General features: G+C 39.2%; 1 long non-coding RNA gene across 2 annotated transcripts; it reads left to right on the top strand.

The window, feature by feature from the left end:
- Positions 1–29,981: 29,981 nt before the first annotated feature.
- Positions 29,982–63,827, top strand: LOC142039416 (uncharacterized). Of its 2 annotated transcripts, none has more exons than XR_012652878.1 (4): positions 29,982–30,137; positions 42,765–42,832; positions 59,595–59,659; positions 63,724–63,827. It is a non-coding gene; the product is annotated as an uncharacterized LOC142039416 (long non-coding RNA). The 2 variants fall into 2 exon arrangements; XR_012652877.1 differs by having other exon boundaries at positions 30,000–30,123.
- Positions 63,828–72,089: the final 8,262 nt, after the last annotated feature.

Genomic DNA, 72,089 nt, shown 5'->3' with positions numbered 1-72,089 from the left:
ATATTACAAGCAGTCCCACCTCCTCTATGCCAACTGCGCATAAATCAGGTATTGGTGTCCAGCAGAGCCAACATCAGATACAGAAAGTTATTAACCATCATGACGAGGGAACAGCAAATGCTGATGCTAACAAAAAGGTGTTTAATCAAAACTTAGCGTACATTAGTAATGCAGTAGCACTGCATGCAATGGCATTTCTTCTTAAATTATATGGAGCAGTTGCTTTAAATTGTCTGGCAGTATTAAGTAATGATAAAGTCGTTCATATCTATAGAAATAAATTTTACATTCACCAAAGAACAAGACTGGAATAAATAATACTTTTTAAGTAGGAATGAATTCCTAGGTCTAATATTAACTTTTGTTTCCACAGTCTGAAATAATGAAAAAAAAATATTCTTATGGTCTACAGACTTTTGTCATAATGATAAATTAAATCTTACTGACCACAAGTTACAGTGGTCAAAAGTTATCCCTTTGATTATGATATGAATCTTTAGAAGTTACATTTTGTGGCAGAACCATCCACTAGGCAGTTGGGTCCCGGTTGTCCCAGCATTTAAGTCACTCATGAAGTTTTAAGTTGAGATCAATGCTATGCAGCGTTTTCTAAAGTAAATCAAAATGAGATCTGCAATGTATATATTTCTATTTTAAAGAGATCAGTTTCATATGTGCATTTAATAATCAGGGTTATGATCTATTAAAATTACTTCATGTCTTTAAAGAGAAAATTGTGCTAGGTATTTCCAGGTATGAATAGGTACTTAAACTGAAAATCTCTTTCTGTTAACATCTGCTTGCTCTTTCTCCCTAAAACTGAAGAAAATGCCCTCTTTGGCTCTTGCTAGCTTTGCAAGCATTTCACAGAAATACCTCCCCATTTAGCTTTAATTTCAGCAGCTTAATACAATTAAAAAGTTGTAAGATTTCCTCAAGTAAATATCTGTTTAGAATGCTTAAATGCAGAAGAATTTACATGGATTATTCTTAGATCCTTTCAGTACATAAGAGTAATACATTCATAAAGTGTTCAGATTATTCACCTATTATTCAAAATTTGGGATGATACTCATATTATGGCTACTGTCATAATCATTTCATAGCCATAAAGTTATCTATTTTCTGATTACCTAAAAATTGAACCGATTGTGACTATTTTGATAAATGAGGGAAGAAAAGAAAATCTAGCTTTGATGTAATAAATCTATCCTTGTCATCTCTCAATAGAAAAAAACCCCACTTTTTTCTTTTTTTTTTTTTTTTTAAGTTGATTTTTACTTGAAAGTTCTGAAACAGTGGTCTTAGAATTTCACAGAACTGGACCAGGTCTTTTCTACAAAAAGAGCACTACTGGTTGGTTACTTGCTAATGAATGTATCTGTGGTAATTATGTAACAAATTACTAATACTGTTGAGTTGTAAACTATTTGTTATTTCATTACCAGTTACAAAAATCTTTGGATCGAAACACCATATTGTAAAAATAAAAAAAAATGATAACAGATTCATTTTATTTATGGGATAATTGTGCTAGACTATCCCCAAGTACAATATAATATTCTCAGTGGGGAAGTTTTTCCAATCTGTAATAAACATTGTTTTGAATGAAACCCCACTAAGATAAAGCCTGTCAATTACACTATATTTTAGTGAATTCTAAAACATCTAAACACAAAATTGAGCAGTCATAATGGTTAATAATAGATTTGCACAAACTCATTCTCAGCCTTCCTTTTTCAATTAAATTTAAATATTTAACTGTTTAAAGGTTATGATGGAGGCATGAATCTTCATTGTCAGCAAAACATTAAACAGCTGTCACTATTTAGAGCAAGGAACTTTTATCTCTTCAGCAGTTAATCTTGGAGGATTTGAAGGTATTTTTGGTTCTACTGCATGTATGTTTGCATGGACAGTGATCATGAAGAAATGAAATGTTACTCTAAATCCGGAGAATCTACTTAGTTCCATGGGAGTTTTCACTTTATGCTTGTGGCTGCATATTGTTTAAGGCACTTAGATGCTGACTATGATATAAATTGACAAGATTTAAAGACCTAAAATGTAAATAAGTTTCTCACCTATCAGATGGAAAAATTCTTTGCTGTGAAGCCATTTTCCTTCTGTTTCTAGTAATGGAATGCATCCCTTGACCATTTTAAAATAATTTAGTAGAAAAGAAACCCAGAAAAAGTAGAAATGTTTGACTTTCATATTTTTTCCAATATTAGACACTGACTTGCATAATGCATTGTCTGAAGCACTACTAATAAGGGTTACCATTACCCTCTAAGAAAATACAGTTCTTATCCATCTTTTGTAGGCAAAATTGACTACATGCTTTGTCTGTTCAGTCTACTTATATTTACAAATTATATAGGTATTAGATAAATCTTTATAGATTTCCATACTAAAAAGGCCAAGAAATCATCTGTGTAACAGGGAAAATATCTTTGTAAGTCCCCAGGGCAGTGGATAGTTTATTATGCCAACTGTGAGTCTGGATTGAGTTAATTAATTACACTTAAATGTTCATCATCACCCGATGTACAACATTTTTTCTCTGCTCTGAAAAAAAAATACTGAATTTCTGGTTGCATAGTTGCTTAAGAATTTCATGTTTCCTAACTGGAAATTCAGTGTGAAAGGTGGCTGAAAGAGAAACCACGTTCTCTCGCCCCCTTTCATAAGTTCAGTATAGGTCTTGAGGGTGTTCGCTTTCTGTTACTGAGTTCTGCAAAGAGTACACTGCGTCTTGGTCACTCATAAAGAAAGAACCATTATTCTTTGAATTCAGAAGTATTCCCCCTTCTTTGAAGAAGGCATTCGTGGCAGCAATAAACACTCATTTTATTACACGGTGAGAATGAAATCTTCACTCCTGGGCAGGTTATGAAAGAGATGTGCACTCCTACTTTCCTATTCACCATTGTGCAGCTATTTGCAGGCTCAATCAAAGCTCACAAACTTATGTTTATGCAAAGAAGATATCAGAAACAACAAATTAGATAGCTTGTGGCCAACCACACAAGTAAATATCTTTATATAAACTATTCATCAAAATTTATGAGACCTGAGCGTATCTGTTAAAATCTAATCATGTGCAAAGAGCAGAGAGTCAGTAAAGTATATTTTCTGCTGTGAATCATTTGTCTAACTTCAGAGAAGAGGAAGAAACAGATCAAAGGGTAACTGGAATAGCTTTTTACAGGTACGAGATAAGAATACCCTTGGAAAAGGAAATGCATTTCTTGTTTTGGTCTCACCATGTTAGCATACGCATGGAATTACTAAATATAATTTGGTAAGGGCATCATAGGCACGATCAGTTCCTGCTATATGGAAGTCAGACAGTATGTTTATGTTTACTCCACTCTCACGAGAGCCCACCTGGAGTACTGCATCCAGTTCTGGGGTGCCTAGTAGAAGAAAGAGATGGACCTGTTAGGGTGGGTCCGGAGGAGGGCCACAAAAATGATCAGAGGGCTGGAACACCTCTCCTGTGAAGACAGGCTGAGAGAGTTGCGGCTTTTCAGCCTGGAGAAGAGAAGGCTCCAGGGAGACCTTACTGCAGCCTTTCAAAATACAAAGAGGTCTTACCAGAAAGATGGAGAGACACTTTTTTACCAAGGTCTGTAGTGACAGGACAAGGGACAATGGCTTTAAACTGAATTAGGGTAGATTTAGATTGGACATAAGGAAGAAATTTTTGATAAGAGTGATGAGACACTGGAACAGATTGCCCAGAGAAAGCGTGGATGCCCAGTCATCGGAAGTGTTCAAGGCCAGGTTGGATGGGGCTTTGAGCACAGTGATCCAGTGAAAGATGTCCCCATCCATGGCAGGAGGGTTGGACTAGGTGGTCTTTGAAGGTCCCTTCCAACCCAAACCATTCTGTGATACTCTATGCTGAGTAGCTATAGCTGGATGTTATGCTGTAGCCTATACTACAAGGAGTACTAGTAGCTTCACTGGGAGAAATGCCGGGAAAAACACTACTCTGTGTGTGTGTCACTGAGCAGGGCTCTCTGAAGGTAAACATCTCTGCTTGTTAGTATAAAAATGCTAAGCAGCTAAAATGCATCAGCAAAAGAAAGAAGAAAGCAAAGCTGTTTACAAACTAAAAGTGCGGTAGCACTAGTGTAAATCTTATTAAAAGTCTAATTTTAGTCTGTCCTTCTTTACCCATCCATTTTTGTTAGAATTTTTTCAAGAGCAGAAGAGGTAATATAATGAGGAGGTTGCCCAGACTGAAGGAAAAAATCTAGTTAGAATTAGTTATAATCAACTAATTATGCTATACCATGGACAAAATCTAGTCACGGGCTGCGACTATTTTTGTTAATTCCCATACTAAGAACAACAGTGAAATGGACCTTGAGGATGTTACTTCCTCCAACTGGCTGCCATGAGCAAGACAGAGCTGGAACCGAAGGGAAACTTCTTTTGAAGCAATTTGTGTTCCTGGCATCCTCTGTAGGAACAGATCTTTTTCTTACAGATAAGTCTAATATGATTTCTGGTATTTTCATGGGGAAACAATGGATAATTGAATCTAATTTTTGTGGCTGGTCTGATGCATCTTGGGGGAAGGAGCAGTGCCAGAGGTAAGGTGCCATCAGTGTTTCAGAAAGATGAATATTGCATTTTCCAGTGTAATTCCTGAGTGCTTGGTGAAGTGTAGCAGAATCACAGTACTAAGTACAGATCAGGTCACTGAGTGGAGGTGGAGGGCAAAAAACTGCCTGTGATAGGTAGCTGTTCAGACAATTTATTCCTTTAGAAAGACTACAGAGCATCTTCTGTAAGGCTGGTTTTTCTGTATTTCTTTATATGCAAACTAAAGCAGGGAAGGGCAGACGTATTTCTGAAACTCTTAAGAAATAAAGTCAAAGCCTGCATCATGTGATGGCTCTGACTACAGAACAGCCTGTTACAATAGCAGGGAAGTCGCAAGGATTTGCCAAACAAGGTGTCCCTGGGGAAAGAAAAATAACAAGGTGACTGCAGGGGGAAAGAGGGTAGTTCTCAGCTTCAGTTAAACCGATGGATGAAAAAACCAAACCTGAGGATCATCTCATCAACAAATCTGGAAATAATACATGGTATCAAGGAGCTGAAAGGAAGATGCTTTGTCCTCTGCTTGGAGGCACAGTGTTGTGAGCACCTCATTTACTGGTAGGGTAACACTGAATGTTTCAGACACCGAGCAGTACTGAGCTAACTCAGTGTCATTCCTGTTTTGTAACTTACTATACTTTTTAGCCTCTGCTGCACATTCTTGTAGCAACCATCCCTACGGGCAGAGAGAAGGCTGCACCTGTAGGCAGGCTGTGACCACCAGGCTCTGTCTCCATTTTGTGGCCAGCAGCGTGAAGGATGTGGACGATGGCTACGTTGTGTTGTGATTGCTGTGCGCTCATCTCTTCGTTATTATGTGGTTTGCTCTGCAGGTACAAGGGAGTAATTCTGAGAAGTACAAACAACATGCAGCCTGGAAAGTAGACAGTACGTTCAGGTTGCTCTGCATGCAGCCACTCTAGACCCAATCATTTGAAAATTTTGCCTTGGTGAAGTGAGGTGTCCGTTCTCACTGGCAGACTCTGGGGAGATGTTGTGGATATAAATTATTTAGCAGATTGAAAAGGCAGAGAACAAGCTCATGAACTTAGAGGCGGGTAAAAAACAATTCTTGGGAACGAGGAGACAGGGTGAAAGAGGGTGGTGTTGCCCACACTGACTGTGGCCATCAGATTGTATGGGAAGACGCTGTTCTCCATCTCAGGAGAGACAGATGCACGTGCAGATTGCTTGTTGCGTTAACAACCTTGCCTGGGTTACGTTTTGTTTTAAATGTTGAGGTTAAAGATTGCTTTGTTTCAACTAAGGTACAGTCAAACATGTTTGGGTCATTGAATGCCCATGCTCGGCTGAACTCCAGAAGGGAAGAGGTGCAGGGGCTGAGCACACCTGGGCCTACTGCAGTCATGGCAAATACTGGGGATGTTGCACTGTCTGACTGGTCTAAGGCTGTAGACATGCACTGTAGGGGGAAGAGATTTAATGCCACAGAGATCATAACATGCATCATAGATGCTGTGCCTTGAAGACAGGAAATAAAGCAATAATGAAATATGGAATGGCAGAATAGTATGATATAGCCTTTATCAAAGAGTATAAGACTGTGCTGTCTCCTGACTGGCTGATAGAGGCAATGAAAACTGATTGCAGGACCACTGCAGGGGCAAATCACCAGTAAATAATGTTAACCATTCAGGCTTCTGAGTGTGCAGACAGCAGGAGTATCACCGAAGCCTTTCACCAGCCTGCCATTTGACACAATGAATTTAAAATGTCATTATCTTGTTTTAGTTTATATGAGAATGGATTCATTAGTCTGACAAGATTTCAACATTCAAATGGACATTTCAGAAATAGCTTTCCATATTCAGCCTTAATGCTTTTTGAGGGAGCCCTTCCTTACTTGGGACAGGGCAGAGGACCAAGTTGTGACTGTTGATCCTTCCTGCCCTGTCTCTGGTGAGCCTGTTGGTGTTTCTTCTGTGTCAATAGTGGAGTCATAGTTAGAATGAAACAACAGATAAGCACCATTTTTTGTTTCTTTCAACTCTTCTCTAAAAATTTCTTTCAGAGTTTGAATCCTTGATGAGTGATTCATGATGGATCTCTGTGTCTAAGTGATTGACATAGTGATGGGTGCTAGGTAATAGGCGCACTGCTTACAACTGAAAACCTAATATTTCCAACAGTTGTTAAACAGTATTATCTATATCACCAAAGAAGAGCTGAAAACCCTGTACCTGGAACAGCTGTGGGTAGTAGTAACACATGGTTATTACCATTATAAAAAGTTATCTATGGATGGCGTTGCTCTTTGCAAGAAGTGGTTGTTCAGGTGTTAAAAGAAGTTTTTGCAACATTAGATGGATTAACGACTCAATCGTTGATACTGTAATCTCCTGCTGTGGATGTCTATCATTTTTAAGGGATGAAAGAATGTTAAGTCTGCTGCAGAGATGCTTTTTCTTTTTGACATGAGCGTGAAAGATACATGACATTTATTATCAGTAGGCTAAGGAGAAAGGTCTTTGAAAGTGCAGATGAAGTTGGATGATAATTCTAAATATCTCTTTGAATGACTTTCAGACCATGTTACAAGAAAGTTATTTTTGTCTCCATTATGATATAAATATAAGGCAAGATTACTTCTGAGATGGTTGCAATGATTTCTAGCCATATAGATGAAGATAGCTCTGAATTCCTTACATTTTTCAGATGTATAATTGTCATAAGATGCCCCTTACATTCTACTTAAAGCTTTGACAACTTTCTCTTTTTTTTAAAGTTAGGAGAGAAGAATGACTTTGTTTATGTTAAGCTTTCCTTATCAAAATGGTCTGGCCTTCAGCAGCTGGATGAATAGAAGAAACGTTTCAAAGCCCCTTTAAAATTTGCACAGCACTGCTGTCATCTCAGGTGGGGCTAGGTGTTCCATCAGAACAAGAAAAAAGTGTTGCCATAACATGCTGGATTATTTTGTTTTCTTTCTATCAGCTTGCTTTTTTTTTTTCTTTTACTTCCCTCTGTGAGCAAGTTCTGTACTTCCCCCAAACTTGTTCTGAGAAATCTTTTTCAGGACTAAGTCCTTCTGTAAGTCAGTCAGTCTACATTCAGACTGAAGAATTTGCCTGCTCACACAAAGGCTAACTCAGATTCTGTGTTTTCCATGTACTTGCCCAAATCTTCCACACAGAGATATGTATACAAGCCATGTCCTGAAAAAGAGACCTCTCAGATGACTTTTTTTGTAATACTCTGGTTTAAACTATCTGTTGCTTATCTTGTGTCTCTTAGGCAGTTCTCATACAAAGTAATATGCAGACACTCTCAAGCTGTCTTTGGATGAAGGAGCGGCAGAGGCGAGATAGTACTGTAATAAGAAAATGGCTAATTGGCTATGGGCAGAGCATATTGATAAGAAGCACACCACTGCTTCTGTAAGCTTAGCTATTATTCCTACATGTCACCAAGTAGTGTCATACAGACACGTGACGTGTGTCATATCTACACGATGTACCAAACCACTCAGATCAAACTTGAGCATCATGAACATGGTTCTGCATTGAATCACAGAGAACCCTCCTCCTACCCAGTTGGCAGCATCTTCACCCCTTCGCGTGGAAGCCGTGCCAAATGCGTTGCTAAATTGAACAGTATAAAATGCATTTGCTGAATTTCACTTGTTGACCTTGATATTTATGCCCCTAAAAATGCCATGAACTTCATCTATGCTCCCTGTCCATGAATTCATGTCTGCTATCTACAGTCAGTGTGCTTATTCAGGTGTTCTCTCATCAGCTGTCTCAGAATAGATTTCCATCTTTGTTTGCAGATCTGTGACTTGTCTTTTTTTTGAAAACAAACAAGCAAACAAACCAACCGACCAACCCTATTAAATTTCCCACTCAACAGTCATCAAGAATGTCTTGAAAACTTTGTAATCTTTAAGTTAACCTTCTTTTTTCTTCTTTTTATACTTTCTTTTTTCTTTTTTCTTTTTTTTTCTTTTTTTTTCTTTCTTCTTTCTTCTTTTTTTGTTAAGAAGAAAGCTCCACTGATTTTCTATTCACTTTTACTAAAATTCCTGGATGTAGAAAAAACACTAAATCTTGGCTATTTATTCCAATGCAACTGACTTTTTCATATTTCAGTTCTTGTTGAAATAGTCACTTCTGAAAGAGGGATCATTTCTGGATTGAGTTACAGCTGGGGCTTTTTGTTTTTAAACAAAGATTAAAATGTGCGCTAAAGCAAGCCATTTCCCAGGCAGTACTGAATACTGATTGGAGTAGGGATAGATGTGTGAATATATTTATGTGTAGGTACTCCAAGTTTTTGTCTGCACGAGCTGCCAAGACTTATAATAAATCCTGGGAAAAACCTATTAAAATGATGAGGTCATTTTTTTTCCTAGTTCTATTCTTCAATTCATATATGCATTTCTCACACATGTTTGTGAAAATTTCTCAAGTCAGTGTGCTGAATTTTTTTTTAAGTTATTAATCACTGTGCTTTGGGTCAGTATGTTCCAAATGCAGCTCTGATATGGTCCAAAAGCAGAACTGAAATATTTTACTTTTCAAAGTTTTGATTCACTTACAGTACATTTTTATTATACCCTTTGTGCTAGTCTAGTTTATAATTTCCTTTCATTCAAGGTTAAAAACACAACCCCAAATGTGGTGAAAAGGAAAAACAATGCTTCATTGACATTTGAGAACATTCTTTTCAACTGTTTTCATGTGAGTGGATGATAAAAATATGTGAATTATAGGAGGACCGGTAGGGACTCGATGAAGGGACTCTGAGACTGAAAGTTTGCCTGCTTTTTCAACCATATCCAGTTTAATGAAAGATATTACCTCTTACTACCAACCGTATGTCCCTAGAGTTAAAACTATATAGAAGTTTCTATTTTAACATTCTCTTGGCACTCGTTTATTGGGTGTTCCTGTGGGCTTGCTTTCACAGAAAATCATGTCACTTACTGCACTCAGGGTACCCCAGGCAGCCTTGCTTGGCTGGAATTAAAATGCTCGCTTTGCAGTGGGGAGCATTAACCATATTCAGGTATGGATGCGAGTACATGCTTGCTCTTCTGGTGCTCCTGCAGCCCTGGAAACTCATTACACCTGTGAGTTTCTCAGCCTCCCACAGGCGTATTTTTTGGTTTCTTAAAAAAAAAAAACCCAAACCAAAGGTTCCTTCCTTTGCCTCTCTGCCCCTTCTAAACTGCTGTGCCTTTCTGTCCCTTTTGGGTACACGAGTAGTTGGCTTAGCAGCTTCTTGTAAAACACTTGTTTCTACTTTGTCTGAAGCCTAATCTCAGTAGCAAGTCCAAGATCTACCTGTGAATACTAATGTCTGAAAATGTTGACATTGATGTATCTGTCATTTTGGACACAGGTGGGTAGGAGATGTTTTGTAAGGACTTTTTTCTTACTTGATTGTTGCTGTGTAAAGGCTGCTGCAAGACAGCACCTAAAAGGGATGAATATTGGAATTCATGGACTCATGTCCATGAAATAGAAGCTAACTTTGCATGTGCTGGAAGATGAAAGAAGAATGGCATATGAGAGGACAGAGAAAAGAAAAATCAAGATGAAAAATGTCATTACTGAATCTAACATCATTTGCAGATGGAATCCTGAAGACATGCGGTTTTATTAACTCCTATGAAACCTGGCAGACCAATACGAATATCAGAGTATGTAGACATTGCTCTTAACATTGCTGAAGAACTTTCTGTCTTGCCTGGCTAACCTAGGTTCTTTTTGAATACATCACAGGAAAAATAGGTAGCCTTTACATCCCTGGGTTATCCATAACAACAGAGGTCTTTCTGACCTCTAGCCTGTATGGTAAAATTTTCTTTTTCTAGGCTCAATGACCCTTGTAAAGATCTCAAAATTTGGTATCAGTTGATCTTTGTTTTCTGGAGAAATTTCTTTATTTGCTTAACTTCCATTAACAATTCCAGTTAAGAAATGTATCTAACTGTTGCATTAGAGCTCATGAACTTAGTGCATACATAGATTAACAGCACACACAGCGCTTATGGAGAATGTGGCTTCAGTGCGGTCTCATCCAGAGCATTCACACTTCTCAGGGGCTGGGACCCCCACCAGCACCCAGGGGTTGCACCCTCATCTCCACAGAAGTGAGTTTTGTCATCTTAAAAATCCTAACTCCTATTTACACTTTAATGCGTCTGACGCTTAACCCACAGAGGTGGGAGCTGGAAATCGTGGGGACGTAAATGTTTTGAAGCTCCAACTGTTAAGCAAGGATGCTGGATATTGAGAGGTTGGCTTCCCTTCTGGCAAAGTACCCCAGGCTGAGTTCCTCGCAGTCTCACCTTAGCAGCAAACGCAGCAGTGAAAGAGTGAAGAATGTAAATATTGGCTACTTCTATAGCTCAGTGAAGGATATTTCAGGGTGTTTCCATAAATGAATTTCAAATTTGCATCATTAATAAAATAAACTTTTTTTTTTTTCCTATTTTGAGGTATTTGGGGTGAACTAGAAATCCTGAATTTGCGTCGCTTTTGCCCAGACTTTTTCCTTTTTGGTGTGAAGTCTTTCTCATTTAATCTTTTGCCGAAGTGAACTACTAACAGGGGAAAACCACCACCAACAAAGTTAACTCTTCCTGACATTCACTCATTGTGAAGAACAGTCTTCGCATTGCCGCTTGTGTTAAAACTACTGCAACAGTTTTAAATACATGGATACATACTGTGATTTTAAACTGTTATAGTTGGTTGAAGTTGATTTGAAATAGAAGCTGTTTGTGTTGCAAAGATTTCACACAAACCAGCAAAAGAAAGGCACGACTTTGAAGAAAAGTATCCACGCTTTTGAATCAGGACTTTTCTTTTGGAAGGAAACATTTTGTATGAAAGATTTCGCCAGCTCTAGAACATTTTCTGCCCATCAACTAATGGCGTGCTTTTGCTCTTCACTATTATTTGTACTGATGTGTTAAGCTGTTTAAGCTACATTTTGCAATGCATTGCTTAAGTTTAATGCAGAAATAAGCTCTGTTGTGATTGCTGCAGTACTCTGGCCACATGATGTGAAGTTGATTTGTACAAAATGTTCTTTAAACCATTCTCATGAAAAAGCGTATATAGCACAAAACAAAAAATGTGATAGCAAGTATTTGTTGGAGTATTTGGCACATGTAAAATTACAAACATATTTTATTTACTGTTTCATCTCTGAATGGAAAAATGTGCTGTTGACTGGCAAAAAAAAAAGGTAAAAAAAAAAAAAAGCAAGCTATGTTGGAATTAAAAAACCCCAAAACAACTAATTTATCTTTTCTTCAATTATACAAAAAAAATTTCCAACCCTCTTCTCCCTTCCTTCCAGTTCCCAACATTTAATGGCAACTTCATTTCCCTTTCCTGCCTTGATCCTGGAGACTATTGTTCCTAAAGCAGAGCAGCTTTGTAGATATTTCCATTCCTGACTTCCAAAGGGGTTGGTTACACTGACCAGCACCAGTTCAACAATGATTACAGAGATATTCCAGTAATCAGTAACAGCCCTTTTCCTGCATCTTCCCAGTTCAGTGTGAATACTACTATAATTAATTCTCAAGGCCAGATATAAACCTTTCTTAACTTTAGGCATCTAACATGCAGGATTAAGAATTAAGAACTGACAAGCACAATTACCCAAATTTTCCTTGAAGTTAATGGCAATAGAGTGGCACCTTCTCTGAATGATGGATATTTTGCTGCAATGACTATGGCAAGACTCTGGAGTGATTATTTTACTTATTTAAGTACTTTATCTAGGTATGTAAAGTAGAGTGGAAGAATCTGGGAGCAAGTGAATAAAGACACAGTTGTTGCAAATCATGTACTGGAAAATTAATTTTAAACTGAAATATCTCCTTTCCAGAAGAAAACAAAGAATGAAGCCTTTCCTAACAAAGCCATGCACTTATGTATAAAAGTAAAGTTCCAGAAACAAAGTGTATGAAAATACCTTTGTATATGAGAAAATGTTGACTGGATGGTGTTATTGAATAATGCGCAATATCTTATAGCAGGAGGGGGAGAGATAAAGCTATATTGTCTTCTGAATACTAAAATAAATACTGTTTAACTAGATGCTCATTTTTACACAGAATCCTGTTTAAGCACAATTAAAACCTGTTTAAATATACTTATGAAGCATTTCAAGGTAAGTCTGGGATTGTTTAAGTATTGTATGGTGTCACTAGAAGGAGGGTGGGATCCACATCTCTCCTTCCACGAGGGTACCACTCAATGAATACACAGAAAAGCTCCCTCAAACTTTCTAGAGCATTGAATATTTATTTGTCCTAGGCAAGCAGCAGAGCTGTAGCAGGAAGGACTGAGGAAGCCATGACCAAAATACTGTGTATTAAACACATGTGTTTGTGCCTCTGGGCACCCAATGAACCAGATAACTGAAACATTCCCCCATCAGAATTTCTCTTATAGCTATTTTTTTTTTCTCAAAGCTGGAGGTCTTGGGAACAGCCATATCTTACAAATTAACAACCTCTCTCTTCTTTGTGGCACTTTAAGCACACACCATTACCTTGCCCTTAATTCTTTGTAGTGCAATTTAGAACTCCTATAAAATATTGGAAGAAAGAAAATGAAAAAAATCATTAAATAAATGTGATACATATATCTTAGAGGGCATGACCTGCATGAATTTCTAGAAAATACACCTTGCTTATGAAAATTACTTACCTTTTCGGACCTTTTACAGTCATTATAACTACTTAAGAGGAAATTTGAGGTTTATGGTATGAATTTAGAGGGATTTTGATGGTGGTTTTGTGTTATTTGAGGTTCTATCTTGTGATTTAAGCTGTGTACATCTGTGTATTTGCTGTGGCTTATTTCATAGAGCAGTAGTGACAGTATTTTGGTTTAGATTGTTCTTGTGATAAATATCCTAGGAGCCAAATATTAAGAAAACATGTATTAGGCAATGCAAATCCTCAGTGCAGTAGAGTCAACAATTTGTCCTGGAGTGTGGGACTGAAGACTGTGCTGCCGAGAGCTTGGTAATAGGATCAGGAGCTCTTCACCTCAAGGTCACCCTTTCCAATCTAACCCCAGGCCAAAAGTAACAGAAAATTGTTTCCATCTGATATGGTTGTTCATTCCTTGATGGTCTCATTACAAAGCAGGACTGACTGCACTATTCGTTTACCACAATAAATGATGTTAATGGACATCCTTGCTGTCAGCATCAGCCAAAATCTGACTGGCAAATTGAGGAGGTGGTCTGCAGAGTAGAGTAGCCTTTTATCCCAAGGCATAGTCTTTGAATAAAACTGAAGCACACTAGGATACGAGGACCATTGTGGGATTACACTGAGTAGCCTAAGTCATACAGATTCAATTAGTAGGTAAAGGCATTCAGGCTCCATGTCTTTAACTGCAGTATTTTTTCACGCAGTACAATCCAATGAAAAAAACCAACCACATTACTCCATGATTAAAAGCCATGCAATTTTATTAGCAGATTATTTCTGACTGTTCTTACTACATGATCAACACAGTAATGCAAAAGCTGTACTGCAGCTGTATGGTTCAGTGTCCACAGTATTTTCATACTGTAAAACATGGTACAAAATAAATCTAAATAAAATCTACTGCGCTATATTGAAAACCATAATTTCAAAAGAATGCATTTTTTCCCTAAATAATTTAAAGTAATATGGGAAAATCAATATTTAATCTTTCCAGTACTATTATACACTAGGGGAAGAACAGGATATATAGTTCAGGCTGATAAAATGTTAGAATGAATATACACACAGTACAGTTTGCTACAGGGTCTTGACTATTTGCATGTGAATTACAACGAAATGAGGAAGTTGTCCTCATGTTGGAAAGTCAGAGAGGTTAGGATAAGTTTTTTAGGAGGGTAGGGTATTCTGGTAGCAACACAGAGAAGATGCCATTTATCTAGGAACAGAAAAACCATATTGTGCAGAGTATATAAGCTACATCAGTGACTTTCTTAAGAAATTCAGAGTGCAATTAAGAGCCAAACTCTCAGCTGGTTTAAATCAAATTAAAATCAAATCTGTTCGCTTCCCCTGAGTTATACTGGTTTACCTGAGCTGAATATTTGTCCAGGTGTAAAGCTGGATCTGTATGAAGGACACAGCAAGGGAGATAATGGTGGAGACCATGAACTACTGTAACGTTTGTAAACATTCAAGGAGGGTTGGCTGTGGGTGTGGGATGGTTAAAAAACACAGTAAACAATAAATCCATAGCTCTTAGATTGCTTTTCTGAATCTGTCAGGTCATATGAAGGCTGCACATGTAATTAGTTTTTATAAAGAACTCTACCAATGTTTCCAGCCATATGTTAATTTGTAAAGTGAAAGCGTGAAGTTTCATCAAGGAGATTCCCAGGGCCTGTGGTTAACAAGTCTTCGCAACAGCAACCCACAAAGCAGTTGGTAATTGCTGCATTATTTGGAGTTCCGAGGATAGAGCTGCCAAGACTGCACTGGAAGCAGCCAGGTGCTACAACTGACCCTGTCCGACGGCTTGCTCTAATGGAACATCTCTAGTAAATCCTGTTGTCTGAACGTTCACAAGTGCTTCTTAAAAGAGCATGTGAGAATTAGGAAGATCATGAAGGAAACCCTTTTATTTTACCATTTAAAGAAACACAGTACAGGACAGTAGTTTTATATAAATGAAGTGGAATTGTGAGTGCCCTGCTGTCATTTCCATCAGTCCATTGACAGAAATATCTTGCAGAGTTGATGCTGGTAAATTAAGATTCTCAGTGCGAAATAATTTTTATCCATCACAGCATTTTTTTAGCATGCCAGATAGAATGGAATTTAAAGGTATTTTTTATTATTTGGTAGACAAAATAGTAAAAAGAGATATAAAAATGGGTACTGTGTGTACCATAGGGTGGTAGAGAGATGCATTTTCTTTCCAGTAATGTCGGATTGCGTGAAAACACACCAGTACCAATGACAGAATATCTTGTGTGAATATTAACTCTTCACCTGAAAATTTAGAGCCGCTCAGGCTTGTGTATGCATGCTAATGGGGTCTTTTCCTTCTTCTCCACAAGCATGCCTATTCCTCTGTCACAGTAAGCAGATATAACCCCAGCTAAATCCTTTCATCTTACAAAGGAATCGCTGCAGATGGGCTGGGACAGGACAGCACATGAGTGTCCTTGTAGCCTTTGTTCCCTTTTGGCCTAATATTTGACAGTGCATATGCTTCTGAGCTGCGATAGTGGAACGGCCGTACAGCAGCAGAGCATTTTAATCAGTTAGCATGGTAAAACCTTTCCTGGGACTGGAGTACTTGTGCACCCATGTAAAATGCAAGTGCAGCCAGTTAAGATGGAATGACTATCTGTTATGTGCTGCTTTGTAGAGGTCTGGGTTTAAGTAGAAATGTTTTTAAGTAGAAACTAGTAAACTTCAGAAGAGTAGTTTCAGACAGGATATTTTAGGAACTATTATATACACACCGAAAAAAAGAAAAATGAGTTCTGAACACTAGTGGAAAAAACCCCCACCTTCACTTTGCTAATTATTTTACGTAGCTTCATCACTCTGAGTGCAGCACTGCCTATAAAAATGATAATTAGTATTGTATAAAGGTCTGCAAAATTTTTTCGAAAAAGATTTTTTTTGTAGCTTTCCTTCCCAGTTGGCCCCAGCCGACAATTATACACTGGCAGAGGGTAGAACTACTGAACATTGCATAGATTCTGCGTGTAACTGGTGTGACCATAGGTCTAGTAAAGACTCCCATAGACAGCATGCAAATTTGAGACATACTCATTGCTTCTAGTGTCTCTCATATTTTCTGTTACATTCAGAGCAAACCACTGCTGGCGAAATGTCTTTCTTTAACTGAAGGTGCTTTGTAATTGTCTGGTTTTCAGCTGGGATAGAGTTAATTTTCTTCCTAGTAGCTGGTACAGTGCTGTGTTTTGGATTTAGTGTGACAACAATGTTGATAACACACTGATGTTTTTAGTTGTTGCTAAGTAGTGCTTATCCTAAGTTAAGGATTTTTCAGTTTCCCATGCTCTGCCAGCGAGGAGGTGCACGAGAAGCAGAGAGGGGACACAGCTGGGACAGCTGACCCAAACTGGCCAAAGGGACATCGCACACCATACAGCATCATGCTCAGCATATAAAGCTGGGGGAAGGAGAAGGAAAGGGGGAACATTCGGAGCGATGGTGTTTGTCTCCCCAAGTCACCGTTAGGAGTGATGGAGCCCTGCTGTCCTGGAGATGGCTGAAGACCTGCCTGCCAATGGGAAATGGGGAATGGATTCCTGGTTTTGCTTTGCTGGTGTGCGTGTCTTTTGCTTTAAACTGCATTTTGCATTAAACTGTCTTTATCTCAAGCCACGAGTTTTCTCACTTTTACTCTTCTGATTCTCTCCCCCATCCCACTGCCAGGGGGAGTGAGCAAGTGGCTGTGTGGGGCTTAGTTGCCAGCTGGGGTTAAACCATGACAGTGATGTTCAAGTGAAAAAAAAGCACTACACTGTGGAGGAGATCATGGTTTTGTAGGTAATTTTATGACTTTGGGTAGCTAGAATCTTGAATTCTACCTCCAAGACAACACATTGTTATTTTGCTCTAAACAAGCTTTTATCCCATTCTTAATTTCTAGGGTTGTTGTGTGATGTTATGATCCTTTGAAGAAGGGCATTTTAGAAAACCAGTACTTTTGTAACAAAGAAGGCAGAGCTGAGTCACCACTGACTTTGTCTTCATGCTGCTGTTCCGGCTATTCAGTCACAGTACATCTGCGCATAGCTAATTCATGTAACCAGGCAAGACATTTATAATTTACTGTAATTTGTTATGATACAGACATCAAGTAAGAGCCTGTGAGTGGAAAACAAGTAAGCTTTCTTACCATGCTGAACTTCCCTGCAGAAACACATTCCAGGGCATTAGCTCTGCCTGCATCTGCACTTAATTGTTGGAGTGTACCTATGTCCACTCTGTATCTCTTTTTTTTTTGTGGAAATAGTGTGTGGCAGTGGTAGCTAAAGGGTTCTCAGTCTTTTGTGGGCCTGAGATGTGGTTGGGGCTTACACCAACAATAAGGAGTCAGAAAGTGCTTCCACGGGTTAGCTTTAGCTCATTTGTCCAAACGAGGGAAAAGAGAAAATACTCAGTCTCAGGAGAGGTTGAGGGAATGATTACATCTTTCAGAGCTCTACAGAGACAAGTGTTTAAAGCTAAAGGGGATTTATGGCTACTGAGTGGTTTAAAACAGATCTCTTCCTCAAACTGCTACTCCATGGAGAGGGTGTTATCCTCACCTTCTTTGCCTATTCTCTCAGGACCGTATGGAAAGAACAGTCCTTGGCTTTTCCTGAGAGCTGGATATGCTTTGTTAGCCCTCACCGAGTTTAAAAAGCAAACACTTTCTCTCCTCTGCACCGTCCTCATAAATAAAACCCCTGCAGTACTTAGATCTAGGCAAATGTATGTTCTATGTATATCCATGCAGTAACTGAAGGACAAATGTTCTTCCATTTTTATTTCTGCAGCTTTAATGAAAGGAGCAGGGTTGTATTCTACAGCTGCAAGTGAGGAGGGAATGCTGGCACCACTGAGCCACAGAATTGCAGCTAGGAAGCATTTATCTTATAACGCAGCGCTTGACTACAGGGTAGTTTGAATCATCTTGCGTACATGGAGTAGTGACAAAGATATCTTTCTTGATCTTTTCTTTCCAAAGCCAGGTCTGCTCATTAGTTAAAAATAATATAACTCTGCTCTCTTCTGTCCTCAGTCATAACTTTTTATCCAGGAATGACCTTTAATATGCTGTCTTGAAAGACATTGCAAATAATAGGTGTAACGTAAAACAATAAAAAGTTCTGTAGGTTATGAGCAAGGGAGAGTGTAGAATCAAATTTCCTAATGCCTATTTCTACTAATTCCAACCTAACCAACCTTATCTCTCAGCTAATTAGACTCATTGTATTTTGAAGACAATTCTAGAGTTTCAGGATTAGATTATTGCAAAACTTTACAATATTAAATTATTAATAATGTATGCTAAAATGGTCTGAAGTCTATTTGGAAAAAAAATCACAGGGAATCATAATTTACTTTTTACATAAACAAACAGGTTTGTTTAAGAAAATGTAATCACCTATCAGAATACACATCGGTGCAGGAGGCAAACAGTGGTCAGCAGTGTGCCATCCTGCCTTCCGCAGGAACGGAGCCACGTCTGTATTTCATATTTCCAAAATCTGTGCTGTTACTGGCTGAAGCAGCCTGCAGGCGTGCTGGCGTTTGCCCTCTGAATGCTCCGGCATGCTGTAAGAAGCTCACGGGGGGTGCGGGGAGAATTAGGCTTGCTCGTGTTTTTGTTCACAAAGCTGAGGAGATGCAGCTGAGCCGCAGCTGAAATGAGAGAAGATCTGTGGTTGACCTCTGGGCAGACGTAACGTGTACCTCTGAAGATACGCCAGGCCCAGTTTGGCACTGGCGCTCGCTCTGTGCAACATTCAATTTTCAGTGGGGTCATGCAGGGCAAGCAGTAACAGTTAGTTTGACCCTTCCAGTTTTCATTTGAAGGATTCTTAACCCAAGAGTACATGGGATTTCTTTTTTGTGTGTGTGTGTATGCTTGTTTTTATACTTTTATACTTGCACCATAGCGTTGAATGCCATGAGTTTGTATGAACCTGTTAAAATATTGTCAGTGCTACGTGATGTTTTACCAAGAGTTCATTGTCAATATAAGTAGGTCCAAGCACAGGGTGAAAGGCAAACACCTGTCTTATTCCAACACTTAACCGGATGGTAAAAAGGGCAAGAAGGTGTCTCATTCATCTTCTGCTCTGTAGAAAGCAGCACAGGCCTGGAAGGCTAAACCCAGCAGTAAATAAACTATGTGATTAGTATGACAATGTGTATTCTGGGATAAGAAACCTTCCCCAACCTTAGGATAGGTATGTAATACTGATAAACATCCTGCCAGTACGTTCAAAGGGACTTGAATTAGACCCTACAGAATAAAGAATGTGTCCCAGCTGGGAACTGTAGTCAGAGCAATATATACATACCCCCCCTCATTTTTAATAAAATGTTTAGTACTCTTGCATCTGCATATGATATAACTCGGTATAATCCCATGAGTATCAGTTTGGATTTATACCATAATACATTTAGGTACATATTCTGTCACCTTGAGTCACAAAAACTATGCTTAAACCATAGATTAAATTATGCCAGGAAATGTTTCCATGCACTGGAAACCTTTCACACACGCTGTTGTATTGTTAGTTTCTCAGTTTTATTGTTAATTAACATTGTTAATTCTCAGTTTTATTGAGAAGACATTTCACGCTCAGACTAAAGCTCATCCGGAGCCGAATTTGGCAAAGGATGTGAAGGACAAAAAGAAGGGCTTTTACAGGTACATCAGTGGCAAAAAAAAAGGAAAATTAGGGTAAATGCAGGCCTGCTGCTGAATGGGGAAAGCACCTGGTGACAAACAACATGGAAAGGCCAAAGTACTCAATCCCTTCATTGTTTCAGTCTTTGCAGTGTAAGATTTGCCTTCAGCAATCCCAAGTCCCTGAGACCAGTGGCAAAGTCTGGGGCTGTGAAGGTTTATCCTCGGTGCAGTTTAGGGATCATTTGGACAAACTGGACATGCTCAAGTCCGTTGGACAATGGGATGCACCCGCAAGTGCTGAGTGAGCTGGCCAGTGTCATTCAGAGACCACTCTTGGTTATCTTTGAAAGCTCATGATGACCAGAGGAGGTCCCTGAGGGCTGGAAGAAAGCAAATGCCGCTCTATTTTCAGGAAGGAGGACCCAGGGAACTACAGGCTGGTCAGTCCCACCTTGCGAAACTGATGGAACAACTAATCTGGAAACAATTTCTGAATATATGGACAGCAAGAAGGTGATTGGGAGTAGTCAGCATGGATTTATGAAAGGGAAATCATGCCTGTCCAACCTGATAGCCTTCCATGATGAGATGACTGGCTCAGTAGATGAGGGGAGAGCAGTGAATCTTGTTTGTCTTGACTTTAGCAAGGTTTTTGACACTGTCTGCCATAACCTCCTCACAGACAAGTTGATGAAGTATGGGCTAGAAAAATGGACAGTATAGTGATGAAAAAATGGACTGAATTGTTGGGCTCAAAGGGTTCTGATCAGTGGTATGGAGTCCAGCTGGATGCCAGGCACTAGTGGTGTACCCCAGAGGTGGATACTGGTGCCAGTACTCTTTAATATCTTCTTTATTGACCTGGACAATAGGGCAGAGAGCACCTTCAGCAAGTGTGCAGATGAAACAAAAGTGGGAGAAATGGCTCGTGTACCAGGTGATTGTGCTGCCATGTAAAGGGACCTCAACAGGCTGGAGAAATGGGCTGACAGGAACTTCATGAAGTTCAACAAAGGCAAATGTCAAGTGCTGCCCCTGTGGAGAAATAACCCCACGCACAAGTACACACTGGGGGCCGACTGGCTGAAAGACAATTTAGCAAAGAAGGACCTGAGGGTCCTGGTCATCAAAAATTTGAACATGAGCCAGGAATGTGCCACCATGGCAAAGAAAGGCAACAGCGTCCTGGGCTGTTTTAGGCAGACTGTTGCCAACAGGTAAAGGGAGGTGATCCTTCCCCTCTATTCAGCCTTGGTGAGACACACTTGGAGATTTAGGTCTAGTTCTGGGCTTCCCAGTGCAAGAGAGACAAGGACATACCAGCTCCAGTCCAGCAAAGGGCCATGAAGCTGATGAAGGGACTTGAGCATCTACCGTATGAGGAAACGCTGAGAGAGCTGGGAATGTTCAATGTAGAGAAGAGGAGGTTCAAGGGCATCTTATCAGTGTGTGTAAATATCAGATGGGGGGAGTAAAGAAGATGGAACCAGACTGGCTCAGATGTACCCAGTGACAAGACAAGAGAAAATGGGCACAAACTGAAATATATAGGAAATTCCATTTAAACATAAGAAAACAAAAATACTGCAAGGTTGGTAAAATACTGGAACATATTGCCCAGAGAGGTTGTGGAGTTTCAATCCTTGGAAATATTCAGATCCTGATGGGGTATGGCCCTGGGCAACCTGCTCTGAATAAGGGGGTTGGTCTTTATGATCTTCAGAGGTGTCTTCCAATCTCAACCATTTGGAATGATTCCATATGGTAAGAAGAGAAGCACCATCTAGGTTCTTTTCCTTACTTACTTCTGCCTTCAAGATGATTTCAGGCACAGGTGCTGGCATGTAAACATGCAGGACTGCAGTCTATGCAGCTCTTGGCTGGTTTATCTACTGTTGTTATGAGGTTGCTCAATAATTAAGTGAAGGTGAGAGAGAAGAGAAAGCGAGGGGAATGGGGATTCAGTTTCTGAGCAAAGGTATGTGTGGAAGCCATTTTTCGATGGGTTGGGCAAATGTGGTCAAGACACAAACAGTGGAAGTGAATATAGTCTTGCAAGAAGAAGTCTGTGTTGCAATGCTCCATTGTTTTAGTACAGCTGCCAAAACAACCCCCTGAGCATGACAGAGAGGTATTCTTGCTCAGGAAATAGTTCTGAAGGTGTTCCTTTATGTAAAATTCTCATGGCCATTAAGAAAGTTAAGGGATACAATAGTACTCCATCCATTAATTTGAGGTGCATCAGAAACATAAAGGCAAGTTTAGTAGCCACATACCTGAATTCTCTGTTTCTTAAGAGTAGAAAGACATGAAAGGTCTCCTCCACCTCAGCAGAGCTCTTTGACTTCAATGTATTCCATGCATCATGCTAATCACATACTTGGTGCAGGAATCAACTCTAGAGGAAAAAACTCCCCAGAAAGATCAACTTTTAAATGTTGTAGAGATTCTTTTGTATCTAGTAATACAAAGGGAAACCCTAGTTCTGGTGAAGCAAGACAAAAGAATCTAAGAAATGAGTACCTGAGGAATAACATCAGAAGGTAATAACCTGAAGCGGTTTTATGCCAGTAATGTGTCACCCTAGAGATGACCAAGGTGGATATTCATAGCCAGTGATGGTTGAGGCTTCAATCAGGACCTCTCACAGTGAAAACATTTTCCTAGAATACCACAGCAGGCATATGTGTAGTCCCAGTTATTGAAACTGCAGAGATTTACATGCAAAATCATAATTCATCTGCCAGCTACCTGAGAAATCCCTGTCAATTTGTCTTCTTACAGTAAGAACAGTTTCTCTGGGAATGCTTTAGATGTAGGAAGTGATCCTTGATATAGCATCTAATTCTATATTTCAGTTTTCTATTAAGCCTATGACAACTTTCTTCTAGAGTTAAAATAGACATAAAACATACTCTTCACTAAGTTTGCTAACATTCTGTAGCCTCCCAGTAATATTTCTGTGTAAGGTTCAAGGTGTAAAGTTCAATGTGATTTATAAGGTACCTCCGAACTTTTCTAGATAAATAATACAACTGCATCTGTTTACTGTTTGTATTTTCCAGGTTTGTTACTGTGGATATTTCGGACAGCGCTGATTTGTCTGTGGAGTTTCTGAACATCCTAATGTTGAGTGATGCATAATTTGATGGCCTGCATAAGTGGGTTTTAGCACACAGCAGCCCCAAGATGCAAACCCTTCATGGTGAAGAAATGCATGCTTTGTGTTTCACAAGCGTTAGTACAGAAGATATTGAGAAATTAAATGTGTGGAAAGGGATCAGTTCATAGGCAGTTTTTTGGGCATGGCATATTGAGAAAAGTTTTATTTCCATTTACAGAGTTCTGCCTCCTGTACTGGAGAGAACAAATGGAAGATATGAGGATGTCCTGAACAGGACCAACATTTTTAGTGGCGAGGCCTTTGGGGAAGGACAGATCTCATCCTTTAATGATACTGAATTGTGAACATGTTAAGCAGAGTGGAAAGATGGAGAGCCAGAATATTCCAGGACTCTGACATGAGCATTAAAAATGTGCAGAAGAAGGTCTGATAAATTATTAAAAAGAAGGAGAGAGGATGAAAAGAAACAGGGAAGAAGCATTTGGTACAACTAATGATGTGGAAATCTCAAACACCAAGCTGGCAAAGGGGTTACAGCAGAATCTGTAAACAAGGGAGAGCTTTCAGTTGTGTAGTAGAAGAAATATAAAAATTAAAAAAGCAGAGGTTTGTAAAAATTTAGGGATATAGTAGTTAAACACGATCTGCAGCCATTTGAACTGCATAAAGTTTTTGCAGTTCTTGCAACAGTAGGTTATCTCACTGTCTTGAACAAAGGGGACCAGAAGGAGGGACCTGTGTATGAATGACATATATTTGTGTTAGGGAATACAGAACAGAGTGCTACTACAGATAAGCACTTTGAGATAAAACTTCCTGAACTGGAGTCTGTCTCAGGGTTTCAGTTGTCCAAACACACAAAGTTTCTGATGGATAGATAATTATATATTTTTTATTTTGATATTTAGATAAGTTTGCATGGCATAATGAAATTGCCCAGGAAGAAGGAGAACCTTGGGTTCTGGTTGGAAAAATTGATATTATTTTAAATTTATGTCCTATAGCAGGGTTCTCATGTTGTGGGTATGTCTCTTAGAAAACAGTTTTGAGATAAACCTCCTGGTTTCTGAATGGGAACACCCTTACTCCTGGGGTCTTTGTATTTAAGGCAGACATACTTGGAAACCTCTGTGAGTTTCTTTGTCCCTTCAGATCCTGTCTTCAGTTCCACAAAAGCCTCTTGAACCTAAGATTGTTATTTATGAGATAGTTTATGCTCATCGACCACATTCTCCAGAAAATTATCACCTGGTAGAATTCTTTGATCAGCTCTGTTTGGGAGGAAAAATAATGAAGTAATCCAAAAGAGAAAAGGTTCCCAAGCAAATAAAAGTCATTCAGGGAGGTTGTGCACAGTCGTATATTAGCATATAGTCAGTTATTCTGGGGCTTTAATTCTGAGTAAAAACTCGGACCAAAGCACTTGATTATATTTTATAACCAGAAATCTTCTGTGAATACGAACTGGAAGATCAAGGGCTCTTTTTTCATGAACAAATTACAGGTATTTTTGATAGAGATTGCAATTTTTAAGCTATATTGAGCAGTAGAGAAACATCTTACCTTTATGGATGTTGAGTTTACCAACAGGCAAAATGTGGTAAAGTGTTTTTTGGGCAACCTAGTTAAACCTTGGAATTTGTATTGGATTTGCATGGCAATGTTTTAGTAGCGAGGGGGTTACAGGAGTGGCTTGTGTAAGAAGCTGCTAGAAGCTTCCCCCATGTCCAATAGAGTCAATGCCAGCCAGCTCCAAGATGGACCTGCTGCTGCCCAAGGTTGAGGCCACCAGCAATGGTGGTAGCACCTCTGGGAGAACAGATTTAAGAAGGGGAAAAAAAATGCTGTGCAACAGCGGCTGGGGGAGAGGAGTGAGACATCTGGGTCAGTGCAGAAGGAGGGGGAGATGCTCCAGGTGCCGGAGCAGAGATTCCCCTGCAGCCCGTGGTGATGAAGACCCTGGTGAGGCAGGCTGTCCCCCTGCAGCCCAGGGAGGTCCATGGGGGAGCAGATCTCCACCTGCAGCCTGGGGAGGACCCCACGCCGGAGCAGGGGGATGCCCGAAGGAGGCTGTGACCCCGTGGGAAGCCCGCGCTGGAGCAGGCTCCTGGCAGGACCTGTGGCCCCATGGAGAGAGGAGCCCACGCTGGAGCAGGTTTTCTGGCAGGACTTGTGACCCCACGGGGGACCCACGCTGGAGCAGTCTGTGCCTGAAGGACTGCAGCCTGTGGGAAGGACCCATGCTGGAGAAGTTCGTGGAGGACTGTGTCCCAGGGGAGGGACCCCACGCTGGAGCACGGGAAGAGTGTGAGGAGGAAGGAGTGGCAGAAACATGGGATGAACTGACTGTAACCCTCATACCCCATCCCTCTGTGCCGCTCGGGGAGAGGAGGTAGAGAAATCAGGAGTGAAGTTAAGCCTGGGAAGAAGGGAGGGGTGGGGGGAAGGTGTCTTTTTAAGATTTGGTTTTATTTCTCATTACCCTACTCTGATTTGCTTGGTAATAAATTAAATTAATTTCCCAAGTCAAGTCCATTTTGCCTGTGATGGTAACTGGTGAGTGATCTCTTCCTGATTTTATTTCTTGTCTTTCATTCTATATTCTCTCCCCTGTCCGGTTCAGGAGGAGGAGTGGCTTGGTGGGCACCTGGTGTCTAGCCAGGGTCAACCCACCACAGAATTTTATAGAAGAAAATTGGGTAAATGTTTGGAAAATTTCTCCAAAGAGTGCATGTCCTCTGTGAGCCCTCTTCAGTCTAACAGAAACCTATAGGCTATTGCTTCCTGACTGGGTTACTGGTAGTTCCTTAGCTGCTTACTCAGTTCCAGTTAGAAAGAGAAAAGATTGTTTCATGGAAGAAGAAAAAGATTAGGAATTTTATGCTTCCCAGCTGGAAAGTAGAGATGGGCTAAGGAGAGCCTGGTGGCCTTTCCACATTTCTTTTGGGGAACATGTGTAGTATTTAGTTGTTTGAGTAATCTCCATAGCTGGCTGAGAGATACGGAACGTGTGGAATTCAGGGGAAATTTAAAAGCAAATGAAGGCTAAACTAGATTTACAGAGCCCTTGATGATGAACGGCTGGGTAGGCTTCTCTTTTTTATTTAAGGGATATAAAGCAAGGAGAATGTAGAGGGAGATAGTAGGGCTATGCCACCATAGTTGGGGGCAGGCCTGCAGGGACCAGCTAACACATGGAGGGGAGCTCAGAAAAGCTACAAGCAAGCTCTTTTGGGAATAAATCATTCTTCCTGTTCAGCAGTAGTTTTTTTTAAAAGAACTGCAGGTTTTCAAGCTTTGGCAAATGAGAAACAGGACTTGCTTGAGAGACCAGAAGAAAAGATGGATGTTCGTATAGCTTTTCTACCACTGAGTAAGCGAGCCTCCCCTGGGGCTGGGAGGATGGCTGAAGAATTTTATCAGAGGTTCATTGATCCCCTTTATGTGGTGTTTTCAAGGGCTTTCAAAGATGTCTTGAGGGAAAGAGCAATAGGATCTTTACCATATAAAGGCCTTTGCATTGCTTTCTTCCTTTGGCAAAAATAAAGATTTAGAGAATACTAGAGATGGGAGACTTATTGCCTATTTGAAATAGATTACAAAATTTTGATTTTATTTTAGCTAAGAGACTGGGAAAGAAAATAGCAAGGCAATTATTACTTCTCAGTCACTCTAATATCTTTAAAATTCACATACTGGCAGGCACTTTATGTAGTTTGTGGGAATTATTTGAAATTGCAGGAGACAAAAATGTACCAGGCTTGAATCTGACCAAAGGTTTTAGATAGAGTGAAAATCATCTCACATATCTCAAGACTGGATTGTCCTATAGTTTGTTGCATTGCAAGCACCTTACGGCTTAATGAAATATGTTCCATTACATTTTTTTAATGTTTTTCTTTGATTCTTTTGTTGCATGGGAGGAATGGATTTAAGAGGATTTCAGGGTTTAGTCTCTCATCTGGTGGGAGAGAGCTTTTGTAATGTTCCTGAAAGTTGTCACATTTACAAGTGATGTTATAATAATGTTAGGCTATGCAAGGTGGTCATATCTATGTATATGTGTGCCTACATATATAGACATATACATTCATATATGGACATAGCAGGTTTTGACATTAACATTTATAGATTATGCAGAGAAAAGGCAGTGATTAATGTAAGAGCCTGACACCAGGATGTTTATTGTGGGATACTCCTTCACAACTCCAGAGGTCTTAAAGGTCAGATGAGCCTTTTTGTAGGGAAGGAACAGGGAGACCTGTTTGCTTCGGTTTTTGTTTGTTTTCTTGAAACTAACTGATTGTCAGCAACGATTCAGTGTCTGAACTGAAATGGGATAAACTTTGTCTCCTATCAGGTAAAAGCGATGAGGTAGAATAGATGAGCCTTGACTTTGGCAGGAAAAGGGATGTTAGCTAAGCACTTTACTCTCACTTTTTGCATTTGTGTGACATATATGTATCCTCCCTTTGCAGATTCTTTTATTAAAGGGTTTGAGTCACTCCGGATGCTTTGGGGCAAGAAACGCAACTCAGTGGAGAAGTAGTGATCTTAAGTCTGGTAGATAAGGTCTCCCTCTGTTTTCACTGCTGACCATATGAAGAAATGACCCACTCTAATGGCATAATGACATAATTGTAAAGCGAGGTGGCTATGTTAGGCACCCTGTTCCTCATTCATCACCTGTCTGTCAGTTATGGAAGGATTAGTGACAGGGTGTGCAAGTGTCTTCTTGATGATCCTATTTGCTTTTGTAATCTTCAGTATTCTTGCAGAACTGAAAATCTTGGCTTTTGTAGGGTTTTTTACATTCTTACTGTCGTAAGTTTTATTACTAATACCATAGGTGTTGCTCAAACAGAGGTAAAAGACAAAAGAAAACATACTTTAAACTGAAGTTCAGATTGTTTAGAAAATGATTCAGTTCTTAGCAGTGACTGAGAAAACTCAGAAAAACTTTGGGACATGAACGTTGGATTCCATGTCTGTGGAATTTCATGGAAATAAGATTTTTCAGTTTTAGAAATTAGCAGTTTGAAAGTTCTATGTGTTTTCCTGTAATTCAGCTATTTAATGATCAATTTTCTCTCTTTTGAAGTCTCAGTAATAAAGCTGGGGAGGGGGATGAAGACAAAGGAAGAGGGGCATGTCTCCATTCAAGTAGAGTCAAAGGTCTGATAGTGACAACTGCCACTCAGCTGGGACATGAAATATCATTCCCTGTGTCTTTGGTGCCTTCTTTTGAAAAATTGTAATGTATTCTGGTTTTGTCTTAAAGCAGTGTTTATATTTTGAAGTTCTATTGATCAGCTGGAGAGCGTGCTCTGGAGTTAACAGGGTTGTTTAATTCCATCTCTTTGGAGGTTTACATTATGCTATTTCTGGGCACCTTGAGAAGAAAACTCTTAAATTAAACTTGAGGTTTTATTCATGTCATTTATAGTAGGTGCCAAAGTAACTCTCAGAAATATTTGGAGGTCTAAGACCAAAAGATGAGAATTTCACACCATCTGCTATTTAGGATTGCCAGACTCACTTCAAGTACAAACAGTAGAGTGCAGTGTCTCTGCCTAAATTAGGCAACTATAGTAGATAATCTGAATACACATATTATTTTTTTTTATGGTATCTTTATCGTCTTTTGACATATGACACAAAAGAGAGAATAATGAAATGTACCTTCTGCCTATCAAACTGCCACTACAAGACTCTCGACTTTCACAATATTTAGTACAGATGTAGGTTGACATTCAACAATTGTTGCTGCCTAGAAGGACACAGGGAGTTTTCACCAGAAATTAACTTCAATAACAATATCTGAAACAGTTGCATTCATTGTCGATATCCTGATGGGATAAGGTCACCTGTGCAGGAAGAAAAACTATAGAAGGAAACTGTAGTATTGTGCTGCAGTTCTGCAGTTTAAAATTAAGCTGTGTCATGTCCTTGGCCACCGAACCATAAACCTGTAGGTCTTTAGTGGATGGAGAGTGCAGGTGCACTGTCAATCACAACCTACAAGGCCTGTTTCACTATTGTCTGGCTTTACATGCAAACGCTATCTTTTAATGAGATCTTAGGTATTAGAAATCCTTCCCGGTTGTGCTGGGATTCCAGTTCTTCAGGCATTCAACTTTTTTGATTACTTTAGCCTCTATCAGCATATTGGACTTTTGGTGTTACGTGGGAGAGCTCCTTGGTAAGGGAAAGGTGTGACCAGAGCACTGCAGGCAGCCCCATGTCCCAGCCACCTCTGCTCCAATCTGTGATGGGACAACTCTACACTTTCTGCTGCTTTCAGGCAGTCCGGACATTACGACGTTAACTTTATCGCATCCCAAAATATTACTTGACCTTTGCTATAGTGTAAGACTGTATTAAAATAGCATCTAGAGGTCCCTGCTGATGCCCTGGTGTATGGGTGCCATACCTGTGGGTAATAAGAGACAACCTCTTTGCTCAGGCAACTTGCTATTAAATAGACAAGACAGTTTCCTCGTGCCTCAGTTAAGTGTTTTTCTCACACTTCTATTGGTTTGCTCAGGGTCGGTCAGGGCTTCTGTGAGAAGAGCTAAATATTGAACCCAGAGTCCCTCATTTAGTATCTTAAGCACAGTGCTATTTTTTTTTCCTTTCACAGCCCGTGTATTTGCTTTCAATTTTTCAGAGGCTGCTTTAAAGACAGGCTAAATTATTAACCAGAGGCACTAACATTTGGAAAACAAAAAGCTCAAGGACACACACACAGTGGCTGTCAGCCTGCAGTGGTGTGGGGGATGTTTTTCGACTGATACTGTAAGTGCAGAATTAGCATAATCAGCAATCATTACACCAGAGTCTCTGGACTCTTTGATGCTCTTGCTGTGAGTGGAATGTGCTCCAGCGTGCTGTGCTCCACTCACTGAGAAAATGAAAGATTCGGAGAGACCACAGATTAATGATCTCCAGTTGGCCAGTTTCACTTGTGTAAGTAACAGCAGGTAGGTTGAAGCTGAGGAAAAGTTCCAGTTCACGTATTTGAATTTTAAAGGGAATGTCTGTCCTTCGAGTGTATGCTAACACAATCCCCTCTGCAGTGTAGCAGAGTACTATTAATGAAATCACTGCTGGCTTTTTATATTTTACTGCTGTTGACATTTTTGCAGGTGTTAGAGAAATGACTCAAGGCCTATAAGTTCTGGGTCATTTTTCATTTATGGGATATTTTCTCCTCTACATACTCAATTCTGACTTTTATTTTTATTAATTTCTTATTGTACCTGAGGATCAGAGTGATATTTAATAGGATTTTTATAACCTTGCAGAGAGATAGGGTTATTATCTGAAAATGTCTTTACTAACCTGATGTCTACTTAGACAGGGCCAAATTCTGACATCCTGCAGTGAGTAGACCCTCTTTTATTCAAATTGCTTGAGGCACTTTGCATGATACCTCTAAATTTTAAAATTTTTGGTTGCTTGAATTTGTATGGCAGGTCTAGAGCTTACAGTGTTTACTAGCAGTCTGAGTAACAGTGGTAGAAATGGGACACACAGTCAACTGCAAATAATCACATTTTGGACTTAGCCTTTTTGGGTTTTGACCTTCACAATATAAACTGATCATTAAATACACAGCTTGTACTTCAAAAGCTTCATGAGCTGTAGTAGAAACCTCTGTTCTTGAATAGTGTCGATGAGATTAAGGTGACAAATATACACAGAAGAAAATGTTTAATAACCTTTAAATAACCTCAATATCTCTGTGTTTGAAAGAACGGAATAACATGACTTACTGCTAATCAATCTAAAATTCATTTTTGTTGATTCAGCTTCCTCAGCGACTTGGCAAGATTCTTAAAATTGGCAGTGCTAAGAGATTACAGTCCGTTTTGAATTAACAGAAGTAGTTTGATATTGCCTGACCATTTTTGCCCTATCCAAACGATGTGTTCTACCTTTCAATAGTAATTATTATATAATTCCATACATGTCAGGTTAGAATAGTTAATAGAACGAAATGGCTCATTTCCCTCTTTCCTTCATTTAATCTCCAAGGTTTATTACCCCCAGTAGAGAGAGAGAGGGACGTCCATCGCAAAAAATTGTCGACAGTGTTTTCAAATGAGATTGCATGGAGGTGTATAGATTTTTGTGTAATTACTCATTTACAGTTTTTCTGCTAACCTTTATTACTCGGGCTGCTTTTGATCTCACTAACAGCGTTGTTTTAAAGGACAAGAGCCACTTTAAAATGTTTGCTTTCTGAATCAATGCACATAGACCCGATTGAATGAAAAATGAATATTTTCACCATCCGTGCATTCTCTAAATCCATGCCAGCTGGATTCTGGCTATGCCAATGCTACTAAAGCTCCTGCTCAGTGATTGATTTCCTTGGCTCCCAGGCCGGCTGGTAGAGGATGACTCACGTGTGACCTCCTCCAGTGGGCTGGTCACATCAATGTTACGTATCAACTGGCCCCTATGACCCAAGAGGCCTTGAATGACATTTCGTTTTGAAATACGTGAAGACAGAGATGTCACAGTCTGCTTATAAGGTTTTTAAGGAGAAAGAGTACGTGCCTTTGGTCTCAAAATGTGATATGATGCCATGTGGGAGTGTTTGAGGGTAGAAAGGTGCCTAGGATGGTCCTGGAGGACTGCGGAGGCTGTGGACAAGGCAAACCTTTAATTACCTTCCCACAACAAGCTGTGGTCCTGCCGACTAGAGCAAACTATCCCTCAGCCGTACCTGGTTTTGTCTCAAAGGAACTACTGAGTGCAAAGAGGACAGTTAGTGGCAGTCAGGTTAAGCCATCCATCTGAGAGCGCACTCAATTATTATACATACTACACCACAGTGTCTTAAAAAAACAATAGTCCCATAATGGCTATTCAGGTCATAAGATGCTTCCTATCTTGAGTGTGGATAGCAGAAATGACACCTATTATTATGGGTAAAGTTTGGTGTATAATAGTTTTCATTATAAGCCCGTTATAACTTCCCCAAACACTGATAATTTTGGCGTAAGTTTTTCCACGTCTTGAGTGGATATTTTATTTTAATGCTTCAGTAAAAATGTCTCAGTCATTTAAAAAGAAAATTAATTTAGGAGAAGAAAAACATTTTCTTTTAAAAATAGTATTACAATTTGCTGCTTTGAAGTGCTTTAGTGCCTTTGGGCTTAGGAGCAGGAGTACTACATTTGTCAGGGTGCTTTTCTTCTATGCTCATGGAAATATAGTTAGATTGGAACAAATTATTAGACTCTGAAAAGCCACAGGTTCATGTACAGAGAAGTGTGCCGTCAAGAAGCCTGCTGTTGAATTTTCTGCATGCTCAGGTGCAGAGCAAGTTCCCAAGCTTCACAGAACTTCATCTACAGATGAAGTACAGCAGCTGAAACCATGTCTTTGGTCCTGGGGCAGCAGGGCTGGGCCAGAAGATAGGTGTTTCAGGTCTTTATTGTGGTTTTGCTAATAATTCTGGAATCATCACGGCAAGACCTCATGTATCTGCTTCAGATGGGATGGTTGAGCAGCTTCATAGATATTTGGTCTGTTCTCTCCTCCCCTCCCATTCCGTGGTAACTGATCCACACAAAGAATAACTCACCTTCATCAGCTATGCTTTTCATCAGAAGTTCTTGGTCTAGGCTGCTGGGTTAAAAGACCTGAATTAAAATCTATTGACTTCCAATGTCATGCTGAAATAGGGAATTATTGGCTTATTTGCAGAGAGTTTTTCTTTTTTCAAGCTTCCTTCTCCTTACTCTTCTTTTATTTTAAGACATATTTTACCCCCAGAGCTGAGATTAAATATACCATCGTATTTCGGCCTTTGTATATGTACATGCTGTTAATCTATTAATTGTTCTCATTGTATTTTTATATCTCCTTTATTCAGTGCACAGCCTGGATGCTGAATGAAAAACAGAGCAGTAATAAAAGCAAATATGATTTGTAGTTGAGATGAAAACTAACTAGCCTTTCTGGATTTGTCACTATTTTCTACATAATTTTATTTAAGAACTTATTATAAGTGCAAGGATGCTGAACTGAAGCTGCAAAGGGAGCTTGATTCTGTCATTTCCTATTTTCTATGTGCTTGCTTTTGTGGTTGTGGTGAGCCATGAAGTATTTCATTTAATAATTATGTTTAAAAGAAAGTTAATTATACAAAGCTACACAGTGCCGCACACACATAAATGTATTTAATTGTCAAAATTGCTGAACAAAATATCTCCCAGGAAGAACTTTACTATTATAATTTTCACACTTCAACAGCAATTATATAAATAGCAGACTCTGAACCCAAATGTTACTTCTTTTCCAGTGATTAGATGAGTTTTATAGCTAATAATTTTATTGATCATTGGCAATTTTATTTTTCAATGAGACCTCTGATGCCCTACTGCCAATGTGAAAAATCAAACTTCTGAATAAGATACTTGGCGAATGCAGGGATCTCTCAGTGGGAATCCAGTTGTTGATGTGTCCTTCTCATATGTTCTCAGTCACATCATATTTTAAAAATATGTTTGACCACATCATATTTTTAATATCTGTTGATCTTTCTGTGTTTGGAAGTGAAGGCAGTATTTCACACAATTAGTAATATCTGCTATAAGCTGCTAAATAGCATATCCTCATAATGTGACAAGTAAGTATATTGTTAGCTAACATGGGTAGCGCAATCTCATTGTGGGAGTTAAATGATGAGACGAAATGGTCCATGAATTGAAAATGTGGGTTACAGTTCCTTAGGTATTATAGACTATATCACTAATGAAGCAATTTGTTCTGTGTCCACTCACATTTCATTTGCTGCCATCAACAATTAAGAGATGTCGTAGTAAGGTCATTCCAGATTAACACCTTGTCTTTGCAAAGATCTCATTAAAATAGAGAGAAATTCTAATTTCTAGCCAAGATAATGTTAATTCAATGGGAGAATAAATATTGTGGAAGCAATTTGTGCAAGAGAAATGAATGTTAGAGGCATTGCTCTCTTTTTATTAGAAGAAGTAATTCTTACATGGAAAGACATCCTATTGAAAATAGTAGCAAGGCATGTTACTGTAGGAATTGGCTGGGTACCTTGGCGTGGTTAAGGAAGCGTGTCTTGTTGTCTGAGCTTTGCACAGATGTGCAGACCCATAAATAAATTGAACAGAAAATAAGATTTCTCCCTTTGCTGGTTGCCAGTATTACAGCTAAACTACAAAGAAAGTAATTTCTCCAACCATCATGCATTTATTTCCCAGTCATCCTCGGAAACTTGTAACAGTGAAGAGCGTTGTAATTGACATTTCATTCTAATATGTTGGCTGTCTTGCCTGAATTCTGACTGGCTGATAAAGCTCAAGGAAATCCAGAGTCTCATCATGTCCTGAACAATTTCAGTCCAGCCCTGTGGCAATCTAAGTGCTTAAGCAGCAAAATAGGAAAGACAATATTTGGGGATTCTACTTTTCAAAATGCACAAGAACCCAGTAACTGAAATAATCAAGTTGTCCCTGCATAATGCAATTCTTTTTCAACTTGCAAAGCAGAATGAAGAAAAGATTTAAAAGAATATACATGTCAATTTAAATAAGTAAATGCACAGACATGAATTCATCCCAACTATAACTTAATTGAAGTTACGTTTCAGATAAATTTTGTCATAATATCACATTTTTTAAAGGAGGAAAAAAACCAGTGATCTTGTCTACAGATTTTGCATTACATCTTAGTTACTTGAAAGAAAATGTGATGTACATCAACTCATTCTTCAGGTCATACTTTCTGAATAGATGTGGATAATATTATACAGACTAAGGTATTGATCTCCCAGGTCCTCCAGAAATGAAGTGTCATGTCTTCCAACTTGTTCTTTTTTACTATTCCATCATGTTTTCATTCACATGGGTTTCTTTTCTTGAGAATGCATGACTTATATAATGAGCCTTACTTCATCCTGAGTCTCTGAAAACTGTTCATTTTTTCAGCTTGCTTTTTCTGTGTATGTGTATGTGCTTTGTATCAGAAGTTCAAACAGAACTTTATCTGACAGAAGTAAGCAGATGTAAAGATTCTTGATGTCTTTGTATTTGATTTGTGTAAGTAAGTGTGGTGGGTTTTGAATTTGTTTCTTTTTCTTTTTCTTTTTTCTTTTTTTTTCTTTCTTTTTTTTTTTTTTTTTTTTTTTTTTTTTTTAGTGTTGCAGAGTATCAAAATCCATGCTAACCTTGTCAATAATGGCATGACCACTGGACAGCTGTTTCCCAGTCTGCAAAATGCCTTATTAATATTTGGCCCCTAATCACAGAATTTTCACATACTTGGTTTTTTTATTGTGGGGCAAATAAAGAGGGATCATAAAGTCATCTCATTCCTAATAGAATGAGTAGAACAGATGAATAGAATAGAGGCAAACCCATCTCTCTGTTCACCCCACTCCCCTGAGCCATGCCCATAAGGTTATTCTTCTATAAGGTCTCTGAGAATAAACACCTCCTAGTAGACTAAAGGTGTTCCATGCTGTTCTTCGGCACCAGGGTCAAAATAGGCATAAACCTCTGCAAGCAGGTCTGGTAAAGGTCTCTGACCCATCCTAACCTCTGAAGTGTGCCCAGGAACTGTTTGGGACCATGCCAATTCATCCAGGCCACAGCAAGGCCAGGGATGGTTCGAGGGAGCTGATAGCATCGACAGCCAAGATCCGCTGCCTGGGGAAAGTGTCCCTCAGCTTTGCGTAACCTGGGAGCATATGCTTAGCCCTGAAGCTTTAGCACTTTGATTCCCATATGAAGTGACGCTTAGAAATTTGTGAAGCAAAATTATTTCAGTTATTCTGAAATGGTATTTCTATTATTTTACCCCTGTGCATCATTTAAAAAATAAAAGTATATTTTATTCTAAAAAAAAGGAAGATCTGCCATAGCCACTCTTAATTACTTGTGAGAACATCACTCTGTCTCTCAGTCCTGCAACTTACATGTGACCTTGAGCTCTCATTTCCTTAAGGGACATATTACGTCTGCGTTTTGTTAAAAGCTTAATGCAAGACAAACAATTTCGGGGGAATACACTGCTGCTCTGCTACATTTGAGCTGCTCAGAGGTAATGGTCCATGTGCATGCCTTGCCTTGTAGAACCCTGTTGGGAATCAGAAGTTATTCTGGTGAGCACACTCTTGCGTAAAATACAGATAAATATCTCATATTTATCTTGGAGTTTGGAGGGGAAGAAAATGCATACAGACAGTACGATGGATGCTTGGTAACAACTTTCCCTGCAGTAATTTTTTTCATGTGTTTGATCCCTGTGAAGTAACTCTCCATCTCTGTTCTCTTGTTCAGAGTCTGTTCTCTCTCATATTCTCTTCTTTGGTCTCCTTCTCTTCTGCAGAATTAATTTCTTCCTCTTTCAAGACTCTCCATAGCCTTTCTCAGCACTACCTGCAAACTAACCAGTATTGTTAAGCTGTCAACTCGTGTCTGATTGGCTTGCTGTTGTGAAATTCATCACTTTTCTTAAGTACTTTTGAAGGAGCTTCCTATAAATATTAGCAGTTCTATATTTTTTAAATATTTTTGTATGTGTGTGTTTAAGTTTATTTTTTTGCAATAAGAAAACACAAAACCTTTAAAAGTCTCCATGGTGCCCATGAAACACTTGACACCAGTCAAGGATCTTTTTGCACTAGGTTCATTTATCTGTCATGATGGCTGTATCTTTTCCTTGTGTTTACCCCTCCAGTGATCTAAAAAGTAGTTATCTAGCCATGTGTGCCAAACTAGACTGTAAATATTACTGAATACAGACAGCATTTTTGTCCTGTGTTCATACAGCGCGTGAAGCAGTAGGGATGTCACTGAACCATGACTTATTTTCTTTCCATATACAAATGCAAAAAGAGAGTTCTGCAACAGAATAGACAGCATGCATGGCAATCCTTACTTTCAGAGTCCCAGGACAGAGGCTAATGACCTGCTCCTAAAAAGAAACTTTATTTTAAAAACTAAGTAGGTTCTCTGCTGCTTATAGGATTCTGCAGAACTCAAAACTGCCTACAAATTTTTAACATTGCTTTGTGCATATTGAATATTCTTCCAGACACTAAGAAAAGGAGCTCAGGAAACTCTATGCAGAGGAGCTTTATTGACCTAATTTTCCAGAACTTTGGGTGGGAAAGGGTGTTCTCAGCTCACTATAGTCTGGAAACCAATACTGATAATGGGTCTTGAAGATAAACCTGGGATGGTTCTTACTATCACTGTGGATGATATACATGGTAATGTATGTGTACAGATGCATACGTATGTAGATAATACATATGTGTGAGAACACGCATATGCATATGCACTGACACACACAAGTCTCTGGGGCCGAATGGGATCCACCCAAAGGCACTGAGAGAGCCAGTGGAAGAGCTCACCTGCCATTTTCCATCATTTATCAGCAGTCCTGGGTAACCGGGGAGGTCCCAGTTGACTGGAAGTTAGCAAATGTGACACCCATCTACAAGAAGGGCCAGAAAGAGGGTCCAGGGAACTACAGGCCTGTCAGTCTGACCTCAGTGCCCGGGAAGGTGATGGAGCAGATCGTCTTGAGTGCCGTCACTCATCACATGCAGGACAACCTGGTGATCAGGCCCTGTCAGCATGGGTTTGTGAAAGGGATGTCCTGCTTGACTAACGTGATCTCCTATGACAACATGACCTGCTTAGTGGATGAGGGAAAGGCTGTGGATGTAGTCTACTTTGACTGTAGTAAAGCCTTTGACACCGTTTCCCACAGCATTCTCCTGGAGAAACTGGCTGCTCATGGCCTGGACAGACGTACTCTTTGCTGGGTAAAAAACTGGCTGGATGGCTGAGCCCAGCGAGTTGAGGTGAATGGAGTTAAATCCAGTTGGTGGTGGGTCACAAGTGGTGTTCCCCAGGGCTCAGTACTGGGGTCAATTCTCTTTGATATCTTTATCCATGATCTGGATGAGGGGATGGAGTGCACCCTCAGCAAGTTTGCAGATGACACCCAGTTGGGAGGGAGGGTTGATCTGCTGGAGGGTAGGCAGGCTCTGCAGAGGGATCTGGACAGGCTGGATCGATGGGCCGAGGCCAGTTGTATGAGGTTCAACAAGGCCGAGTGCCGGGTCCTGCGCTTGGGTCACAACAACCCCACGCAGCGCTACAGGCCTGGGGAAGAGGGGCTGGAAAGCTGCCCGGTGGAAAAGGACCCGGGGGTGCTGGTCGACAGCCGGCTGGATACGAGCCAGCAGTGTGCCCAGGTGGCCAAGAAGGCCAACGGCATCCTGGCCTGTACCAGAAATGGTGTGGCCAGCAGGAGCAGGGAGGTGATCGTCCCCTGTGCTGGGCACTGGTGAGGCCGCACCTCGAGTCCTGTGTCCAGTTTTGGGCCCCTCACTACAAGACGGACATGGAGGGGCTGGAGCGTGTCCAGAGAAGGGCAACCGAGCTGGTGAGGGGCCTGGAGCACAAGTCCTGTGAGGAGCGGCTGAGGGAACTGGGGTTGTTTAATCTGGAGAAGAGGAGGCTGAGGGGAGACCTGATCGCTCTCTACAACTGCCTGAAAGGGGGTTGTGGTGAGGTGGGTGCTGGTGTCTTCTGTCAGGTGGCTGGAGATAGGACAAGGGGAAATGGCCTCAAGTTGCAGCAAGGGAGGTTTAGGTTGGATATTAGGAAAAATTTCTTTAATGAAAGGGTTGTCAGGTATTGGAACAGGCTGCCCAGGGAAATGATTGAGTCACCATCCCTGGAGGTATTTGAAAGTTGTGTGGACGTGGTGCTTAGGGACATGGTTTAGTGGTGGACTTGGCAGTGCCAGGTTAACGGTTGGACTTGATGATCTTGAAGGTCTTTTTCAACCTAAATGATTCTATGATACTATATCTGTAATGACATGATCTTTCATTTCAGTGGTCTGGGCTACTGAATTAAAATGTGGAGAATATAATTGCTTTGGAAGAATTATCAAGTCTAGCAAACGTAAATCAGTTTCAGATGAACCACTTCCTCCCCCAAGGGAAAAAGCTGACAAAATTCAGCATAAAAATCAGTAGTACACTCCTGACTTACCTTTAAAATGGTCATATTCTGGATATCACTACTTCTTATGCTCCGATCTTTTGTCACATTCACAAAGTTTGATTCTAGAAGGTCCTTTCCATATAACACAATAATATAATAATAATGATAATAATTAATAAATAATAATAAATTAATAATTATTAATAATATAGCAACAGATTTGAAAGATACATAAAGATATATATAGTCCTGAAAGTGAAGCAGCATCAAAGAAAATAATTTACTGCTATGGTAAGAAACTGTCAACTTTCACCCAAGAAGTCATCAACTTTTTTCCCTTTTGAATTATAATTTTGGCACTTTCATATAACACCAAGGTAATAGATTTTCATTATATCCAGAGTGCAAAAACATTGGCTGTGGAAAAAGCAACAGGGCTCAGATTAATAGGAGCCGACAAGCTGACCAAAGAGGAAGTGGCAGCATGGCTGGCACCATGGCTCAGTGGTTGTGACAGGCAATTAGTGAACAGAGCAGAACAGATGTAACAGGAGGCAGCAACAATTTACTGAAGCATTAGCTTGCTCACTCTGTAGTGCAGAGCACTGATACTGTTTGCTGATACAAATAAATACTAATATGATCTCGGGAGGGGAAAAGAGGTGGTGTGCACAGGCATCTTACAGGATTGAAAAAAACTTACCACAAAACAACAATAACAAAAAAACCCAAACCCAAACACAAGCTTAGGTAGACTAAAGGGAAAAAAACAACCCCAACAAAAAAACAATACAACAAAAAACCAAAATAAGACAAACCAGTCTTCTGGGCTTTTGAAGACAAGATTTAGATTCTTGCCTCATCAACAGATTGTAACATGCTTTGAAAAAATAGCATACTACAAAGAACTTGTAATAGCATGTTCATCTTTTCCAGCACTTAAAGAGGACGTAGAATGGTCATTTTATTTCCCCCTTGTTCTGGGACAGACTTACATTACTGCAGCTCCTCCAGGTTGGTGTGCTGATGTAGAGAGAGGAGCCTGCTATGTCCTTATCTATGTGGTCAGAGGAGAGAATAACAATCATATTGGAGGTTTTTGTGGTTATAAGTGTTGCCTTGTAATTTTTAAAACCCTACCACAAAATTTGTACCTTGCCTTTTAAGATTGTTTTTTAAAAGACAGCACAGATCACACAGTGTGCTAAATTAAATTAATGTAGCTCAGAGAATTTATGAGTTGTGGTTCCAGAAGGATCTGGGTAGATGTCTTCAGTCTCACAGGACAAAGCCATCAATATGTACAGGGCAGTTGAGACTGCATGAGTTAGCATTTTCTACTGTACTAAGAATTGTTGTGATTTTTTCCAAAAAGTAGCAGTGAAACTATTATGTTGCTGTTAACAGCAGAGAGTACAACATCTTTGTTCTGTAAATTGATGTAAGTTCTATGTGTTATGGAAACATACATTTTATTTAGAACTGGAAAAGAAAATGGTCAGTCTTGTGAGTACAGTTCATAGAATCACTATTGACATCTCTTATTGACAATATTAACAACACAGTAATTTGCTCCATTCCCACAAAGATCGGGCATTTATTTGCAAAGTATTACAAATTAGACCAATTGAACCTAGGAGAAAGTTTACCTTCTGTGCCAATGAAGGACTGGACCTTAGGGGCCAGTTTCCTACCACCAGGTGGAGCTTGAGAATAATTTTTATGGTACCAGATCAAAAATAGTCATATTTTGCTGTAGTTCTCTCGCTGGGAGAGCATGTTTTACAATAGCGAAGACATGATTTGATGTCATTTTTGTACTGCAAAGACTCATGGACGGGAAAGTTGCTGCACGAGCCAAGGGATCTCCTCTGCCTGCTTGTGGCTCCAGTTGACTGCAGTGGAAGTAGGGATTATTTCTGGTAACCACTTCTTGTTTCTGGGTGAATTTCCATGGGGAAAAGCCTATCCTATCCTCTTTTTAGTTCTCTCCTTTAAATACTGGTGCCTGTGTGTAAATAAAGCAAAATATGCTCAGCATGCATCCTGCTTTGTAGCACTTGTTTCTCCTTCACAGGAAAAGCATAATCCTGCACCCAGAGATGTGCTGTCTCCAAGTCCCTGAGGAAAAAAGGTTATCAGAATCAGACGATACCGTTTTAGTCAGTGGAAACAACCGTATGTGACTGAGAAATATATATGATTTTAACATGGTTTTATTAAAGAAGATAAAAATGCGTTCATTGAAACTGACACAAAAACTTTTCAACTAAATTCGAGCAGAATGAAACTCTGAAGTTTTTCCTCAAAATTGGAAGACTCATATTAATTTGTGTCAAGAAGGGTTTTTTAACAAAAATATGTGTGCATATATGTAAGACATGAAGAAAAGATGGGATTTGAGAGAATGACGTCTTCTCTACTTAAGTGAATAGCTGATCAGTGTCACTTAATAGTGCAGTTGCAAGCTGAGAAGAGAATGGAGAAGGGAGGGATATCCTAGCAAATGGCTTAATGAGAAAAAAACACCACCACCACCACCACAGAAAACAAAATAAGGAAATGGGAAAAATATGGAATATGGAGAGTTTTTTAAAAGGAGACAGAAAGACTAGCTGGTAGTGGGCCCTATATTTAGGTTGCACAAAACTCTTCACTGTCAAGGATTTGCATACCTATTATTTTGAGAAGCTGATACATTTCTCCAATGTATGCATCAGGCCTTTTGATATTCAGCAGAGAGAACTTTAACTGTGGAAGTGCCCTTTCCTTGTCCCTCAAAATTTGGTTCAGGCTTTTCCTCAGAGTTAATCGAAGGGATGGTCATTTTCCTCCTGTCGTTGGCATGAACCATGCAAGTGGTTGGCTGTGGCCCAGCAAAAAAATGCCCCAAAGCTGTGGACCGAGGCCACCACCACCACTCCAGCTACAGCAGGGGACATGACACAGCTTGGGATCTCCTCGGGCACCTGACAGCGCAAATGTCAGGAGTCCTTCTCTCAGGTTCTCACTGCATGCTTCTCTTCCCAATCCTACTCCTCCAGCCTCCTCCAGACCCTTTGGCTCACCATTAACTTCTTCTACCTTCTGAAGGTGGAAAAGAGAAGATGCAGATCACTCTTCTTCACTGTTCAGCCCAGGCACATACTGTATCTGAGGTTTCTTTCTTTCTCAGTTAAATCTTCACTTGCTCTTAGCGAACATGTTCAGGCCTGTGTCTCAATATTGCTAAAGGTTCAGGTTTCAAGTCTCAATGGCAGAATAATGTTATAGCTATGTAATTTTGGTCTTTCTTTCTTTCTTGAGAAAGCTATGTTTCTTGGACATTATTTATGTTGGCTAAAATAAAGTTCTTGAGATCACAAAAAAAAAAAGGCAAATGGGAACTGCCTTATTGAACCTTAAATCTGGTGTGGTTGTTGGTTTTTTTTAATGTATTTCAAGGGGGAAAAAAAAGTATTTTATTAAACCAGTCACTTTAGTTGTAAATGAAAGAAAAGTTTTTGGTCTCATAAGTTCTTCAAGTTTTCTGCAAATGTGTATGTGGTGAGGTATTTAATTACACAACTAGTATTGTGTTTTCCACAGGGCCCCCTGCTTGTTTGGTGTAGAAGATAGCTGGAGAAGAAAGCAGAACTGTGGCTGGAAAATGAACTGTAAGTGAAGGCGTGAGTTTTTCAGACCTAGTGATTTTGTAACTGTAGGTAAAAGCTACTAGAATCTGCTTCTCCACCAAACTGTATCATTTCGTATAGCTGGTTTAATTCTTGTAGCTGTTACAGAACAGTGTTTACTTGTTGGGTCAGGTAGGGTAGCAATGCTCTTTCTTCAGTTTGAATGTTAAAGTCATTGTTGGAAGTAGGAGGGCTTTAGAAGGAGAAATAGGTGAGGATATTGTTTTTCTGTTTTGGGTAAGCCTAATTCCTTGCAAAGAGTGGGCATAGCCCTCTTTTCCCTGCCTAACTGCAGTTGTCATATTTACAGTTTCTAAATCTGTTCCTCCAATCAGTTTTGTTCTGCTAAGCTATATCTCATTTCACTGTTAGGGCCACATTTCTCTGACTCCTGAATTTTCTGCCTACCTACATGCCCAGTGCTTTGTGATCTGTCCCCATGAGCGTTTCCTTCTTTCTAATTCCAGCTATTGTCTTAAAGATCTCTGTTTGCCTCTCGAAAAAGGAGGCCTGGTATTCTGGCAACTTTCTGCCTGTGGCTTACCACAGCAGTCACAAACAACTTGCGGCACAACAGCACTTGATGGCTTGAATTGTACCGTAAAGGCAGGAGCAGCGGCAAGGAATGGCAGCCTGGCACTTGAAGTGGCAGGAATGGCTGAAAAGAGCCATGGGGCTGATTCACAGAAGTGAATAATGAAACAAGGGGACTGGGTAGGGAAATTCATTTGTGGTGGATAATCACCACCTAAAATGAGGACAGAAAAGGATGCTTGACTCCTTGAGTCTGTAGGACGGAATAGTAAGGGATAGTATGAGTTCTGAATATTGTGCCACTGTCCAAAAGAGCTAACTTACCTGAATAAAATTCTTATGCCAGAAAGCTCAGGGTAGTTTGATTCAGGAGCCTAGGCCTTTACGCCTCCTCTTTTTCTTCATCATCTCTTTTCCACCTTGGAGGTTTAGATCCCATTAACATTTTCTGCTTTCCTCTTCTACTCAGTCAATGCAGAGGCTGGCCATGCATCCAGCTTCCCTTGGATACGTGCCCTTCATGGCCTGATACCCAGCGCTGGTACCTGCATTGCTATGGGCATGTCTCATGGCAATTGGTAGATAGATTAAACTGTTTCTCTCGCTCTACTTTTTCCCCAGCTACATGTCCAAGACTGGCTGCAGTTACGGTCTTCTGGAGTTTCTAATTTAGTTCTGATCCCCTGAGTCACAGCTTACTTTTCTAGACGCCAAAGATATTGTATGAAAATGGTATCTCTATTTTTGGAAATAACCTGTTCTTTAACTTAATGTATCAGAAGTATTACAAAAATCAGTGATTGCGGCCTGTGGTATTTCTCCAAGGTTAGACCAGGAGTCCTTTTTTCTCTGCCAGACTTCAGAAAGAAGTATTTTCAGAGGTCATAGACCTCATAGACCCATCTAGAATTGCTGAGCAGGAAGACTTGTTATCTGTGAAAGAGACTGAATTTATCATCTAGGACATAGCTTGATAACACAGCAAGAATATGATTTATATTTGTGATAGTACTCTCAGACAATTGCCACCTGGTAGACTTTTTTTTCTTTCCCTAAAAGATTTTATAGTTTGTGATCATGGAAAGATCACTTGACACTAATAAAAAAAACACTGAATAAATAACAATACTGCGGGAGACAAAAACAAAAGGCACATGGTAAGATATTCTGAAAATGTTCATATATATTTCAAGTCAAACCAGTCATAGATTTGGACTGTGAAATATGTAGTGGCCTTTATAATTCAACCAAGAGGTATAAAAGAATTGCAGTGCAGTAGCTCAGAAAAGAGGTGCAGGTTTTCTTGGCTTAATTAAGACAAAAGTGGATTAAAAGCAAATCCTGCATTAAAAAGGATTATTAAGATTGCAAAGTCAATCTTCATGAGATTTAAGATTGGTTTCATTTGCTTACTTTGTATATATGAGTTCCTTTGTAATAATAGCCTTGTGATAGCTATCAGCTAATATCAGCTAAGAGCTGATAGCCTTGAGTTCCCTTCTGGTAATGGGATAATATATAGTTTTATTCTAAAGGACCCTAGTGTAATTCCATATTTAGAATATATAGGGCCTTTGATAATTTGATTTTGCATTGCTCTATTTGTGAGTGTAGATCTTATTTACAGTCAATATTAATTTTCTCAAATGCTCTTCTATAACACTAAACCTTACTGCTACTGAAGCTGAAAAATATAGGTGAGGAATTTGCAGGTATTATAGATGGGGAGCAAAGGTATAGAAAAAACAAAGTCAAAAGACCCGCTAATTTTGTTGATTTAGATGAAGATGCTGCAGGGTTAGTCTTTTAAAGTATTTAATATTTTTAATCCACTGATTCCTATGTCTGGTTTTGAACAATTAGCAGAAAGGGTTCCCAGTTCCCAGCAGCGTGTGCTGCCCGAAGGGTGAGTGGCTACGGTCTAGCTGTGGCCAAGTCGAGAAATACAGGTAGAGCTGAGATGGACAGTTCTGGGGAGATCCTCCTCCAGCTTCCCAGAAGCAGATTCTTCCCCACAGAGTTTGAACCCTCATGCAAGGGAAACAGCCACAGCAACAGGCCAGGGTTCTCCATTTTTCAGCTGTTACACTCAAAGTCTTATAACTGGCAAAAGGGAACACACAATACACATGTAGATACAAGATTTCATCGTTGGTCCAATTTGACGGTCTAATCAAAATACAACAAAGAGTAATTCTTACTCCAGTTACCATAGTCTTGTGATTCATAGTCCAATAACGTGCTAAAACAGTTATAAAGAAAACCCTTTATAGTCGCTGCCCCTTTTGTCTGGTGCTGTGCTCTCCCTCCCAGTCTCCCAAGGGTGACGGTAGCAGCCTTCTTCCATGAGAAGGGCTGGAGGGAGTCATCAGCTCCCTGAGCTCTTCTCCGGGAAGATTTTGATGCTGGTGGTAGGGCTCCCTGCTCCCATGGTCTTTGGAGTCTGCTTGGGTTTATTGATATAGCTTTTCTTAACACTGTCTGCATACATTAGCTTTCTCTTCATTGATTCTCAGTCATTCAGGTTTCTGTTCTTTCTGTTACCTCTCCATTGGTTTAACAAGATTATACTCCTGTGAGGACCATCACGGTTTGCATTTGCAGTGTGGGACCTCTGTTATCATCCTGTGTTTACACACTTGCAAATCACTTCTTATTCTCTATATAGTTCAGTATACACTTGTTGTCACTATAAGCGAAAATTAACATAAACCAAACCTGACTAGTAGACAATTGCCATCATAGCCAAAAGAAGTGTAGGCTGGGACAAACATGAGCAAGTCCCGAGGCCTTGTATTCTCAGCCAATCCAAAACCTCCGGCCTTTTGTTATTAATGACAAAATTTGTATTTATTGGCAGAGTAGAAATCAGAAACAATGCCATTTCTTCACTCTGGAAATATTTTCTCAAAGTGGCTGCCTACTGTACCTGTGCAGACACATAGACCTGGTGGTCAACTCCTGTTGACCAGAACCCAATGTCTGAAGTCACACACACGGGTAAATGGGAGTAGACAGTTCACGTACACAACTGAAATGATCATTTTCCCTGGTGCGAAGGAGTAAAGAACTGGCCTATAATTAATTATCTTATCATGTAACTGGAGACTACAAGATAATACCTATGCAAAAAATGGGATTAAGGTTGTCAAGGCAGGATTAATTGTGAAAATGTTGGAGTTTATTTGCAGCATTCCTAACTATTTCAATTTTGGTTTTTTATGTTTGTCTTATTCTGGTTTTCTAATCAGCACACTAACTCCTTCCTTAATATCAGTCCCTTGAAATTGTATCATATAAAACTCTAGGTTGCCAGTGGATTTAGATTTTTAGCACCACAGCATAGACCCCTGCCACTTAAACTAACAAAATAAATATTAACAGTTAAAAATTATTATTAGAAACATATGCCTTACAAGTACATGACAGTTTTTTTCAACTGTACTGGCTCTGGCTGTGATGGAGTTAACTTTCTTCACAGCAGCCTGTATGCTGCTGTGGTTTGCATTTGTGGCTGAAACCTTGCCGGTAACATACCGAAGTTTTCGTTATTTCTGAACAGCGCTTGCACAGCATCAAGGCTTTCTCTCTCCCCCCCCAGCCTCAGCTCTCTTGGAAGGAGAGTTGGCTCAGGGTTGTCAAGAAGTTGGGGGGGGTCACAGGGAGGGCAGCGGACCCAAACTGAACAAAGGGCCAGTCCCTATGTTGTGCTTAGAACGGAAAACACGGTATTAAGGTCTGACTTTGTGCTCAGCAAGAAGGGAGGGAAAGGAGGAGGAAAGGGGGGACATTGGCGGTGATGGTATTTGTCTTCCCAAGCGACCATCAGGCATCCTGAGGTCCTGCGTGCCACGAAGTGCCTGGACATCTGCCTGCTCACGGGGTGTAGCGAATGAGTTCCTCTTTTGGCCTTGCTTGTGCACACAGCTTTTGCTTTCTCACCAAACGGTCACGACATCACTCCATGAATTTTCCCGAGATGTTCATTGGACTACAACCGTGTAGATACTCTTTTGTTCACCAAGTTATCCTTGAACTTCCTGGGATTCCAAGTTTGTTGAAAATGACCTGAGGGTTCAAAAGTTCCTGGAAAGGGACTGATGAACAGACAGATGAACAGATAGACAATGTGCTACTGAGAAGAACACTGGTACTTTCTCATATTAAAACATTTTTGTCAGAAGAAACATAGATGAAAACTTTGTGGTTTTGCAGTTTGACCTAGTAAAAAATATTCCAAAGCTCTTCACTTGAAATATTTTTTCTAAATCCCACCTTACTGGCCAAATTCTTTAAAAAAAGTGAAAACAAAAGTCAACCAGTCCTTGAGACTGTACCTCAGCTTTCTGTTGAGTTTTAATCATGGTTTAGGGATTTTTAATTCATAAGAGTGTGATATGCAGCTTTTAAGATAAAATTTTAAAGATGACCAACTTTCCCCAGGATATGAATTGATGATCAGCTGGTGCCAAGAACTTCCTACAGAAGTACTGGGATATTCATGGGAGAGCAACAGAAAATGTTCTGTGGCAAGCATAAATGAATTAAACTGCCTGAAAAAGAAATCAGATTAATATTCTTAGATTTTTTTCCCTCCATGTTCACTCCTGTCAAATTTATAGACATTGACAGATAGAAGAGAAATCGTTCAGCTTGACTTGTTCCAGTGACAAACGTCGTTCCTCAGGGGTCGATATTGGGACCGGCACTGCTTAACATCTTTGTTGGTGACACGGACAGTGGGACTGAGCACACCCTCAGCAAGTTTGCCGACGACACCAAGCTGTGTGGTGTGGCCGACACGCTGGAGGGAAGGGATGCCATCCAGAGGGACCTTGACAGGCTGGAGAAGTGGGCCCACGCGAACCTCATGAAGTTCAACAAGGCCAAGTGCAAGGTCCTGCACATGGGTCGGGGCAATCCGAAACATGGATACAGGCTGGGTGATGAGTGGATTGAGAGCAGCCCTGCCTAGAAGGACTTGGGGGTATTAGTGGATGAAAAACTGAATATGACCCAGCAATGTGCGCTCATGGCCCAGAAAGCCAGTTGCGTTCTGGGCTCCATCAAAAAAAGTGTGGCCAGCAGGTCGAGGGAGGTGATTCTGCCCCTCTACTCTGCTCTCCTGAGACCCCACCTGCAGAACTGTGTCCAGCTCTGGGGCCCACAACATGAGAAGGACATGGACCTGTTGGAGCAAGTCCAGAGGAGGGCCACGAAGATGATCAGGGGCTGGAGGACCTCTTGTGTGAGGACAGGCTGAGAGAGTTGGGGTTGTTCTTTCTGGAGAAGAGAAGGCTCTGGGGACACCTTATGGTACCTAAAGGGGTGCTACAAGAAAGCTGGAGAGGGACTTTTTACAAGGGCATGGACTGATAGGACAAGGGGTAATGGCTTTAAACTGAAAGAGGGCAGATTTAGATTAGCTGTAAGGAAGAAGTTCTTCCCTGTGAGGGTGGTGAGGCACTGGCACAGGTTGCCCAGAGAGGCTGTGGCTGCCCCATCCCTGGCAGTGTTCAAGGCCAGGCTGGATGGGGCTTTGGGCAACCTGGTCTGGTGGAAGGTGTCCCTGCCCATGGCAGGGGGGTTGAACTAGATGATCTTTAAGGTCCCTTACAACCATTCTATGGTTCTATAATTTTATGACTTTTCATGTTCTTTACTGAACTTACCATATAATAACAAATATATCTTAATTTGAGGGGTTAGAAATTTGTATTTAGATTATCTTTAATTTTAAACAATTAAAATATTGCTGATTTCCACCACCTGTTCATCCAGACCTTTGTGCCCTCATTCTGTTGATTTCTCCTCTCTGGTCATACTGACTCATCTCTTTAAAAACTTGTTTAGCTCTATAATTTACTGATAGCAGCATAAGTTTTGGAAATGAAGGGCTAACTTTGTGTACAGAGGTTTAACTGCATCTACAGACTATAACCTCATCACAAGTGGAAACTAAAGAAAATCATGGAGTTCTAGGACAATTTTAAAATTATTTAAAAATTCTCAATTTTCATTCAGTACTAAAACTTTATGTCTAAATAAGGACTTAATTTTCAAAAGCATCCACAAATTCTTACTGCAGGTAATATTTACATTTTATTTAATATTCTTTTTCTTTTTGGTTTAAAAAGCAAGAGTTACTAAAGTCAGAAAAAACCTGATCCAGGTCTGCTGATAATTTTTTCATTTAAGCATCAAACCATAGTATAAAATCAGAAAAGAAAACCAAGCAAAAAATGCATGTTTCTACCAAAGGAAAACAATTAAGATACTGAGTTTAGTTTGGTGGGGTTTTTTAAAAAAAAGTCAATGAATTTTTTATTAAATGCTAGCTGGATAACTTCCAATTAATTTGAAATGCATATAAATGTCGTCACTACAGAGAAATGGGTGATTTTGTGCTCCTTTAGAAAATTACTTTCTACCCCTTTCCAAGCTATTGATTTATTTTGTTTATTAGCATGTTAGATATATATATTTAAAAGGTCATTTCTTATAGGAATTTGCAATAGAAAACTTTCATGACTTCAGTTTTCAGAATAAAAAATTTCAGGGCTAAGAAGAAGGAAAGATAGAAGTCTCTTTTGATTATCATCTAGCTGTTTTATTGGGAGTATTTACAAGTGAGACACTATAACTTAAATGGATACAAGAAACTAAGCTATATTGCTGTATCTCCCTCCAGATAAAAGCTTGACAGAGAAATGTGAAGAGAAACCTATTCCAGTAGACTACATGCTTCTGTCAAAGCTAAAAAGCCTCAGCAATTAAAACTAGTTTAACTGATTTTTTCCTAAAAAAAAAAAAAAGGCAGTAAAAGAGCTCCAACAACATTTTAGTGCTTATTAATATAAATACATATTGAATATAATGCATATAATGCTTTCATTATTATTTTGAAGGAGCTTTCCTATAGAACATCTTATTTAGTGTTGTATTTTTTATTGGGAGATACAGTATACAAAATAATAAAGACTATCCAAATGAAATGCTGTGGTTTGCTTTTTTAGTCAAGCATTTTGATCTGTTCCTGTGGTCTTAATAGAATTCTCTTCCATTCAGAGCAAGGAGCACAACTTTACACCATCAGCTTCTTCCTAGGAGTATGAATGTCATCTTCGGAAAAGTGCCACTTAAGATCCCTTCATTATACACACTTTGTTTGGTTTATAAAACATTTTTTGCATGTTATGACACCAGAGTTGTAGAAAATCTAGCACTAGAAGTTGTAGAAAATCTAGCACTAGATATCACCATAAACTATTTTAGTAATACATTTTCAAATTCTTTTTCTAAGTGACTGAACTTTTAACAGAAGCTCGGTAATGAAATCACCCTTGAAGTATGAGGCGGTTTTTATTCCATTAGATGTTTTCCTTCCTTGAAATGCACTGCAAAACTTCACACTTAAATTTTTCATTCTTTATACTTTATTCTGCCATTCATGTGGGACAGATGTCAACTCATAAGACTCTATATTTAAAGCTGTCCACCTAAATAAACTCAATAAAATCTATGTATGCGTTGTATGCATAAGCAGACTAACATTTACTTTATATTCACCTTGGTATTAACTGGTCATCAAGTACTACATGTATTGAATAAATAGGAATATTAACAGATACAATGGGACACAAACTTCCATAAGTTTCTGTTCATGAACTGAATTATGTTGGTTTAAATTTTGCAGCAAGTGTTCATTTACAACTGTGCTGGTTTTGGCTGGCATAGAGTTAATTTTCTTCATAGTAGCTGGTATGGGGCTGTGTTTTGGATTTGTGCTGGAAACAGTGCTGATAACCCAGGAATGTTTTAGTTATTGCTGAGAAGTTCTTGCACAGGGTCAAGGGCTTTTCTGCTTCTCACCCCAGCAGCGAGCAGGCTGGGGGGGCACAAGGAGCTGGAGGGGACACAGCCGGGACAGCTGACCCCGACTGACCCCAGGGACATCCCACACCATAGGACGTCATGATCAGTAATATAACGCTGGGGGGAGAAGAAGGAAGGGGGAACGTTCAGAGTGATGGCGTTTGTCTTCCCAAGTCACCGTTAGGTATGATGGAGCCCTGCTGTCCTGGGGATGGCGGAACACCTGCCTGCCCATGGGGAGTGGGGAGTGAATTCCTGGGTTTGCTTTGCTTTGCTTGTGTGCACGGCTTTTGCTTTACCTCTTAAACTGTCTTTATTTCAACCCACGAGTTTTCTCACTTCTACCTTTCTGTTTCTCTCCCCATCCCACTGCCAGGCGGATTGAGCGAGTGGCTGTGTGGAGCTTAGTTGCCAGCTGGGGTTAAACCACGACAACAGTAAGAGGGAATTCTCTCCTGAGGATGTTCTTGGTACTGAGCATAACAGAAACCTCATATCTATAGATGAATATATAAGAATTCTGGATTAATATGTAACAAAAAATATTTTCAAATATTTATTTGATCTGCCATTTGAACTAATCTATTTGTTTCGCACTGAGACGCAAACCACTATCAAAGCTGGTCTTGGGCAGTGTGTCCACACTGTGCAGTGCTGCAGCTGTATCAGGGATCACAGCTGGGGTGTTTGCCTGCCACATGTTAACGGCTCCCAACGGTGTCCTAAAGTTACAGAATTGCCTGCTGTTATGCCTAAGAGCTTCTTATTTATACAAAAGGACATTGGTTTTCCTCATTGACCCCTTTTCTCAGGTGCTGTTTGATATCCGATCCATATCATTTCACAACATGTTTGTACATACTATAACCCTCCGATGCAACGTCTCTTGATGTACTCCATCAAAGTTTGCTTAGGTGGGAGGCACAACCCCTTTACTCGCACAGTCACACTGCAGTCTGTTCAGACTGCTTGGAACTGTGAGTGGAAAATAGACATGCCCACAGAAAAAGGATATGTTCCAGAAGTCTGAAAGTTCTTGCCTAGAGCCCCACCTTGAAAAGCAAAGCTCTGCTTTGGGGCAGGAGATGCAGTGCACCAGGGCAAGGCTCTTCCTAGAGACCTTCACCTGTTTAAGTGTGTGCTGGAGAGATGGTGTTGGAAAGCTGTTGCATTCCTGTAGTTTCATCTGCAGTAGTCAGATCGAAGTAAGGTAGAATTAAACTAAATCAGAAATGGGCTCTACCACAAGCTCCAACCATGTTAAACATGTAGGTAGATTTCCGCCAATACATATGGCATTTTATTGTAATAGTTTTCTTTCTCGTAAATTTTAAAATAAGCATAAATCAGAGTGATTATGTAAAAATACCTCCACTTATAGAATGGGTCATCAAATTTTGTCTAGTAATTATATTGACATATTATTTATAGAAAATATCTGAGTTTTAATTTGAATGTTTCAGATGCTGAGAAAGGGGCAGGAGTAGTGGCAATGATTTAAGAAAAATATGAATTAGAAATTAAAAAGGTTCGGAAGTTGCTAGGTACAAGGTGAATCATGTAAAAAAGAATCTCAATAACTACTGTGTTGTGGAAGTTGAAGGATATCTCATTTCCTCAACCAGGCTCCCAGATAGGCAGTTGAAGGCAAGCCACAGCAGTTGGAATGGAAGGCAGGCTTGGAGCAAAGCTCTGTTTGCAACAGAAGGACATCTAAAGAAGCTTGTTTTGTTCAAAATGTGGTATAAGTACAGGTGTTCAGGTTCTCTGATGAAAGAGAAAGCCACAGTTTCCTGTCGCTGGTCAAAACACGGAGGTAACTACTATAGTGAAATTCAGAAGCAGCGATTTTTACTGCCTGCCTCTATTTCTTGTTTGGCGGGCAGCTGCCGACTCCAGCCCCGCAGTAACCCAAGCCTTATCCTTAGATTTCCATTCTCTGTAAATCTGACACTAAGATGCAATTCCGCGGCTGCAGATACAGTGCAGGTGTCCCAGTTAGTGCTTTGCCTGCCACATCTCCATATCCCATTTTCCTCCTCAGTGCCCTCATGTTTCAGGTGTCCGCTGTCAGCCAGAGGAGATAGCTGGAGCTCCTTTCTTGGGGGCCCGAAACATGGCGTGTGCCGTCTGCAAACAGCTTGAAGTCAGGTTAAAGTCATTTTGCCTAGAAAAACACTGTGGATGGGTAGAGTCAGGTCTGAGAAATACTTCACACTTCAGTTAGCACTTGGGGACTTTCATAGTGGGGAGCACATATGTTTCAGTTTGGGCTATTTAAACCTATTAAAAACTTAAGCCCACTAGGCACTTGCTAGCCCTGAAGTCTTCAGCAAGATCATTCTAAGTATAAATTCTGTAAGTCTAGGCTTATCTCCACTTTAGCTCAACTCCATCTACCTACCACTTTAATCACCCTCTGGTATCTGCTCAGTAGCTGCCAATTGCTTTGAAATTCTGTTTATGTGATAAACCTTATGTTTAGTTCACAGCAATCAGGAAAGGCCTTTAAAAACTCTTTCTTAGGAGCTCTTCTGCATTCTGATGGAAGCCTGTTTTATCTCATCTACAAATTTTTTTGGTGTCTCAGGGACTTTCTGGGGCAAGCTTGTCTGACAGACTGAAAGACAAAGTCTCATGAGTCTCACCCAAATGGAGAAAAGTGTAACAAATTAAACTGACATTTATTTGCTCTCAATTTAGCTGTCAGAAATAAATAATTTGAATTTGATGATCATGCTAAATAGATGCACAGTTCTTGGAACAGTAAAAGTACTAGATTTACCCTATTGAGTCTGAAGTTCTGAAGTACAAAATTATTACACGACACTGTATATTACTTTTCCAAGGGTGCTGTATCCAGCTAACTATTGCTTTCACTTTGTTTTGTCAAAAAAGAACAAATACTCCACCAAAAAAGAAGCCCTATCACAGAAGCACTAACACACATAATGCAAATCTTAATGTAATGCCTTTTACATTGAAAAAGTGCTTCCCAAGGAATGAATGTAGAGACGCACACTTACACTTTTTGGTGAATTAGGCCTAATGCAGCTTCCATTGAAATCAGTGATTAAAATTCAGATAGAGATTAGGCTTCTGTAGGTAGAGGGAAGAGAGAGGGATGAAGAGAGGGAGAAAGGGACATTCCTGCACAACTCTGGGCCTATTCGTTTTAAATATCCATGTATAGACTCTTCTGGAGTTGATTCTCTCTTTCCTCTGACTACAGAGGAAGTCTAGACAACCAGCTTTAAGCCAAATGCCCGGCTTTCAAATAGCTGAACTCTAGGTAAGATGAACTCCACACCTCACTTTTTGTATTTTCTTCTTCCTAAAAGCATACACATTAGAAAGTCAGAATGCTATACTGGTTTATAGCAAAGGTCTCCCAACAATGGCCAGTAGCGCATGCTGAGGAAAGGATATATGATCAGGGGAACAACCCTGCTGTTCCCTATACATTTACTGTCTTCAGTCACCCGGCACCGAGTCTGATTCCTGGTTTGGGGTCTGACTCTCCTACCGCATTCTGGTTTCAGATATGAAAGTGTGAGCGATCTAAGGCGATCGTTGTCCACCAGATAAAGATCGAACATTCAGCGTGCCGGTTTTCTTTATGGCTATTGAAGATCCAAGGGCATGTCATGTAAATGAAAAACACTGCTTCAGACAGTGTTTACTGCAAAAATAGGGGTCTTTTTAGCTCAAGGAAGCTAAATCAAGATTGTGATCTACATGTAAAATCCAAGCAGAGACAAGCGAGTTTAACCTCAGACCACTATCTGAGATAAACCTGAAGAAGGACATACAAAGCTGACCTTCACTGGCCACACCAAGGCATAGGTATAGATAGCTATCTTATTGTTTGAGATATCCTCTTGTTTGTTTCAGTCAAAACAAAACATTTCTGTCCTTGATTTACCCTTACTTCTGTGGTACAATATGGCTGCTTTTCTACTTCTGAGGTGACAGCTTTTCTGTGCAAAAAGGAGTTAGGTTGTATTTTTCTGCTGTGATCTGTATAAGAAAACGGTGTCGTCTTGGAAGGTCTGCTGTTATGGAGCTGATGTGATAAGTTTATATTAAAAATTACTGTACCTTTCAAGTTAGTAGCATCTCTTCCACAGGCTTCATTTCATGCTAATTTGTTCACATATAAACCAGCACATTTTAAAGCTTGCTGATTCCTGATAGAAAGCGATGCTGTGGTTGCCAGGTGCAAAGGTGCTTTGAAAGTTATATTGCCTCATTTCAGTGATTGAATAACGGGGTCGAAGTTACCTGAGGGAATGTGTTTTGCCTCTTTTTCTAGAGGTTACATTCCCCAATTATAAGAGCTCTGTCCTTCATTTAGAGAGACAATAGTGGAATGAGATACTCTGCAGGATATTTATAACTGTCTATTCTCAGCCTGCTGCATTGTGGCTAGTTAGAAGTGTAACATATGGCACTGGTGAGAAAATAATTATTACTCTTTGATAACTTACTTAAGGGCAGTTATTCTAGATGACTTGCATGACAGACTCTTAAAAAACTGTATTCTGTACAGTTATTGACACAATAATGCAGTAAAAGCATATATTTTCTCACAGTTTTCAGTGCACTTAAAACACTTTAATGTGTTTTTAAGCTTCCAGACATTTATCTATTGATGGTATTTGCAAAAATCTCAAAGGTAATCACTTTGAAACATATATTGAGATTAGTTGTTATTTATGACTAATTTACTGTGGACCAAAGTTCAAGAGAAGTGTGACTGTTTCAGACTACCTTCTACCTAGGGCTGATGAATTTGGGGTTCCAATACAGTCAGTCAAGAGAAGTGGTCATGGGAACTAAGTTAGAGAGCAGTAGTGAAAATATTGCCCTTTATGGCAGAGCTTTATTAGAAAAAGTCAACCAGTCTTAGCTCAAAACCACCTCCTTTTCCGGTTTTATTTAATAAATTCTTTCTAGAACATTTTAGATTCTGTTTTACTGGAACATTATCCCCACTCTTACAAGATGCTGTATTATTTAGAAAATTTGCCTTTGAACACCGTTTGTAGTACATATTTTATCATGCTACTTCTCAACCAGTCTTGGGCCCATAAGGAAAAAAGGAGGAAGTTGACTGCCAATTTTGTAGTTTCACACGAAGGAAAAGAAAATGGAAAACTTCTTAAGTGCCATGGAAGAGACGATAATAGCTCCTTAGGCTATAGATTTAGGTTGTGATAGCACAGGGGCTGTAGTGTTGCTCTGGGACTTGCTTTTGAACTGGGGGCTGAAATTCATTCTATGCTTTTTCAAGCATAATTACCTGGTCTTTAAGTAACTGCAGTGAATTTTGCCCCTGAGAAGGATCATTATCCTGAATGACTCCATTTGACTTTTGATTCGTGCTCAAACTAAGAAACAGCAAACAAGAAAAAGAAGTTAATTTCCTTGTCATCTTAAATTATATTTCTCATATTTGTGGCTAGCTTTTTAGAAATATAACAAGATAGACCGGTGTCCAATGTTTTATTTTTCACAAGCGTATGAAACGCAGGAACTTACACATCACAGTTCAGGAGGAAAGAACTACACATCTCCCAGTTAGCCAAAGGCAGAGATAATTCAGAGTTAGAGTAGCACCTATTGGCCTCTTGAATGAGGGGAATCAGATTGTTTTTCATGTATTTATCACCACAATCAATGGGCCTTTAGTGCTGTGCTCAAAATATTGTTCACAGACAAAGAAGCAGCACACTTTTATATAAAAGTAAACCAATAGTATAACTAAAATCTTAGGAATCTGATCACTATTAGTCCTGATCTATTTCTTACAGAAAAAGAAACAATAATAATTGAGTTAAATTTGTTATACATACACCTAAATTCTTCCCCTTTTCCTGGTGTTATGCTCACCCTTCCCATGCTCCTACAGGTCCTAAGGTAGGTGGTTTCACTCTGGCGGTGGCCGTGGGAGGTGTTAGAACAATTCGTGAGCATCTGGAGTTCTTTGGTGGGAGGAATATGATGTTCATGTTGATGGTTTCTTTGTCATCACCTTAGGTTCCATGTAGGGATGGGTTTTTGGCTTTGTTTGTTGGGGTTTTTTTTTAACATTTTTGCTAATATGCTTTTATACATTTTTCTTTTCTTCATTGGTTTGAAGACTTACATTTGGAAATTACATGTGAGTTTGCTATATGGCTGAAACCTTGTACAGGTGTTTCTGCCTCTCCAAGCCCAAAGCAGGAACGCTGCCATGTCGGTTCCTTTAGTTCCCCTGCGGGACCCCCGCCGAGCAGACAGCAGGCTGCTCTTCAGCCAATTCTGTAGTCATTCTCCGGATAACCTCCTCCGGCCGTTTCTCCTTGGGAACTGGCTATCTGAGGTGGTGGTCCCACAACTCTGTTAACACCTCATTTACAGTGGTGTGAAGATAGGTGGTATGCAAAATGAATAAATAAAGTGCATTTCAGTAAGTCCAGGTCATAAGTCACTGAAGACAGTTAATACCCCACCCATAGAATAGGAATGCAAAAACTATACAAGAGATAAAAATATTAGAAGCCCATTCACTTTTTTTTCCCCTAAACTATTTCACATAATAGCATGAAAGACAATATACTTAATGATTATTAAGTTTTCATATTTAAGCATTTAAATTCCAGGAAATGTCACAGAGAACATTGCCCCAAAACTCTGCAAATGTGCAAACCAATATTTTTTATGCCACCTCATGATACATGCTATATTTAGCACAAAGAAGGAAACTTCTATTAAATCATTTTTAGGAGGATTTTTGTAGAAATGAAATAAGGTGATCTTCTTGCCTCTATAGAGTGCAGGCACTGAAACACCTCAGCAACATTTGCCCAATCTTATTCTGAAAAATGGCAGAACTCTTCTCTTGAAATTCCCTTTCTCATAATATCGATAATAATGGTGGAAATTCTGATAATAATGATGCTTTCAGCCCAAGGTTATATTTTGGCAAAGATATATGGAATGGAATGGAAAATTGGGTTTTAAAATAGAAGTCATCAGGCAGTCTTAACTCAGAAATTGCTACATTCTCTGTCTGTAATAAGTGATGTGATGTTGTGCATTCTAACATCAAATTAAAATCTTTTCCATGTCCTTTTTACAAGGAAGGACCATGAACATAAAAACCCCCCAAAATTAAAAAGGCACAGCACACATTTAAAATAAATTGTAGTCTGTAATCTAGTTGTTCCAGAGAAAACTCCATCTGCCATAGAGTATTTTAGAACTTGCTCCACTGGAGCACATTATTCTTCCCCCCCTTAGGCTGTCCAGTTGCACTTTAGAAAACTCAGCAGTTGGTATGATGATTTCTTTTAGACTTTAGGCTATGAAAAATCATTTCTGATTAAAATGACTTGAGAAGAGAATTGCAGTTGATTATATTATAGAGATACGTCAAAAGGGACACATTTTCAACTCTTCTGTGTCTGTGTACTTTCTAGATTGTTAAGCTATCCCCATACTACTACCTCTCAAATAGTTTTACTTTTGTCCTGTTTTACTTCATCTATAAGTATTTTGAGGTATTATGTTGACTAACATTATTCTATGTCTTCATTCTTTGACATGTCTAATTTGCATTCATAAGTATCATTCTTTTTAACATGATTGGCAATATATGCTGGCAAGAAGTTCTTTTTTAAATTAACTGAAATGAAAAGAAAGCTGTACCTTAACAATTCTCCATTTTGTATAGCATGAAGCTGTAGGTGGTCCAGAAAATATCATGCAATCAACAAGAAGAGAGGAAGTGGAACCAAAAGATTAATCAGTTAGCAAGGATAGAATTTCCTTGCAAAGTATTAGATTTTCTCTTTTGACCTGCAGCAATCCTGACTAGCATATTACTCATATATGTATTCATACATTGGTTTACTTATGTATTTGTATTGCATCGCTATAATCAAACATAAGGGTCCTATTGGGCAAGGTGGTATTAAAAATGCAGTATCTGAAGACAGGTTTAATACAGGTACAGTCTTGCTTATTTTTGTCCCAATATATAAGAAAGCTGTATATCTAAATTTTCCAGAAATTTAAAAGCAAGTTAGATATGTAACAAAGGAAGTATCTAAGGAATGGGCTTGAACAGTCCTAATAATTGCTGTCATATCTTACAACAATATTAAAAGTCATTTGTCTACTCCTCCTCCATCACTAGACTATTTAATCTCACAGCAATACGTTGTACCAGCTTTGTTATAGTTTTACAATTGCTTCATGTTGAGCATCAGATTAAAAAAATCACATTTTTTATATCATTTCTTACGTCTTATTGGGTGCATTCACATATTTATTGTTATTCATATAGGAAACTCCTGCTAATTACCATAACATATGAGAATCCCTGTGTACCATGAAGACTGTGACTTTAAGGTATTGTAGTCTGCTGCAACTTGTCTAACTTTTCTTCATATAATACTTCAGGTTCTTATTTTTATTTACTATTTTCTTACTTATTTCTAACAAAATATTTGATGTTTGCACATCTCAGCATCTAGTCTTTCCACAAGAACCATACAAAAGTCAAAACACATATAATGTGTGGGAAATTTAGTATGAAACACTTCAAGATTGAAAGAAAGAGAAACAAGACAGAAAACAAAGGGGGTTGTGTTCTTAAAAATACATACCTTTGACTTTAACTTTTGCTATTCATACATATCTTGCCTGAGTTCAAAACTCTTAGAAATACTGCAGTCAATCATCAGGCAGAGCATTTCAAAGGCACCCGTAAAATCTGTGAAATTCTCACAGTGAAACTCTATTACTAATGGGTACATGTCTTACCTGAGAAATATATCCATTTACACGGTTGACGGCTATATATGTACTTTTTGCATAGGCAAAGCTGGTTTTTGTGCCCATCTTTGCTCATCAAGAGGCAAAGTTGGAGTTATGAGACTCCCTTTCTTTGGTGAATGGTAGGTGCTCTGATAGTTCAGTTTTTCTCTGAGAGTTGCCAAACACTGTTGTCAGTATGTGCTCCACAAATTGTACGGATAGGGAGGGGAAAATGTTACTTGGGGCAGTTCTGTAGATGTTTTGCCATAGACCATCTTTGCTGGAATTACAAAAAAAAAAAATAATTCTGTTTAAGCTCTTGGCAGTTTCTGCTCTCTGCTGTTTCTCCATCCAGCTGAACGAGGTGTTTCTCCATTTGTGTCACCATACTGTGAGGGTCTGGTTTCCTTCAGACCTACTTCTGCTTGCTCGTGTTGCTTTTTCCCTACAAATAGTGCATGCCAGTGGCAATATGAGCATTTCAACGGCTGTCCCCCCAGATAAACTTGTGGCTGTGTTTATTATTACTGGTGCTGGTAGACCAAGCTCTTTCTGTAGGCAAGCTTAGGCCAGCTGTAAATATGTTTTTAAAAATACAGGCACGTGTCATGATATTGGAGCAGCAGGGGTTAAGTATGACAATAAATACCTTTCTGCTTTGTCAGTATCGAAACATATTTTTTAAATTGCCTATTTATTTTTATGGTTTACAAAGATGCAGCCTTATCTGCTACTTTGTAAACATCATATTCTTGTTGTTGCTTTCCTCTAAAGAAGAAAAGATGTAAGAGCAGCGGTACCTACTTTTAAGGTAATTTAAGATAATCAATCTCTCCCTATAAGAAAGGATAACAGGTTTTTGCTACCAAAAAATAAGTTGGGTCTCTGGAAAGCTTCTTGCTGTTACTAAGACAGTGTGATGCTTTGGAAGTCTTTTGACTGTTTAGCAATTAAAAAAAAAAAAAAAAAGAAAAAAAAAAGGAGGTCTTTCTCACATACAGATTCAGATTTCTCACATTCAGTATTCACTGAAACCTTCATCCTGTACAATCCTTTTATAATAACCTCAATTCCAAGTGAAGAGAGTGAAACAAGTGTTTGTTTCATTATCACACCTCCTGCCTGTTTGTGACAAAGCCCAAACTAGTGACCAAACCAGATCTTTCTGACATAATGTTTTTAGTCCTAAAAGGAGAATCTTGCAAGGGGTTCTCTCACAGCCATATTCCCTGTATCCACAACCAGGCAATGATTTTGCATAAATTAGCTGCTGCATCTGCCCTTTCCAACAGATGAAAAGAGACATTTTCTCTGTCGTAAATTGACTGCAAGACAAGATTAATATGTTTTGTAATAGTCTTTATGGAGAGAACGCAATATTTTATATAGACAAAACATACTCAAGGGCAAGGGCTGATTATAGCCATTTATTTAAAGACATTCAGACCGTGCAGAGTTGCCCACCGGTCAGTGGCACTGTGTGACAAAGTTGGCTCCATGCTCCGTAGCTGCTCTGAACACAATGGTCAGGCTGCTGTGCTGAAATAGTAGATATTCTGAAATTCAGATTTTCTGAAATTCAGATTTTCTGAAACCCCTGCTTGTCTAGCAATGGGTCCTTTACCTGTGTAATAAGATTAACAGCTCCACTTGAAGGACAGAAAAGCTTTGCCTGTCAAGTGGAGATCGGCATCTTTTACACTGGCAAACACTTAAAATGGACAAACCTTTTCTGAAAAGATGAACAAGACATATCCAACATTAGAACCAGGCCAAGTTCTTTAGTATCTGTGAGTTCCTGATTTTCACTAGGGTTGTTCAGTTAAAAAGAAATGCTGTCCACAAAGACTGGTTGAACTTTACCAACTAGTGAATAGTTAATAACTAAACTTACTTGAACTTGAAAATTTAAGTCAAGAGAAACAACTCCAAAATGTCTCAGTTATCAGGCAAGGTGGATGATGGAAAACTCTGCTCTCCTAAGCTATTTCTGCCATAAGCCTGCAAGGGAAAACTCATAAAACCACAAAGCATACTTTCCCAGTACTGGAAAATGTAATAGACCTTGGAAGACTACAAATAAAATAAAGGTACAATAGGTACAATCAAGAATAAAAATAACAAAACAATCTTGCTACAACACTAGGTGACATCAGCTGCATTTGTTTTATGGATAGCAGAATACACTTCATGCCAGTAGCAAAAGTAACAAGCCTAAAAATCAGCAGAAATGTGCTGCTTTTATGAATGTGTCTTAAAGAAATTTGCTCTTATTATGTTAGCATGAGTTTACTGAAATCAACTGGAATGCCAAGAGACTTTAAAAATAGGGAAAATGCAGTGAGTTATGGTCAATAATATCTACGGTGAATTCAGGGGCTTCTGGTCGGTCACTAGTCTTTCTCCGTAGACTCATGCTAAGTACAGGCAAACACTATGAGCTTTCTCTATTAAGTTCTGCTGGTTCAGGTCAGTAGTGACCTGCAACACCCTTTCCCTGTCCAGAGCTTCTCCTGAGCAATGCTTGCCAATCACACAAAATTACTTAGTGGTTTTGGGATCCAGACATATATAGACAAGGGAATAAATGGAGACTACTACCAAACTAATTTAATGTGTATCATAAATCAGAAGCGAATGTTAGTCTCCCGGGGGGTGAAAAAAAGGCCTAGTGTATTAAAACGCTTTGATACCTTTGATCTTCATTGTTCATAACATGAAGTATTTTCTAAACACCTTTAAACTGAAACTGAAAGATACACTACTGAAATTCACCCTGGTCTTTCTACCCATTCTTTCTGAGCAAATGTGGGACTTCAACGCTGTCCTAGACACAGATACATCATCATCTGGCTATGTTCAAAAATCCTTATCTGAAATCTGGTTTTATGCCTAATGAGTACAGAGCCGTTCTTCTCTTTAAATAGTTCTCTTCTGTGCACAAGAAGACTGGTTTGGGGTTTTTTAATACTTTCTAGTTTTCCTCCAATTGATATTGTGGGAGAGAACAAAAGACTGTATATACGTTTGCCCCTGAGTAGACCGTGCACCCATGTAAGTGAGAGACCAGCTGAGGTTAATGGAATTGTCAATCTAATATTACCATTCCAAGTTTTATGATTTCAGTTAGTAATTAACTACATATGGCATTTATTATAAAAGATCTAACTTATTAATAACAATTACATTTAATACAGCCATGCAATCACACTTATATACATATTTAACTTTCGAATTGTATTGATCTTTTATCTTAATTGACTCACTGCTACAGACTTTTTCTTAATTAATGCCTGGCTATGTTTCAAACAGCTTCGATGTTTATGAACTTTGGCCAATCTAAATAGAAAGTCTTTCTTTCCGTAATGATTTATTTGAATTTGGTTCTGTGGATTTTATCAGGAGGCAGTTCTCGTCATATTAGAGATACCACTTGAAGACAAGAAAAAAAGTAATCCTCTGCAGCATACTCAGTTCACAGTCTTTCTGAAGTGATGGTGCTAAAGAGAGTGTCACGTTCTTCAGAATGGATTACTAACACAGTAATAATGAAAAAGATTATTTTTTCCATTATCCCACATAAGGAAACCTCACTGACTAGGTATTTCAAATGTTGATAGCATTTTCGATTGAGGTTTATTCCTTCTTTGTTGCAGATGTGAACAACGACCAGAACTTACATTTTCTGAAATGATAAAACGAAGCCAGCAACACTGAAAATATGGGAAAAAAAATGCAATTATGCCATCCACCACTGAGCTTATAAAAACAGCGTGAGAGTCAGTGCCCACAGGACCACTCTGAGCAGTCACAGTGAACCCGTACAGCCTGTCATGCCCATTGCTGTGGATTGTTCCTTGTCACTGTAGCTCTGGAGTCACAGGTACGACTGCCAGGCTGAATCCACCTCTGAAACGTCCTTTGTTGGGAAGGTGGGAAGCTATAAGGAACCTCCAACGGATGTGATGAAGCATCTCATTTCCTCTGCTCTCGGAGTCATGTGCTTCCTTGGTGATAGCACCAAAGCCATGGCCTCTGTGGGGAAGTGACTAAATGCCACCTACACAAGATTACTCAGATGTGGATATATTTGCCATGACGGCAAGTATTTAAAAGCTGAACATTTATTTCATTTTAAAGTTTTTTTTCTCTATACACTGTATATGTCCAATGTTGAAGAACAGGATGATTCAGAGGATGACTCAGAATGCCTGAACTGGAGCAGCTAAGCACCTAATTTTAGGTACAATCCAGCTGGCCTCAGACTAGGCTAGTTACACCCCTCCTTAAGATAAATGTTTAAGATAGTTTTAGATGCATCACTTCAGAATCTCCTCCCCATCCCCTGATATAATGGCTGATTTAGATGGATAGCTTTTAAAGTACTCTAAATGCAGCAGATGAGTTGGCATCCTTAGGCACCTGTTAGATGCCTAAATTTAGGATGTATGCCTGTCATTTTAGCTGTGTCATTTTAGATACAAAAAATCCTGTCTGAGCACTTAAGAAAAACAGGAGACTTCCTGTAGGAAAGCTTTGTAGAAGCCAAACTTCTGCCATTCTGGGCAAAACACAACAATAATAGACAGCTAATTCTTCACTGACAATTAAGATACCAGGGATCACCAGCAAGATATTCCTCCACTTAATTCTCCCAAAGTATCCAACATTTTAAAAGTGTTCTGAACTAGGACTATGTAAATTGGGAATTGAGTCAGAGAATTCTGATAACAATTTTTGTTGTGGATTTTTGGTAGCCCTTTCATTGACTTGGACTCAAATGAGCCAAAGGAAGTGAGGGCAGCATTATAAAAATACAATTTCCTAAACAGCTTTTTTCAGTTTACGTTGGAAGAAGTAATGAATAGAATTCTTCATTTCAGGCTGTGTCTTAGTAAGCAGTATTGACTAGTAGACCTCAAACAGTTTTGGGGCAGGAGATGAAGGGGCTGCTTGTTGTTGCCCCTGCTGATGAACTGGAGGCATTTCACTACAGATATACCTGAGAAACTTTAGGTTGAATTGTTGTGATGAATTATGAGTGTACTGTCCAGGGAAATGTAATCCTGGCCAATAAAAGTGTCTTAAGAGGGACATCATTAAATAGCCAAGATACCTGAATAACAATTCCTAACAGGTGCTATAGCAGTTTTGGGGGAGAAAACTTCTTGCCAAACAGGAACAAAACAATTTGAAATTTCCAAATTAAGACTTCTGCAAAATTATTTTTGTAGTGAAAAAGATTAATCATAGTTTGAGTTTTTACATCAATTTATGTGGAGGACAGCTATTACTTTTGATAATAATTTATTGCTGTTGGATATTGTTTCTTGACTGACTTCTAACATGTTGCTCCCAGAATACTTTACAAGGGAAAGGAGGCATTGTTATTGCCATTGCGCTGGCAGAGAAATTGAAACCTGATGTGAAGTGCATTAACTAAAGTCAAACAAGGTTATTGTAATGACCACTGGGGAAATTACAAAACCTTGCAAAAGTTTAGAGACATTTTTGTTAGGGCATCTGTGTCTTGAAACACTCCACGTCTCTTAGTTAAAATAAAATTGTATTACATAACCTGAGTGATTTCAGGAGTTAGTAAGTGACTGATTTTCTGTTCCCTTGGTAAGCAATAATTCATGCAAACAGATTGACTGAAATTTTACTGTGCTACTGAAATGGGAAAACAGTGATATATTGTTTGAGACTTTCTGCAAGTGAAAATGACAGCATATGAGGAAAAAATGTTATAAAGGTGGATAGTATTCAAAATTTAATAATATTGAGAAAGCTAAGCTCATTCTTTTGAAGCAAACAATATTAAAGAAACTGGTAGGAAAAAAGGCCACTCGTTTCATGTACATGGAAAGAAAATAGGCATTAATATCCCAAATGTGCCCAGTTCAGCAAATTTATGAAGAAATGTATGAACAGAGAACACCTGACATCAAAGCCATTTATAATTACTGAATGGTTTACATTTAATCAGAAATGTATGGGAGGGGAGAAGAGGCTAGGAAAATGAAGGCATATTAAAAGTTTTAGCAAATGCAAGAAAAGTTTTGCCAGTTTGTGCTGTTTTTAAAGGCTATTTTCCTGGAACAGCTTTGTGTTTAGCTTGAATTCTTGTGAAATGCAGGTATCATCCCTTGCTTAAACAAATCTTACATTCCAAAATACTATTGACATCACTGTCAGCAAAACACAGATGAAAGAAAAAAAAAATGCAAGGCCCTAATTTAACACATAAAATGAAAACATCTTGGATGCTTTCATTTTACTGTGGAAAACCAACATATGGTGTTATGCACATGATCTCTATATATACTCTGTTGTATCACAATGGTCAGAAGAATGAATTCTGTAATTGTTTATTTAGCAGTAAATTACAGGAAAAATTGCTTCCTCTTAATAGCATATGAGAACCTAGTAAGCCTGTTTCAGAGAAGTATTTGTCTCATCTAACTTTAAACACCTATAACAGAAGTCCACAGCTCAGCTAATCACCTCAGGCACATTTAATGTTTTCCTGGCCCACTTTAGACATCTACTTTAGGATGAGATGAAGTCTGAAAATAAACCCAAAAAAGCATTTGAAGATGGAAGTAAAAGCACACACTGTGATTATATAATTGTATCCCTGGGAGAGAGAAAAATTTCCCCACGCTTAAAGTTATTAAGAAAGCTTTAGGAAATCAGCATTCAAAAATCCACATGCCAGTATGAAACAAGTTCAGATATCTTGGTGTCTAAAAATAATTAATAATCAATGCTTTCCCTTTGTATTCATATAAAGATGAAAGTTTGGAACAACAATAATTTCCTAGTTTTCAGTAGTTGAGATTCCGTAAAGCTTTCCATAAGGAGGTTTCACCAATGATTTAATAGCACCTTGAAAATATAATATACTGCTAGTATTTAAATATCAATGGATTAAGATGGAAAAAGACTAAGACTTTTCTTGTGGAATCGTATCTGGAATATTTTGGATCCATTTTAAATCTTAAGGGATCCACCTAACACCTTAATCACTGGAAAAATGCTGCAATAGTTACACCTGTACCAAAATTGCTTTAACCAGGTCTTGAATTAAAAAACATTTGTATTTTTATTGCAGAATATAAATTCCAATACATCTGTAATTGCAAAATCTCCTGAAAAACTATTAACCAGGAGAATTACTTGGCTGAGCAAACCAACCTACTAAGCTATTTTGCGAAAATTAAAATTAATTTCCTACATGCTATAGTGTGCTGGTTCACTGTTGCCCTAGTAAATAGGTTTTTCTGGTGATGTTTCCCCTTTTAAATTGGGAGAAACAGTTATCCTATTTCTTTCAGTTCAAGAGCCTTAATAGCAGCTGAGCAAAAGTGCTGAGGATTTGTGAGAGACATTTAGGTTATTATTTCATAGTGGAAATATTTCATAAGCATCTACCTGGTAAAACCAAATCAAACCAAGGCAACACAACTCACTTTTCATAACCTTTCTTCCTATTCCTTTGTAAAAAAAAAAAAAAAAAGTACTGATTTTTGCCTAGAGACCTCACAGGTAGACAAGTAAGTCATTATTTTAGTAATGTTCTTCTGCTTAAGATGATAGTGCTGCTGGGGCTTTTTAGTCTCTCTCAATATTTTGTGAGTGAAAAGATTATCCTGGATACTAGAAGTAACCAGCTTCTGCTGCAGAGCTGTATATCGAATTGACAGATTATCATTCCAAACAAGTCTTCTGGGTCTCACAAATACAGGCATTATTTCCAGCCTACAAGAACTGGATATCAAAATAAGCATCAGCTGTTCAATAGGTTCATATTTTTCTAATAAACATGAAGTTAGCATGGGTAAAAGGTGACGTGTTGGTTAAAGTAGCTACTGTTTCAGAAAAGATCTAGAAATTCCCAAAGCATATCTATATACATGATTAGAATGACAGGAGGTGACACACAGGAACTGATGAATGCTTGTAACAGCAAATCTTTCGAGTTTACAAAACCAACTGTTTATTTTCATGAAGGTTTTGAAAAAGAACCATATCGTTCATGAAGTGAGATCTCACTAATTTTGATACTTCTTACCAGGTGAAGTGTTCAAAGACACATGACCTAAATGCCCAGAAGGTATCTCTGTGTCCCAGTGAAGAGATTTTGGAAATAGCTCGATGAAAAAGGTTCAGATTGACTTGAAAATGATGTGCATTAATGGTTCCAAAGCCTTACTCTTAGTACTTTCAGTTATTAAAAATTCAAAGAGAAATTCCCTCCATTTAAAAAATCAGCCTATAGCATTCCTGTGCTAAAGTTTAAAATGCCTTTGACTCCCAAGATAAATGGAAAATTCTTTTTTCTTATTGTATCCAAGAGCTTTTATGTAGTGTATTACAAAATGGCACAAAATAATGAAGTTTAGAGAAGCCATTAAGGAAATAAAAGTGTTTTTCAACTAAGTAAAGATGCCTACAATTCAAACAATAGTACTGCATTTGGCAGATAATTAGTCAATGATTGTCTTTTGAACTCTGAAAATAAATTTAGAAGGAGCAGATATGCTGTGCTCTAAAAAGTGACAGCTTTCACTGTTTTTTTTTCTTTTTAAGTCTTTTGCTTAAAGATTTTTTTCAAAGGTAGTTTTCTAACCAAGTACTCTAATTATGTACACATGAATAGGCCTTGAGGAAACCATACAGGTCTATTCAACTATATGCTATACAGATTTTAATTTTACAGATTCTTATTATTTTAGTTCCACTAAATGCTTTTAGCTAAGGTTGACCAAAACTTTTCCCTTTGAGACCCTGTTTTGAATTCCTTATAATTGCCATATTTAAGCTGTTCAGGCTGATATCCCCCATGCCAGATGTCTACTCTAAGATGAATCATTTTGGAAAATTCCAGCAAAAATAGCTCAGTAGTTTTGCAATATTAAAGAAAACAAAGTTTTTCTTTTGTTCCTGTTAATGTGTTATTTTGAAGCAGTTAACTTGAATATTCTTGTTATTTCTGAATGAATCTCTCTCCACTTTACAATGATGCTTTTGTAGAAATGGGTCCTAAAGAAGGTCCAGATAAAATCTTAGCAACAACCAAACAACCAACCACAAAATCAGCAACAAACTTAGCAAGAAAACAACCCCCCCACCCCCCCCATTGATTTTATTGGGGGTCAAATTCTACCATTTGGAGGAGTTTACAATTTTATACTAACTTCTAATATTAACTTAGTATTGTTTAAATGCTTTCTGTTTGTTTCTGCTTTGTCTGCTTCTCCTCTCTTTTTGCCCTCCTCCAGGCCCTTGCAGATGAACAGACCAGTAAAACCACACGACGTTTAATGCAGCAGGTTGTCGTGATTTAAGCCCAGACAGCAACAAAACACCATGAAGCCGCTCGCTCATTCTCTCCCCCGTGGCCCCGGTGGGATGAGGAGGAGAAAATACAAAGAAAAGCTGCTAGGCTGAGATGAGAACAGGGGGGAATCACTCCCTGCTTACGGTCACGGGCAAAAGACAGGCTCAGCTTGGGGAAGAAACAAAATCAATTTAATTTGCTACCAATCGAATCAAAACAAGGATATTGGGAAGTAAACCCCAACCTGAGAAGAGCTTCCCCCCCTTCCCTCCCTCCATCTCACCTCAGCCCCACTCCCGGTTCTCTCCCTCTCCTCCCCTCCGGCGGCGCAGGGGAACATTCATTTTTTTAACAAGGGAATTATTTTCAAAGATATTAACAGAGTGAAACAGAGAACCATGATTAAGACCCGTCTACAGATCCACATTCCTTTTTAGGCAGCAACTTTCTGGGTATCTGCGGTTGAAAGTTGTGTAATTATTCACTTAGAGTAGCGCACAATGTGTTAGGCACCAACTCTACCAATAGAAGGGAAATTGTGGTCCCCATGTGAAATTTGCCTTAGGGTAAAAGTAGGAAAATATACTAATGGCTCTACAGATTTTAACAGCCTAGTGTTCACCAGCTAAACCTCCGGTTCACTGCAGTTCACACTGAAAATGTACGTGCTTAGCTCTGGTCACGCAAAAAAATTCAGGCTGAGTACACCCTCAGCTGCCCTCGTGTCCACAGCACATGGGAAGACCATGCAGTGACGGTGCTGTGCAGGCTTTTTTCCCGTGGAAACCACTCTGTGTGTGTGTGCACATGCGTGTGCGTGCACATGTGTGCTCAAGCGTGTTGAAGACAGCGCTCATCTTACTGCCCCCCTCTCCTCTCCAGACAGGGAGTTTGAGTAGGGCTAAATTGTATACTTGCACAAGGGAACTTGGGACTGTGTCTCAGTTTAGTAAAATAAACATAGCTTTAATGCTTAGGAAGAGTCTTTGAGTGGTTAAGTATACATGGAAGTATTTGCAGGATCAAAAGTTAGGTAGAGAACAGAAAATTAAATGGATAGTAAAAACGTCTGTTAGCTTGCCATGTTAGGCTGTATAATATGCTAGTAATGCATTTTTGTCATATTAGAGGTATATAATTTGTTTTCCTGTACCAACATTGTAGCCATAGTCTTCCAGGAGGGGCCATATTTATCGCTGATTTTAAATTGTAAAGTGACAAAGGACTTCCATTTAACACATTAGATGTTCTTGATAAGTATTTAAAAAAAAAAAAAGAACCAATCAGTGTGTTGAAATTAATAGCCATCTACAACATCTCATAATATTCAATCACCATTTAGCGGATAAATAATGAAGATGAAAGTTTCTCCATTTTCACTATATATCACCCCTGGCTCAAGTTTGCCGCTTCAGCAGCTCTCTGAAAAAGATATCTCTTACAGCATGCCCTCAAGGGCATTAGATTTGGGCTATTTCAGGTTAAGGAGACTTCACTGAGAGTGCACTGCCAAGAATTCTTTCTCTTTTACATCCAGAAGTATCCTGCTTGAGTGACACCTGACGTGTTGTGGTTGCAGAGGACCTGTAAGAGATACATGCCTGAGAAGACAGTAATGGCTTTACAGATCAGTTCAGAAAGGGCACGCACTGCCTTTTAGCCTTCAAGGTTTCATCCAGATGTTCATCAGCTAAGACAAGTGATTAAATTAGTCTTCATTACTGTTTGATTTTATGCCCAGATAAGGCGCATACCTCTCCAGTCTCTCTAAACTTTTTGCATTGCTCTGCTTCTCTTCTCTTCTCCACTGGCTCCTAGTCTATCCTCTTCCTCAGAAAAGACACTTCGCACCCAGAGTAATTAAGAATAGTCTTACTGCCTTATTAAAAGGAAGCTGCAGCCATGTCCTTTACAATTACACAGTGCACCTGAATGCAAAATACCTAAAGGTCAAACGCTAATTGCTGTTACAGGTGGGATTAGTCTGATCAAATATAAGTACCTAAACAGTAGATATCTACAGCTGAAGCAGTCACCCACCAGAGGGAAGAAACAGACTTTTAGGCCATGGTTTATCTGACCTATTTCGGTCATCTACTTTAGAAGGTTAGTCATGTCCTAAAGAGTCTTTGATTCTTTCCATTGACAAGAAAGGGAGACTACAGTATGAGTTGGTGGGTACTTGTGTCTTTAAAACTTGAAATTCACTCGTACAAAATATCCTTTTAGATTGCGTGAACTTTAAATTAAGTGAACTTTCAAAGCACGGTGGGTTGGTGTTTCTACAGACACAGTAGTTGTAAAATACCTGTGTAGCTTATCTTTTTAAAACTTCAGAGCTTCAGAGTTGCTTCAGTAGCACTTATGCACAGAGGTTATCTTCACAGTCAGAAAAGGAATAACATAAGCCAAAACATTCAAATTAGAATGTCTTAGAGCATTGAAACAAAATTCAGCAAAATTCAACCATGAATGCTTATGAAGACTTATGCTACAAGGTCTGATTTTTAGAAATGCTACTGAATAAATGTTCTTTAAAGCAGTTCTTCGTTGTTTTAAGCACCCAAGTTTGAAAATGGGACCTGGTTTGCTGTCTTGAATTATGTAAGTACATCTCATTGGGATCATTCATGTGTCAGTTATGCAGTTGTGCAGTTCTTGGTTTTCTGAAGCTTA

This window comes from Buteo buteo, chromosome 14 (assembly GCF_964188355.1).
Source record: "Buteo buteo chromosome 14, bButBut1.hap1.1, whole genome shotgun sequence".
Taxonomy (NCBI): Eukaryota; Metazoa; Chordata; class Aves; order Accipitriformes; family Accipitridae; genus Buteo; species Buteo buteo.
This window is presented reverse-complemented; position numbering and strand designations above follow the sequence as displayed.